Source organism: Ananas comosus, linkage group 4, assembly GCF_001540865.1.
Source record: "Ananas comosus cultivar F153 linkage group 4, ASM154086v1, whole genome shotgun sequence".
NCBI classification, from domain to species: Eukaryota; Viridiplantae; Streptophyta; class Magnoliopsida; order Poales; family Bromeliaceae; genus Ananas; species Ananas comosus.
In genome coordinates, this window is record NC_033624.1 from 4896592 (window position 1) to 4968680 (window position 72089).

A 72089-nucleotide genomic window follows, 5' to 3' on the forward strand; every position below is an offset into this window, starting at 1 on the left:
TAAATAAACAAGGTACTACATCCTCCCTCACTACAAAAGTTTCGTCCTCGAAACTTAAAACATACCTCAAGACGAGGAAGCGAACAAGTCGGGGTAGGACTCTCTCATCACCATCTCGGGCTCCCAGGTCGCCTCCGTCCTCGTGATGACTCCACTGCACTTTCATGTACGGAATGACCCGGCTGCGCGAATTCTTTCGTCTCACGCACAAGAATCCGCACCGGTCGCTCCTCGTACCTCAGGTCCTCACCAATCTCGAGTGGAGTGAAGTCAATCACGTGAGAATGATCGAAAACATATCTCCTCAACGCCGAGACGTGGAACACATCGTGATGCCAGCAAGTCGCGGGGGTAGAGCTATCCTGTAAGCCACCGCGTCCGATACCGTCTAATACCTCGAAAGGGCCAACAAACGTGGACTAAGCTTTCCACGTACTCCAAAACGGCGTATCCCTCTGGACGGCGAGACTTTGAGAAAATGATCTCTAACCTGAAACTCTAAGTCTCGTCTCCTGGTATCGGCGTAGCTTCTCTGTCGGCTCGTGCTGTCAGAGGTGCCGTGACGACTCTCACCTTTTCCTCAGCCTCAAGTAAAATCTCCGGTCCAAGTGTCATCCGCTCACCCACATCACTCCAAAACAGGGGATCGACATCTGCGTCCATACAACGCCTCAAACGAGCCATCTGAATACTTGTTTGATAGCTGTTGTGTACGCAAACTCAATCAGTCCACATGTCGATACCACCCTCCTCCAAAATCCAGGACGCATGCCCTCAGCATGTCCTCAGAGTCTGTATGGTCCGCTCTGACTGACCATCTGTCTGGGGTGGAACGCCGTGCTAAAATGCAATTGAGTGCCAAAGCTGTCTGAAGACTCCTCCAAAACTGAGATACAAATCTCGGGTCTCTGTCTGACACAATCGACACTGGCACGCCGTGCAGCGCTGACGATCTCATCCAAGGATAGCTGCGCAGTCTCTCTCTCGACCAGGTAGTCTGAACCGTAGGAAGTGAGCAGACTTGGTCAGTCTGTCCACTATCACCCAAATAGCATCGTAACTACCTCGCCTCTAGGCAATCCAACAACGAAATCCATAGTGATGTACTCCACTTCCACTCTGGCACTGGCAGACTCTGAAGTTGCCAGCAGGTATCTGGGTGCTCGGCTTTCACCTGTTGGAAGTCAAACACTGAGCCACATATCTGCCAATGTCCCTCTTCATTCCATTCCACCAAAACCGTGCTCTTAAGTTCCTTATACATCTTGGTCCCACCTGGGTGGACCGTATAAGGGGAACAATGAGCCTTCTCAGAATGTCTGCGGATCTCAGAACCACAGGCACACAGTCGGTCCCTGTACCGTAGTACTTCCGAACTGTCCAAAGCAAAACCTCAGCCTGCCCCTGTCTGCTGCTCTCTAATCCTCAACAAGTACGGATCTCCACTCTGTTTTTCTCAGATCCTATCCAACAGAGTGGGCTGCAAAACTAGAGATGTCAGCCTCGCGCTAGACCCAGGGGTACTATCTCGAGTCCCAGCGCTGTAGCTCCTCGAGTAGGGTTTCTGCTCAGTAATCCTCAAACTCAGGCTCTGCACTGACTTCCTGCTCAACGCATCTGCCACCACATTCGCCCGCCGGGATGATACTATACTAATGTCATATGCCTTCAGTAACTCCAACCACCGGCGCTGCCTCAGGTTTAGCTCCCTCTGTGTGACAGATACTTGAGACTTTTATGATCGTGAAGACCTCGAGTACTCGCCATACAAATAATGCCGCCAGAGCTTCAAAGCCAAAAACCACCGCGGCAAGCTCCAAGTCATGCGTTAGGTATTCTTCTCAAAATCCTTTAATTGCCGTGAAGCATAAGCAATCACCCTACCATGCTGCATCAGCACGCAACCAAGTCCACTGTGCGATGCACACTGTATGATCACAAATCCTTCGCCCATAACAGGAAGGGCAAGGATAGGAGCGGACGTCAACCTCAGTCTCAATCGTCAAGCTCCTTTGACAGTCGGTCGCTCCAGACAAAAAGAATCCCCTTCCGCGTCAAGCGTGTGAGGGTGTGAAAGCTTCGCAAAGCCTTCCACAAACCGACGCGTAATATCCTGCAGTCCCAGGAAGCTCGTACCTCAGTCCCGTCGTCGGTCTAGGCCAATCTCGAATGCGCCTCAATCTTCTTCCGGTCCACTGCTCCCCTCGGCTGAAATCACGTGGCCAAGAAAGCAACCTCCCGTAGCCAGACTCGCACTTCTCAACTTGGCAAACGCTTCTTCTTTCGCAGAAGCTCTGTAGCACAATCCTCAAGTGCTCCTATGTCAGCATCACTCCGGGAGTATATCAGATATCATCGATGAAAACTACCACAAATCTATCCAAACGGCTTGAACACTCTGTTCATCAAATCCATGAATGCGCAGGGGCATTCGTCAATCCAAAAGGATCACCCGTGAACTCATAATGCCCGTACCGAGTCCGAAAAGCCGTCTTGGAACATCCTCGGCCCTCACCCTCAACTGGTGTAACCTGACGGAGATCAATCTTTGAGAGACATAAGATCCCTGCAGCTGATCAAAAAATCATCAATGCGCCGGTAAGGATACTTATTCTTGATGTCACTTTATTCAGCTCCGTAATCTACACATAACCTGAGCGAACCATCCTTCTTCTTAACAAATACAACTGGCGCTCCCAAGGACACACTGGGTCTCACATATCCCTTGTCCATCAAATCCTAGCTGGCCTTTAGCTCTCTCAGCTCAGCGCGCGCCATCCGATAAGGTACCTTGAGATTGGTGTAGTTCCAGGAACTACATCAACACAACTCAATCTCCCCTCCGGCGGCAAGTCTGTCAACTCAGGGGAAACACATCCGGAAACTCCGCGACTACTGAATATCCTCGAGTCCCGGTCGCCGGTAGGTACCTTCACAACTGTCGCTAAGAAAGCAATACACCCTATCAGCATCTGTCGAGCCTCGCCGAAGATATCCAAGTGGCAAACAGCGTGCTCTGCAGCCTCTAAAAGTAAACTCCTCCTGGCCTAACTCGCGGAAACGTCACAGTCCTCGCTCCACAATTAATATAGTATAGTACCGCCGCAGCAATCCATACCGAGCACAACGTCGAAGTCCTGCAGCTGCTCTAGCACCAACAGGTCTGCGGGCATGACCCACGAATCCAACTGCACCGGACACACAACAAACATCTGCAACCTGTAAAACATGGTCCGGAATCTGCACCTCTCGTGCTCTGACAATGCTCCTAACTCTAGACATGCAATATGCAAAGCTCCGCTAACAAAGGAATGCGATGCACCAGTATCAAAAAGAGTGCGAACTCTAATGCCCAGAAATCAAGTGATACCTGCCACTACTCGGTCGCTGCTGTAGAATCCTCCACCTGAGCTGCATAGACTCGCCATCGGAGCCTTGCTGTCGCTGCTCACCCTGTCGCGGCATGGACGACCTATCCTCCTGGCGGTAACTCGGTGCTGTCTGTAAGTCTGGCTGAGGTGCTGGTGGAGCTGAAGCTGATGATGGTGCTGGCGATGCTGCTCGGGGACAAGCAGCCCTCATGTGTCCCGGCTGCCACACCCGTAGCACGGCCCTCCTCTGCTCACACTGTCTGGCCAGTGTGGTCCTCCGCAGATCACACACTGCGGCGTCCTCTCAGGCTGTCCCTCTGACGAGAGTCCCTGGATCGCTGACGCCCGAGAACCCACGACCTGTGAACGCGATCGTGGAGGCCTCGGCGGACGCTTGCTACTCGACTGACCTCCGTCGTCTGGGCTGGGGCGCTTCCTGTCCTGACTCTGTCCCGGCCCCTGAGCCCTCTCCGCAGCGCACCTCTCATCTCTCCTCCCATAATGCCTGCTCAATGGACGCATCCAAAGTCCTCGACCTCTGCGCCCTGACGAACCGTAATAGATCGGGTCTCAAACCTGCTCGAACAAATAGACCCTATTGCCTCATCTCTGGCTACAAACGGAACACAGTTCAGGAGTCTAGTAAACTCCCGAACATACTCCTGAACTGTCCGCTCGCCCTGCTGGATTCCTTTCAAGTCCTCCTCAATTTTCTGTTTCATGCTGTTGGGAAAATACATCCATACAGCATTCCACAGAACTCATCCACCTCAGCTGCGCGCAACCAGTCCCTGGTCTCGCCTCGCTCTCCGCACCAATCGTGCATCACCTGACAAACAGTGTACTCCCAGTGGTACCTCCCCCTCTGGAACGAACAGATCCTCAATAACCTCTCCATCGCACTGACCCATCCCTCAACAACCAGGCCTCAGTGGCGCTGCCATCGAAGATGGTTTAGGTCAAATCGCCGAAAACGAGCTAACCTCTCCGTCCACCGGCCTGTCCTGTTCATTAGTTTGATTGGACACTTTTGTTTATTTATGTGTATCAGAGGTCAGTCTGACTTTCTCATGTAGAACGTTCTGTGTTTTTTTTGTCCATTTTCATTATTATTGTGTTCTTGGTTTAGAACAACCCTTTTATGTCTTCAAGGAAATGCAGATGAGTTCTTACTGTGATGCATTATATGAAGTATATAGTGTAACTTTGGTCCACGCATGTTCATCTGTCTTATTGAACTGACATTTTTTGGGCTTATACACTCACTGTTTTGATTGAGTAGCTCATTGGCTAGTCTCATGTTTTGTGAGGTAGCTTGCCGTTCGGACGTCTGCTTGTTAGCTGGTTCTGGTATGTAGGTTAGGATTCTGCGTGTGGTGGCCTTCTTATCATCCGTCAACATCGCATATTCTTAACAGGATTTTGTTGGGCATTCTGTGTTTATCTAGAAGCGGGTTCGTTTACCAATTAGGTTTGATGAATCAAGGGTAAATCTTGCGATGCATTCCTTGTTACCGCAATGTGTTTTAGTTAATTATATATATTATTAGGGCTTTTTATTATTCACAACTGATTTTGTCGCTGTGTATTCGGTCAGAGTTGTCTTTCTTCGAACATTCAATCTCACTATGTTTCGACTTCCCCCCTCTGGCCCTGGCGCGCTTTGACACACCTCGGGCTCTGCCTATCTCTCAGCACAATCGTGTTGCTAGTATAGACGTTTTCGCATTTATACAGTGTTGCATCAGCTGGCTGTCGTTTCATCACTCGAGTTCAGTCTCGCTGCTCTACACTTCTCTGTCTCTCCATCTCGTGCATGGCATCGCGGTCTGCCTCGTCGCTGCCTGACGTTCCATTTATCTTGGGGTGTTCGCAAGTTTTAACTGGCCCCACTTCGTCCCATCAGACTTGCTTATCACATATCATGTGGATGCGTTGCATACTCAGTCCATTTAGCAAGACTAATTTCCGTGATTCTTTTTCTATTGCTGACTATTTTGAAATTTATCTGATAGTGAAATTCCTTCAAGTTATGTCTTCGTATGGCGATATCCGTGGTGGCGTCATTGTCTTTTGCTAGAAATAAGATTGTAATTTCTCATTGCGGTCTAATGTAGTTCTCTCTGTCCGTATAGCTTTTTTATTGGTCGTCTTGAAGTGATTCTTTCTCGACATGTAACTCGTTATGCTATTGATTCGCTTCTCAAGGGCGACGATACTTTAGTATTGTTTAAGTGAAGCATAACTTCCCGTCTGCAGTTTTATGGTTATTGTACAATCGCACGTTGCCTTCGCAAACGCTCCAATTACTAAGAATATTTCTGTGTAGACGGCTTAGTCTCTTTAAGGTTTTCTCCTGCTTCTTCCCATAGAATATATTGGGTTCGTCCTGGCACCAGCCTTCATCAGATTAAATTTCCCCTGAGGCGCCACAAACAAGGAACTTTTTCTTCATCGATTTACTTTCTCTTCCTATCACATACGGGAGGGGAGTTTATAATTTATAATAATAAGTCATTTGTGACTTTTTTTGACGGAATTTATTAAAACTATATGACGGGCGTCAGATTATTATTTGCGTGTAATTTTCTCGATGAGCTATTTTGCTTGATGATAGTGTTTTGATATATGTTTCCACTACAAACACTTTTATTTGTAAGTTTGTCCCTTTTATCGTCCCGGTACCTTGCATAATATTAGATCACGAACTTTTCACTAGTTTGTTTCCGTTAAGCTCTCTCTTATAGCTTCTTTTTACATTCATACCTCATAAATCGCTCTTTTATTTTGATCAACGGTACGCCCCGTAATGTCTATGTAGTCCACATGCACGTCCGACGCAGCAACTATGGTTTTGAGCTCGTGGGACAATCATCCAGCTCTGGTTCTATTGGCAAAATGGCTCTTGTTCATTTCAGGTATAGCTAGAAATTATCGTTGACGATGTATAGTTATCTGTGCATGAATTTGAATCAATGACTCACTATAAGAATCCGTATCAAAGCTGCCTAAATTTGGGTTCGAGCAAACACAATTTACTTATGGAAAACGGTAACATGTTTCCATGTAGATTATAATCTGGTCTAATAGAAGAACCTACGACGAGAGGTATCTAGACTAGAATTGCGCAAGTGGTGTGTAGATTGTTTGGTACCAGATCTAAGTGGGCTTACTCCAAACTACCAGACGAAATAATCGTGCGTCCAAACTTCATCCTCCCAGCGATTTTGGGTGTATTATTCAAGTTTAAAAGGTTTTACAGCCTTAACGTACTATACGCGTGACTCTGGCAAGTTACCAATATACGTGATGTTGCTGACCTGCGAACTTAAATTAGTGGCACTCTAGCTCAGGCACGAACGGGTAGGCTCGTGACTCGTGACGCCTTGCCTTCGATCTCTGCTATCCGCGGAGGGCAGCAGCCGGAACCTGTCGTCTCGTAATTAGACGCGGTAACAACTTGACTGTGTTGAGAATACTGATAAAAACAAGTGCTCAGGGGTAACGCCAAAACCACATCGGTGCCACCCACTAAGTCTACAGAAGGCGAGCAAAAGAATAGTCAGAAAAGCAGGAAGTAAACTCTACCGCTCATCGATCACTACACATCATGCTCGTACTACTGATCCAACTGTAGTAAATGTCAAATCTGACACCAATCCAATCGGGGACTTGGGTAAGCATACCCGTCCCCGGACTGTGAATACACCAGTCCCATCGCGGTTCCGTTGCGAACTATCAGGCTCTATCCACATAACTTGGTCCGTGGAGAGCAAGTCCAACTGGCTATGGGAACACAACGCGAAAGCAAAGCTGATCTCGGATGGCACTCGTGGGCGTACACCACGAGCTATGCAGCGTTATCTCTGGTCGAGTTTACAACAGGCTCTGAAAAGCCAATAGTCAAGAAAATCAGATTCGTAACTGAGTCTAACAACCAACAAGTAAAGATGCCCTCAGACAATCTGACGCAAAAAGAAAAAACATAAAGGCGATACGGGTCCACGTCACGTCTAACCGCACCCATTAGTCCGGAACAACCTGAACAATACTGTTTAAAAATCCACTCGGTACCAGCCACCGAGGCGTATAATGTATACTTAAACCACCTGGAGTATCGTCCTCGGGGTGTATACGTGACTAGATACAACGTTAATTAATCGGCTCTAGAGTTTAATACAGGCAGCTTAATCAAGTGACATGTCAAATCGCAGGGTTTTCTCTCCTAATTCAATTTCCAAGTCCAACATGTATAACCTATTCAATTTATTACCACATGCTCCAAATTCAGATATGCAATCTACCATTTAATCCATAAATTCGAGCTAGAATAGATTATCCAGAAATTGAAAACTATACATGTCGACGATTAGAACTTAGGAATCAAAACCGATGTAACCCACCTCGACAGCGACCCAAGCACCGGCGCGACGTCGAGAACGACGAAAATGCACCCTCGCCCGGCCTCCAACGGCACTACCACGACGCACGCACGCTCCAACGGCTCGCAGGCGCGAAGTTGACGTCGCTCCAATCTCCAACTATAGCCTCCACGAGCTCTCCACTTCCAACTAGAGAGAGAGGGAAATTACAAATCACCACTATCCCTCTGTAGGCCACAAGATAAGGATGCATGGGGGGTGCACGTGGCATCCAAAGCCACCCCCATGCATCACCAACCGACTAAAAAAATTTTAAAAAATAAATAAATAAACAAGGGTACTACACTTATCCCCACTACTATATATAGGATAGAGAGAGGCTGAGGAGTTTATTTTTGCTGTGCTTTCTCTCTCTAGTTCTTGACCATGAGCAAGGTAGAGGCCTCGGGTGGAATTCGGATTGTCGCCGACGTTGCGCCGGGGAGCCGTTCAAGCGCGTGGACGTCGTTGTCGCATCATTGGGAGGCGGGGCAAGCGCGTAGTTCCGCTTCTTTTGACTTCTCGCCGGAGTTAGATTAGCTTTTGAGGTGGGTTAATGATATACTTACCAGAATTCTCAGAATTACCTCCTAAGCCTTTATGTAGACAGCATGTATTTTTGGTGTCGTTTAGCATGTTTAGTAGCTCGGTTCTTTGATTTGCATGGTTTTAAATCTGAATTGGAGCTTAAAATATTAGCTAAATTATACATGTCGGATTTGGACTTGACTTAGTAGAAAACTATCGATTCTACACCGTCATTTCCTGAAACTACTAGATTTAGTTTTATGAGCTGTAGTTTGTTTGTATCGCCGCAGTTTGTGGGCGGTGGATACCCAGAATAGTGTAGAATGCATTTACGCTCGTGCTGGGATGCCGAGCTTATTTTTACAGTAGTGTTTAGGCTGTTCCGGACTGTCGGGTACCGTCGTGGTTGATGGTGGACCCCGTTGGCTGTTTTTGCATCAGATTGTGTCGATGGCACGTAGATTATGGTTGTTAGACTAGTTAGACCCTTTCTGTATTGATTATAGCCTGTGAGAGCCTGATTAGCTCGGTAGAGACACGTTTGCATACTTGATTGGGTAGCGCCCACGAGTGCCACTCCGGAGTCGGGCTTAATGCTTTTGCGTTGATGTCGGTTTGTCTTATTTTGACTTGCTCTCCACTGACGACCTAGCGTGGTGGCGGTTAGTGTAGCTTCGACAGGCGGGACGGGTGTGTTCACAGTCCCTAGTGAGATTGGGTCAGAGATTCCATTTTCTACAGATAGTTAGTGTTGGATTGTGATAGTATAGTGGCATATAGCTGTAGGTTTGTTCCAGCTTCTCTTACTATTTTTGAGCATATATCTGTAGATTTAGTAAGTGAACCATTGAGGTCGGCAGCAGATCCCACTGAAGACTGATTCTTTTTACAGTAGTTCTCACGCCCAGTTATTGGAAACCTTTTGCAGAGCCTGCGTCTTTGGTTGCTGCTGTTGCTGATTCAGATCGTGGAAAGGGAGTCGCGAACTAGATCCCTTCCCAGTTTCTACTAACCTAGAGATTTACACCAGCTATAGATAGTTGTAGTTTTTGGTTCTTATATATACTGATGTTAGTATTTCGTCGGAGCGAGTATTTTTGTATCAGGATACTATGTATATATTTGAACCGATGTTATTTATATATGCTTTCTTTTTAGCAGCTCTATACTACTGGTTGTAGTGTTGTATGATTATAGGTACAGGTATAGCTATCGCTTCGTATACAGAAAAAATTTCTTTATATGCGGCGGATTTGTCGGCGTGCTCGGAGAAATGAGTAATCCGGGGCGTGACAATAGTATTATATCCTATATCAATTCTATAACTGTCCTATTTTCTATAGCCCAGCCAAACAAGACCAATAAAAACAAACAACTTTACGAAAATAGATTTTAAGACATTCAATTCAAAACAAATAATACTACTGTATCGATTTGAGCTATCATACTATTGGAAACACCAATTTCTAATTTTTATATTTTTGGATTGATACTATTATCACCACCAACTAGTAAATCATGGAGATTTAAGATCTAAAAATTAGAAATATATACTTTTCAATGGTGTAGTAGCCTCACACCTATTGTATCTAACTGTGGTCGGGCGTAAATAATTTCGGATCTTAAATATGGGCCAAGCCCATTTGCATTGCGGCACGAGTTGGTTTCCTTTGGTTCGGGCTCGCCCGGTTCAAGTGAACTGATTCAACCGGTTCGGGATGGTTTGTTTTTCTTGTGCAAGGCGATTGCGAATAGCGATCGAACTCGAACCGCCCTATATAATCCCACAAGCAGGGGCTCCTTACTTCTCTTTCGCGTGCTCTATCTAGGGTTTGCGTTAGGGTTAGGGCTTCCTCCCGACCCGTCGTCTCCTTCGCCCTCCGCCACCTCCCCTGTACCCGCTCTTGCACCTAGGGTTTATCGTTTATCCTTTCCTTGCTCTCTCCCTATCCTGTTCTTAGGGTTTTATTCGCCTTGTATTCGTTATTAGGGTTAGGATTTTTTCTATCATTTTACCCTTTTCTCCGCTCCGAAGATGATGCAACCGGCGGGAGGTATGGTTCAGCCCCCAATGGGGATGGATCAACAGCACCATCAGCAGCAGCCGCAGCAGTGGGCGGCGGTGATGGCGCCGCCGCCTCCGCCGCCGCAGCAGCAGTACTATCAGGCGCCGTCGGCGGCGGGGGCGCCGCCGCCGCCGATGTGGAACCAGCAGCCGTCCATGGTGCCGCCACCGGTGGTGCCCCAGCAGATGGGGCCGCCGCCTCCGCAGCAGCAGTACCAGGCGTCCGCCGCCGCAGCTGTTGCGGCGCCGCTGCAGCCCGGTTCGGCAGATGAGATCCGAACCCTATGGATCGGGGACCTGCAATATTGGATGGATGAGACCTTTCTCTGGGGGTGCTTTGGCCACAGCGGAGAGGTGACGATTGTTGCGTTCTTCTTAATTTCTCTCTATTCGGATGTAAATGTGCCTTTTACTTTACCTTGTTTAGATCTTTGTCCTGCTTGGTACTGTTCTCTGATAGAATATCGGTCATTCTTTTAAGGCTTTATGTTGAGGATTTGGGACCTATTTTACTTGGCGTGAGCTTGTCTAGAGTTGTTTGAAGAAGTGGGAAATGGTAATGGGTTTTCAGCGAAGTCTCCTCATCATAGCTTCCTGCTGTACAGAAACTTCTAGTTGGAGTTTCTGTTTTTGGGCCCAAAAGCTCATTTCTACTTTTCAAGCCAGTGCTGCATTCTTTTGTTTGTTGGAAGCATGCTTTCTCAGAGATTTGTCACTGTTGTGTAGAACTGTTCCAGAAGCTAGGCTAGACATGCACTTATCCTTCTGAGTGGTACTTTGTTTAAAGTATTGAGTGGATTTAGAATGTTGTAGTACATGAGCTTGGAGGAAGTCGAAGTAAATTAGTACTTCAGGTTATTCTTTGAATCTCAATCCTGTTGCACTCCCTTTGGATAGGGAGTAAAGGAGAAAATAGAAGATAAATTTAGGATAGAAAATCATTTTCTTTGGTTTGGAGTGAAAAATTGAGAAAGGAAGAAAAATGGAGAGAAACAGAGAGAGTCCATCTTATGACATGTTTATCTACTTTTATGTAAACTAGTTACAGTGCACGTGCGATGCACGTCACATTTGCAAATTAAATTAGATTTAAATATAAAATTTAAGTTAAAATAAATTTTGAAACTGTATTTTGAATTTAAATGGTTATTGATGGCAGAGTCTATTTTTCGATTGATTTATTTCTAAATTGGATTTGTTTCTATGCATGTTTTCAATTTAGTTATACCGTAAATGCTTTTTATGTGTTCCATAACAAACAGATTGTTTTAGTGTATACCCAGAATTTAAAAATTTAAATTGATTCCTAAATTTCTAAATTTGATTTGTCTTTGTGCATGTTTCCAATTTAGTTATACTGCAAATATTTTTTATGTACGATAACAAACAAATTTTTTTTGGTTTTTTTGTGCATTTGGCCCCCTCAAAAAGGTTTTTTTCACAAAATAGTCCTATCAATTTTATAATTGCAATTTTGGTCCTATCCTTGCCATGCAGGCACCACATCAGCGCCACGCAAGCTGGCTTGGGCGGCGTTTAGTTGAACACGGTGTGTTCAAACACGGTGAATGGTTCATCGTGTTCTAAATTTTTTGAGGTGGCCAAATGCAAAAAAAGCCCCTTTTTTTTAATGTATACACATTTAAAAATGGGGCAATTGCTTATATACCCCTAAAAAGTTTCAGACTTTCTTATTTATCCCGCTTAGAAGACTAATATAAAAAAACCCTTTTAACGTCCAAGTTCTTTCAAATATACTCCTAGAGTTAGATTCTGTTAGTGAACTGTTAGGAACATCCGTTATCTCTGTAAAATTATTATTTTGCCCTTTCAAATATATCCTTCTACTGTTACCAACTTTTCTTATTTGCCTTTAAGTTAGGGACAAAAGAGGTATATTGACTTCTTTTTAATTATGGTAGAAATTTAACTTGGGTTTAATTCGAGATGACTTAATGGGTACTAATAGCGGGGTTATTTCTGAATAACGGAGAAATATATGAGGGGTATATTTGAAACAAAAAAGGAGGGGTATATAAGATATTTCAGAAGTTTTGAGGATATATAGGTAATTATCCCTTTAAAAATTTAAATTGATTTCAAAGTTTAAATTAAAGTTTGAATTCAGATTTAAATTTATGAATCAAACATAAAATTTAAAAAATTGTTGATTTGATACATATTTTTAAATTATTCTAGTTTGCAAATCTTATTTGTTTTTAGTTAGTTAATTTTTTTTTGTAGTATGCATGGAATATTCCTTTGTTCCATCTAGGTCTGTTTGTCAACTAAAAATTTTCCATCCGCTTTTATATATTACATAGATATAGATGAATATGCAATGATGGTTGTATCTTAAATTACGGTGTGCTAATGACAAATTGTTTGTTGTTGATGATCTGAAGCATGTAACTGGTCTTAGGGGAGGGCGTATCAAGTGATATATAGTAATTTATCCATGAACGGCTGAAGTAACTCCTTGACATCTTCTAAATGTTTCGGTAAATTAAAGTTGTCCAGCTCCCCTGGCATTGCTTGATTATGTCTTAATGTTGATGATTCAGTGTTATCGAATATTTTGAGAGACATATCTACTAGGGAGGATGTAGGGCATAGATTGGGTCTGATTTAGTGAAGTGGAGGTGCAACAAGAGACCAATGCAATGAAAGTGTACTTTAAAAAGTGAACTATAAAATACTGTTATAGTCAAAATTATGCTTGATGGAGTAAAGTTTGGATCTTAAGAAACAGCATGTCACAAAAATGTGTGTAGCAGAGCTGAGAATGTGTAAACTGATGTGTCATTATAACTACCGTAAGGTATAAAAGAATAAATATGCGTACTCTACAGTGAGAGTGGCTTCAATTGCGTGCAGAATAATCTAGGTGAAAACATTGTGGAGATGCACATGTTCTTTCTGTAACAGTAAGATGATCAAATTAGGGGTGTGAAGGGGGGAATTGGCCAACACTGACATGATTTAAGGTAATGCAAGAAGATTAAGTTGCAATTTCACTTGGAGAGAATATAGCTTGTAATAACTAATAACGTTGCACGATAAAAGAGCATCTCTTAGGAATACAATATAGTTTAACTTCACAGTTGGTAAAAGTGATCTGACCTAGCGATAAAGCTGACTTGTGTTGTGTGTTGCAATGCATGAACCAAGTAGTTGTTTTGTCCTCATTTGAGAGTATTGAAGATTATACTTAATTTTGTTATGAGTTACTTCTGTTAAGTCTTCATGAACTTGCAATTGTCTATACTATTACGCCTGCTTGCAGGTGTTATTCTACACCACATTTGTGATTTATTAGGGAAGGAATACTACAAAATTTGAAAACCGACCACCATTTTCACATGTCTTGGCCATATCTATTTTAAGATCTCTCTTGTAAGAAACAAATAATGTTATCGTTTCAATTGAGATATTGTTGTGCTTTTACAGCTATCCTAATTGAACAGGGACACAGATGAATAATATATGGCAATAATAATACATATACTTGAACATAATGGGCATCACTGTATGCTTTCAAAATTTATGTGATCCCTCTAATTATGGCTTGTCCAACAACGCAGGTTGTCTCAGTGAAAATCATTCGAAATAGGCAGACTGGGCAGTCGGAGGGATATGGTTTTATTGAGTTTGTCAGTCGTGCTACTGCAGAGCGAGTTCTTCAGACATATAATGGGCAGATGATGCCAAACATTGAGCAAGCTTTCAGGCTGAATTGGGCTTCATGTGGAGCAGGTGAAAAGCGTGGAGGAGATGATGGCGCAGATCATACTATTTTTGTTGGTGACCTGGCATCAGATGTTACGGATTACTTGTTACAAGAGACATTCAAGGCCCGCTACTCCTCAGTGAAAGGGGCTAAAGTTATTACAGATAGGCTTACTGGGATTTCCAAGGGCTATGGCTTTGTTAGGTTCGGAGACCTAAATGAACAAGCACGTGCTATGACTGAAATGAATGGAGTTTACTGTTCTTCAAGGCCAATGCGGGTTGGTCCAGCTGCAAACAAAAAGAATTCGGTTTCTCAAACTGGTATGTAGCTTCATTATTATTCTGGTATAATTGATTACAATTCAGTTTATGGTTATTGAATATTTTTGTAGGGGATATTAACTAGTGAATTACCTTTGGAATTCTTTATTTTGATCCCAATAATTTGTAATATAAGTTGAATGCTTGGTCTTGTAGTGATATTTCAAAATATTGTGCTACATCATACACTTAAATATAATAGGTATTGCTCCGTGATTTACCTGGCCATCTCCTCTAGTACTTTCCTTTGTGGAATTAGGATCATTTAAAATAATATTCAGTACTGGAGACTTGCAGAAGTTAATATCTTTGCAAAGTAGGATGACATGCTACCTTCATTTAGTGACAGAAAGTTTTCAGCTGAGATGCATTTTTCTGTTTGGGTGGCCTGTTGTTACTGCAGTTTTTATTATCTGAGAATTTGATTCCTTGTGTTTCATGCGGCATTTTGCTATGTGTTTATTCTCAGATTAATTTGATTTAATTTAGGTGCCTAGAGTCTTAGTTTACTTCATTCATCACCCCTATCTCGGAGATTTTATGCATTATCCTTACTTTTCCTTTTTTTCTAAGACTTGCTCTATAAAGATCAAACTAACTTCGGTCAGCTTGTCAATATCTATAAAATCTTTTTCTAGGTTGTTCTTTAATTGTTTTTTTGGACTTCTAAGGATCGAGTCCCTTGGTCCTATTTAGCTGCATAATTCTGGAAATCATGTCTAATCTTCCAGCTATCGTAATGTAGCAATATATAGTTGTTGTTTTGGCCCTGCCTGATTTTTTCTTAGGCAATATTCATCTTTTACGTTGGACGATCTCCTCTAATATTTGGTTAGAGCTTTATTGATAAATGATAAGTGCTGAAAATCCAATTTATGAATATTCTTCCTCAGCCTTTTCTTTTTAGTAACAGTTCTGTTTGCTAAAGAATGAATGCCTACCTTTTGAATTAGTATTTTGAAATCTTTTAGGTCTTGTTTGGTTCACCTAGTTTAGACTCTAGAATCACAGTGAGATTCATTGATTCCGATAGTAGTTGTTGCTTCACAGGAATCGAATTCTGATTTGATTCCACTTTGGAATGAGAATGGTCCAATCCCCGATCTAGCTTTGAATTCTAGATTGGTCCATTCTAGAGTAAATTGCTCAAACCCTCTCTAANTCCCTTCAGCACTCTCCTATCCCTTAATGAAAACCCTCTCTCAAAATTCTAGATATCCGAATTGTCCATTCCGATTTTCATTCCAATAATGAACCAAACATTTTTCGATAATTTCACCATTCCATTCCCCATTCTGAAGCAATCCAATTCCATTTCCAATTCTTATTCCAATCATGAATCAAACATGCCCTTAATGTCTAAAGGGATCAGTTAGAATCATAAGAACCCACTGACTTTTTTCCAATTGCAGTATCAACCACTAACATTTGTTCAACATGAAATGACAAACTAACTTATTTCCCTTTGTATTTTGACCTATAAAACGTGATTTGGTGTTTAAAAGATCATCATTATCTTATGCTGCACAAATCAACCGTCCAAAGTAGTTGTTTATACCAAATCCATTTGGTGAGAATAGACACTTGGTGGTTTTTCTTTTTTTTAAAAAATTTATTATCCAAATGAATCTTTCTGGATCAGATTGCAACAGAAAAAATGTTAGTGGTTTTCATTGTATCATTTTGAAGATGGTCAGCCAAAATGTTCAATTTGGTGAATAAACTTTGCCTTAGTGGTTCATACTGAAAATGAATGAACTGCTAAGTTCTTGACATGAAGAGTTATCACCTAATTACCAGTTGTGATGGCCGCAATGCTCCTTGAGTCCTTATTGATTATCTAGTAACACTAAATTTAATGCCGCATCTTGTTGTGTCATGCTTAGGGCTTAGTGCATTCACAATGAGTCATAAGATGAAAAGAAGTTACCCTTCTGAAAATTGTTATTTGCTGTGAAGTTAGTTCTCTCCTAGATACGCTACTGTGTGAATGCTACTGTTATCTCTCTCATTGATATTAAAAATATTATCTTTTGAATGAATGTTACTGAATGCACATGTGAAAGGTGAGAAATTTCTGCACATTCGATTTAATTAGAGAATATTCGATTTAATTAGAGAATGTTTTCCTAGCAGGACTTTGAGATCAAAGTTATTAATGGAATATCTATACCATCAGATGTAATCTGTAGGTTAAGAACTTGCATGCTAATTTGTATATTTGGATGTTTAATTGTGTTTGCATTTGACTGTTCCAAAGTTGATCCTCTTTATAGTCAATATTTTTTTGTGTTGATTCCGTATCCAGCACCTAGATTTTGGACCGAATTATAATTTTGTCTCCAGAGTTTCAAGAATAAGGAAATATGGTCCCTAAAGCCTGCCTGCAGTTGCAATTTGGTCTTCGTAATTTCAATTGACAATTTAGTACCTCATTACTTTGGTTTCATTTCAAAATTTTTAATCTTAATGAAATCTACAGATGGTGCTGGCCTGGTACTTTTCTAGGCATTTGACTAGGAGGATGACTTGATTGTTATGCAGATTGAATTTCACTGTGTAAATTGTTGCTATTAAAACTAAGGACAAAATGGGAATCGATGTCTTGTTATACTTGGGCCTTTTGGTTTAATATAGTACTCCCTTTTTGTAGATTGAATTTGGGAACTTTAAGTAGCCTTATATGCCTACAATAAAAAATCAAAATATTGTTGATAGAAATGGCCAATTGTACGCCCCAATATTTTTGACTCAGCTGTAAATAATTTATAGTAAAATTCTACAAGCAATCAATCCAAGTCAATAGTCTGTTTCTATGTATATTATCGATTGGTATTCAGTAAAGTTTTCTATTTACTCATGTTTCCTGCAAAAATCTGAAATTTTGTATGTACTATTTAAAAACTTTCTTACATGTATACCTTGTACTTATGAAAACATTTGCCTTAAATTTTTTTTTTTTGCAAAGCAAATCAATTTTCCTTGTAAATTTGATGACTAGCCAACTATAGTTAAGCGTATTTTGAAAGAATTCACCATAAGGGGTTTCCTTGAAATTCTAGTTTTACATGGTATCTGTGCAAATAGGTGAATTTGATGTGATATATATGTAGAAGCCGCTAAGTTACTTTCTAGCTCAAATAGTTTCTTACATATCTTGATATTGCAGCTTCTTACCAGACTACTCAAGGAACTGAATCCGAGAATGATCCAAATAATACAACTGTGGGTACTTTGTTTACTTAATGCAACAATTTGTTGATAGATGCTCTGTGTTCTTAGAAAAGAGTTTCGTAATTGCAGATATTTGTTGGTGGTCTGGATTCAAGTGTTACGGACGACCATCTAAAGCAAGTTTTTAGTTCATATGGAGAACTGGTTTATGTGAAGATACCTGTAGGCAAGAGATGTGGGTTTGTGCAATTTGCCAACAGGTTTGCACTTTTTTACATTTTCAAACATAAAATTTTCCCTTATTTGGTGATAATTTAATCATGTTTGTTTGACCAGTTTTTATTGGAGATTTTGCATCTTTTCTTGTGCTAAAATATGTTTATAGTTTCTGACTTTTACATTGGCCTTTCAAATGTTTAAGTTCTTCCGTATATTTTTGTACTAACCCTCAAAAATAAATTCTAACAGAAATCCAACTTCCTGCATGAACATGATGACTCTTTTGTATTGTTGAACATGATCTAGATGGTGAAAAATTCTTTGTCAAAAAATTCAGTCAAATCGGTCTGTTCTACACCGTTATGAGTAAAAAACTCTTATAGTCTGTCAAAAATTGTTTGTTTTGAGGCCTTTCATACACCAAGTAAATGATTTTTGAAAATCTGAAAATTCAGTTCTTGGTACTTCAAATACTCATCATGTTTAGATGTGTCTATCATTGATTTGGGTTCTGTGTTGAAAAATGAATTGATAGATTGAAGTCCTCCGTCCTGCTAAAAGTATAGTTGCAAGGCTCATACATATAAGAAAGTTTACGGTTATATAGGTGAAGAAAAAAAATTTGCAGAGATATAAATGTGAAAGCTATGTTATTTATGTATACATGTTATACTTGTTTCTTCAGATCATGTGCCGAGGAGGCTCTAAAGATGCTGAATGGTAGTCAGCTTGGGGGACAAAACATACGGCTCTCGTGGGGTCGTACACCTGCAAATAAGCAGGTAGCATTATCTATAACTTTCTTCAAATTTGGCCTTTTTCCTATAATTTTTGATCTTGAAGGGACACTGAATTTCTTTATTGATTTTCAGCCTCAACAGGATCCTAACCAGTGGAATGGCAGCTATTATGGGTATGCTCAAAGTTATGATACATACAGCTATGCCCCACCTCAAGATCCTAACATGTATGCTTATGCTACATATCCGGGATACGGAAATTATCAGCAGCAGCCGCAGCAGCAACAGTAGGTAAATAATTAGTTCTTGTTTGATTTTTTTTGAGTTTCAGTTGCTTATGTTTTAGAGATTGATCTTTGTGTTGGGGTAGGTTTTTTTTTTTTTTTTTTTTTTTTTTTTGGCTTTTTTTTTTTAACCTTATATGATCTGAGAGATTGTTTGTTATAATTGAGTAATAACTATATAAATATAAATCTTGTCAAAATACACTGATTACTTTGCTTGGGGAAGGTTTTTTAATCTCTTGTTTATTCTGGTATCCAATTCTCATGTTAGTAAAGAGCCAAGCATGTTCATCTTACATGGGAAGAAATACTGCGGCTAGAGGGGTGCTTAGAAGTAAATTGCTTTGGAAATCCTTACTATGTTTATATGATTGTTTGTGCTATGAGATACGATTCCTAGACATAGACATAATACCCTAAGGCGAGTCATAAACTACAAATATGGTGGAAGTATAATGAGCATCGATAGAATTGATATCAATGTCGAGCTCAATCAAGAATCTTTAGTTAACCTCAATGGCAAATCCTCATGAAATATGAGCTGTAGGTTAGATATTTCTAGTTCATAGACCTGCAAAAGTACTCTTTATTGTATACAATCATGTTCCTTTTCCTACAATATTTTAGTTCTATATTGAGTGACGGTTGGAGAATTATTTAGGACACTATGCTTTTAAATCTAGCTTTATTATAAATATATAAAATTATAGTCGAATTAGAATGCTTTCAAAGCACCGGCCCTCAGTGCGTCCACATTTTTATTCCGTTGGATGTGCATTGCTACTTGTTAATGCTTCCGATGAGTGGGAATCTTGATGCGCATTCGGTGGCAGAACTGAGTGGTAGTACTAGGTCCCTTGTTGCTTCTAAATGCATTCTAGCTCAACTTTGTAATATCATTGATTTTGTTGTTGCTTTAATATATACATATGAGAAGAAAGCGGTATGATGTAGAAGTATAAAATTAATTTGTGAAGAGCAATGCGATCTGTGCACAACTTATAGGGTGTGAATCTTACATCTCACCCATCGAAAAGCTACTAATATTTTTACTAGTCCTATCACCCTTTTTGTTTAATACAAAAAATCTAATAGGGGTTTTTGAACCCTTGGATGGGTTGGTGTAAAATGTACGCCGTACTTATAGGGTATACAAGTAGAGAATTTTCCGTATCTAAATTTGTAATAGATCGCAAAATCTTGAGCATGATATCTTTGCAAAGGCTTAAAGTCTGAATTGCATGCAGAGAATAGGCATACCTGCATGGGTGGTAGGCTATGTAGGCTAGGCGGCAAGATTATGCTTAAACGCCTAGGTAGGACCACCTATGTGCCTAGGCGCATTGGTGGCTGCTTGTAAATATGAATGAGTCATCAATGTCCCAGAAAAGGAAACAGATTTTCGCATGTCTCTGTTGTGGCTAAATGATATTCGAATTGTCATTATCACCTGAAATGGTGTTTTATTTAAGAATTTGCAAATATTGCTTTTTATTGCCAACACAGGAGTCTAACTCACAATTTGTTGTGCAGTGATGGTTTGCGAGTCAGGATGTAGCACGAAGTGCATATGGCAGTGGAACTTTGCTGCCTACGCCTTGGAGCGTTATACGATTCGTTCATTTCGGCACGGAGGCTTTGTGATTTCTGTTGAAGTAGTTTGTTTCTTGTTTAAGATTATTATTATTATTTTTTCGGTATGACTCTCAGTTTGGGCGACTTTTTCTTTATAGTACTTCTGAATCTCTGAAGTCTTTCTATTGTGATGACTAGAAAGCCGTTCTGAATCTCTGAAGTCTTTCTTATTGTGATGACTAGAAAGCCCCTTTTCAGTCACCTTTTAACTATATTTATAGTTTTTAATTTTCTTCCTGTTTTGTAACCTATGGAGCTTCGTTCCTTGATCTTAATCTGGTAGTGGTTTTGTGGTGGTTATAATGGGGCAGTTCCTTTTTTGGTTTCAATTTGAGCTGTTTAAGTCAATCATAGTGTTTGCCATTTTGGTTGCTTCGTTAGCTGTTAGTTGTTAAATTGCAAGGAAATTTGCAACTCATTTGAAATAGTTGTTGGAGATGGGAAATTTAATGCTATCACTGATTAATGAAGATTTCTCATTGACCAAAATAAATTGTATCACATTCTACAAAAGTTGAGTAGAAATGTTATGGTGGTTAAGATATGGAGAAGAATGGTTAGTCTATGTTGTTATGCCCTGAAATCTTCGGTTATTGCTTTCTAGTCTTTTATTTTTTTTTTAGTGATTAGTTCCTGAAGTTTAGAATGTTAACCATGGGATTATTTCTTTCCAGTATCTCTCATTATTATTTGTATTATTCGTTTGAAAGCAGCTGGTCTGTTGGATGGTGATGATTAGTCTTTTGTTTTTGAAACATATGATTTTCTTGGATCTTGTTTCCGGATAAAAGTGTAGAGGACAATTATGTGTGATGGGACTTATTGTGGATGCTCGGGATTGCGAATGAAAATTAATTTGTGAATATCATTTCAATAGTAATGCATGCTGAGGATTTTATGTAGATTCTCTTTTAAATTTGTGCTTTTTGTTAACGACTAGATGTATTGTTCATATTACACTGTTGGTCTTAACTTTGGCTAAAATTTTTAGGCTGTTGTAGACTTTAATTTTTATTATAATTAGGTTGCAATTTAGATTTCAATTAGTTGTTCGGACAATTCAAATATTAACGGCGCGTTTAGTTTGCGTTATATAACATTACAGGTTATTTCGACATAATCGTGTATCTAAGAATTCGATTACTATTAATGCTGTATTACGGTGTTTGATTTAATGTAGTAATATAGTACTTAATTACAGTATATATAGAATTAGTATGTTTATTTTATATTTTATAAAATTCAGTAATTCAGACAATAAGATGTAATCATATTTGCTCAAAATTTTATTTTAAATTTTAAATTTTAAATCAGGAAAAAAATATAAAATATAAATTTTTTAATTTAAATTATAAATATGAAATTTCTAAATTTAAAAATTTTAAATTTAACATATAAATATAAATATAAATATAAATTTAAAATTGAAAATTGAAAATTTAAATTTAAAAAATTAAAATTTGAATTTGAATTTTAAATTTTAAATCTGAAAAAAATATAAATTTAAATATTTTAATTTAAATTATTAATATGAACTTTGTAAATTTAAAAATTTAAAATTTAAAATATAAATATAAAGTTAAAATCTAAAGGCCAATTTGCATAAAAAATTCACAAGTTTTGAGCTTTTGCAAAGCTGAGCTGTTTTTTTCGATTTTGCAGGTTTGGTTTGAATTTTCAACAAACTGATTAAAATACCCTTACACCTTTTGCTCTTTTTTTTTTTTTTTTTTTTTTTTCGCCGAAGAAATCGACGGAGGGGGAGGCGGAAACGGTCCGCCCCCCTACCTCTATCCCTCATGTCCTCGCCCGCGCACTCCTCGCCTCTGACGCTGCCTATGTCGCGCCGCGATTCTCATTTTTTTTTTCCTCTCTGACCCTTCTCTGCCCGCCGTCTCCACCGCCGCCACCGGCGACAAAAAGGAAGTGCTTCTCGGGGCCGAGAAGCACGCCGACGAGGAAGGAGGAGAAAAATAGTTACACTCCGGTGAAGACGATGGTTGCGATAGAGGAAAAGGAAGAGTTCGTGACAAAAAAAAATTATAAAGAAAAAGAAAATAAGAATAATAAAAAATAAAATAAAAATATTTTTTTCTACAGGAAAGATCAAAAATCATAAAACAAGGAAGAAAAAGATGAAATTATACTGTTAAAATAAAGTTACACTGTTTTAAAAAATTTGTGCACTGTTTTAGATGAAAATTGCACTTTTTGAGATAAAAATTACACTTTTTGGAATGAGAGTTACACTCTTGCAAAAGTTCACTATTTGGGTGAAATTTACAATATTTCTTATTCTATTCTTCTTTCTCTTCTTTCTCTTCTTTCTCTTCTTTCTTCCTCTCTATTTTCTCGTCCTCCTCCACTTTCTCCGCCGCCGTCGCTGTCAAACGCCCTTCGCGCTGCCGCTCTCCTTCTCCGCTGGCGCCCACGCGCGACGAGGTTGAGAACGAGGGAGTTGACGAGGCGGGGGCCGCGGAGGGAGGAGAGGATGTCGATCTCGTTCTCGAACGAGGGGGTTTGAATGACCTCCAAGCAAACAGCTAATGAATTTTCGAGTATTAAATAGTTCTCTTTAGCCTATGGAGATTCCATAAAGCTTTCTTCTCTTTAGTATCATCTTGGATGATATTGGGTGAATCAAACGAAGTGATTCTCATAGAATTGCCTAAACCAAATGCAGTGATTCTCACAGAATTGCTTGTAATCCTAGTAGGAATACTCGAACGCCCTAAATGGGATAAATTGGTTGTTATTTAAATTGTTATTTCGTGTCATCACTATTCAACTATTATATTATCAAAAAAGATAAATTTGATAATTACAAGATAACCCGATATCAGTAATATGAAATACTCACCCTCCACTCGGTAATATTTTCGGTGTAATCCTGCACCATTTGTAATACTACATTACTGGCTAGATTACATATTGGATGAACCAAAAGTAGTTGTCATACCCCGGTTTACCACGTTTCTCCGGGCACGCTAACAGATCCCACCGTATACATAGAAATTTTTCGTATATACGAAGCGATAGCTGTATCTGTAAGCACGTTAAAGCTACAACCATAGTCCGAAGCTGCTAAAAACAAACACAAGTATATATATATATATATATATATATATATATATATATATATATATATAAAACAAAATGGGTTCATTGTACATACACAGGCTACAACACCTCCTCGCTCCAGCGAGTACTACCACAACAAAACAGTATGTATATAAAATCCAAAACTACCTCTGACAGGTGCTCCTCTAGCAAATGACCAAGGAAGGATTGACTCTAGCTCGCTACTCCCTTGCCTCGGTTCGAATCCACAACAGCAGCAGCCACAGACGAAGGCTCTGCAAAAGGTGTAAACAATTGGGTGTGAGAACTACTGCAAAACAGAGTAGTTCTCAGTGGATATCGTCACCGACCTTAACGACCCACCCACTAAGTCTACAGAAATATATAAAAAGGATAGTAAGAAAAGCTGGAAAGAACTCTACAGCTACATGCCACTATACTATCGCTAACCAACACAGCCTATCTGTAGATATAAACATGCATCACTAGCTATTACTGATTCAATCTCACACGGGCTGCCCAAACGGATCCACCATGCTTGTAGCCAAGCTACACAGTACACCACCCACGGGGGTGGTTGGTCCAAAAAAATGGTCCAAAATAGGACGGTTGCGACATCAATGCAAGTCAAAACCTCACTCCGGAGCGGCACTCGTGGGCGCGACCCAACCGAGTATGCAAGCGTGTCTCTGCCGAGCTCAATCAGGCTCTCACAAGCTGTAATCAATGCAAATGGGTCTAATTAGTCTAACAACCAAAGCTCACGTGCCCTTGGCGCAATCTAATGCAAATCTGGGTCCACCGTCAACCGCGACGGCACCCTACAGTACGGAACAGTCTACACACTACTGTAAAATGAACTCGACCCCTCAGCACGAGCGTAAACTCACCCTACACTAATTTGTGTATCCAGTACGCACTAACAGCGGGGATACAAAAGAACAACAGCTCCTGAAGCTAAATCTAGTAACTTTTCAGAAAATGACGGTGTAGGTTTAACGAGTTTTCTCCTAAATCAAATCCCAATTCAACATGTATACATCATCAAAAATCACTAAATAATACTCCAAAATTCGAATGTCAATAAAGTATACAAATCCACGAATTTGAGCCACTAATCATGATGAATAAAGCCAAGAATACATGCTGGTAATGCTATGACTTAGAAGGAAATGTAACGATTTCGGTAAACATTAACCCACCTCGAGCGCTCGTCCAACGTCGGCTAGAAGTCGATAGGAGAACCCGCGTGCTCGCTTGACCTCCAAAGGTTCACTCGAGGCGACCCACGCACACGAACGGTCCTCCTAGCAAGCGAAGACTCCACACGAGCTCGACCCTTGACTTCCCAACGAGCGGCGTTCACGATCTAGAGAGAGAGAAGAAGAAGAGTGACTATCTGTTCTCCCAAGGCTCTCTACACAACTCTATATAAGCTGGGTTGGTTGGGATGAACGACACTTCAAAAGGACCAAAATACCCCTCACCAACTCACTTTTCTATATGGAGTATCGGTACTCAGCTTGAATACCGGTACTCGGCCTCTCAATCCGTAGTCTCGCGCGCTGGGTACCGGTATCAGCCTAATGCAGTACCGGTACCTGAGCTTGATACCGGTACTCCACAATAGGTATCGGCACTCAGCATCAGACGCAAACTTGAGAGCATCCAGTTCTGCAATCTCACTGGGGTACCGGTACTTCTCCCCAGGTACCGGTACTCATCACTGAAATCATGCACTTTGCAGATTTCAGTGTCATAACTCCACTCTCGCGCCGCACTGAGTCCGTTTTGCGTCCATTTTGCGCCAAAACCACTCCGACTTGTCTCGACACCAACCACACGTGCCGAGAAGCCATCGATGCTGAAATCTCACAGACCACTAAACACTAGGGACACTATAGTAGTAATTTTGGCAGGATTGCCCGTAATCCTGTCAGGATAACCCGAAACAAACGCACCTTTAGGGGTTGTTTGATTTCATGTAAAAATTTTTTAAAAAATTTTCGGTGGAAAATTTGTTTTCAAAGGAAACTAATTTTACGCTCTATAGTATTTGGTTTGTAGGAAATTTTTTTTTTCGTTACAGTTGTTTGGTTGAAAGGAAAAAAAAAGAAAATGTTATAAAGAGAAAACTATTATATATATATATATATAGAGTCCGGCTACTATACTCTTATGAGTACGATCGCCCTCGTACTCATAAGTCGTTATTTTTTCGCACTCATAGCCGGACTCATAGAGCCCAGCTACTAAATAAAGATCAATAACTCCGATCTTAAATTGAATAATCCAATTAACCATTTTGAGGATGTCGTTTGATTTTGACCGTTCATTTTATGCTCGCTTGATGGACTTTATTATGATTTCGAAAAATTACGAAATTTATTTTTTAGAAGTTTCAAATACTCTAGATTATATTTAACGGAGTGGATCGTCGATTCGGAAGCTCCATCATCGAAAATAACCTATGAATACGAAGGGCCCAGTACTCATAAGAGTATAGTAGTCCTACTATATATATATAGTAGGGCTAGAATACTTGTAAAAGTATCATGGGGGTGATACTTGTGTGTTTTTAGCCCTTGGATGGAGAGATGTGAGGTTGAGATGATGGTGGTAGGTGGTGGTAGGTGGAATAGTGTTTAATCCAAGGGCTATTAATAATCAAAAAGTAGATCCAATGGCTTAAAACCTAATAGCACCATGATGGTGATGCTTGTAAAAGTATCATAGTTGAGTTAGAATACTATCGGTAGCAAATGGGCTCCGTTGCCACCCATTTGTTTTCGATGATGTAGCATCCAAATCGATGATCCGTACCGTTGAATATGATCTATACCTCTTGAAGTATCTAAAAATCAATTTCATGCTTTTTCGATATTGTTCTCTTGTCCATCAAGTGGGCGTAAAAATGAACGGCTGAAAATGAATATCCTCTAAAAAGTGATGATATTAATTTTGTAATCAAGATCGGGAGTATAGATTTTATTCTAAATAGTTTAAAGAATTTTCTAACCAAAATTCAATTGATTTGAATAGCTTTACACCGTTAAACGAGAAAATGCCTCATATCTACCATTAAAATTACAAATTTTGAAACCGTTTGATCATTAGGTCAATGATGTCGAAATGATTTGAAATTTAGTTTCTAGATATTTTAAGTGGTATAGATCATGTTCAATGGTGCCGATCGTCAATTTAAAGGCTCCATCATCGAAAACAAATGGGTGACAACGGAGCTGGTTTGCTACTGATAGCATTCCAGCTCAACACACACTCTCTCTCTCTCTCTCTCTCTCTCTATATATATATATATTCTTTTATTCTATATATTATATATTATTGATATATAATGATTATTATATTATATATGAGTTGGGCTGGAATACTATTGATAATATTTGACCCGTTTTGCTATCAAGTTTTTAATCCTTAGATGAGAAATTGTAGGGTTACGATGATATTAGTCCTTTAGGGTTGAGTGGTCCTCCTAGGGTTGAGTGGTCCCCACTTGATTATAATATTTAATCTAATTGTTAGAAATGATCAAATAAATTGATCCAAAAGTTAAAAACATGATAGCAAAAAGGGACAAATACTATTAATATTATTCTAGCCCAACTCTATTATATATATTAGTATTATAATTTATATTTATATTAAAATATATTATACAATAACTATATAATATAATACTATATATTATATATTATTTATTTATTTATTTTTTCTTTTGAGAGATAGGTAGCATGCTATTCGTCTCCTCAGGTACCAACCACCTAGCCCTTTGCCACTTGCGCTAGGGACGGTCGGTATATATATTATATATTATTGATATATAATGATTATTATATTATATATATTAGTATTATAGTTTATATCTATAAGTAAAGTATATTAAAATATATTATAGATAAGTATATAATATAATATATGATAGTATATAATATTTAATGCTATAAAATAAATTACTATATATTTATAAATAATATTTATTTGTTATAGTTGTTTGGTGAAAGGAAGAAAAAAGGTAATATTATAAATAGAAAACTATTATATATATATATATATTATATATATATATATATAATATATATATAATATTATTATTCTATTTATTATATATTATTGATATATGATGATTATTATATTATATATATTAGTATTATAGTTTATATCTATAAGTAAAGTATATTAAAATATATATAGATAAGTATATAATATAATATAATATAGATAGTATATAATATTTAATGCTATAAAATAAATTACTATATATTTATAAATAAAATTATTTAATAATCTATTTATATAAAAATTAATATCATATATATATATATATATATATATATATATATATATATATATATATATAGAGTGAGGCTACTATGCTTTTGGAAGAACGGAGCCTTTCGTGCTTCCAGATCGTTTTCGATGTTGCGACTTTCGAATCGTCGATCGGCTCCATTAAATTTGATCTAGAGCATTTGAAGTAGCTAGAAAATAAATTATGCGATTTTTGATATTATTTGCCTAGTGAACGAAGGGGCTCAAAATCAACGGCTGAAATAAAAATCTTTCAAAACGTGATAATATAACATTTAAATTTTAGATCAAAGATATTGATCTTGTTTTATGTAGTATAAAGAATTTTCTATCAAAATTTCACATGATTTGGATATTTCTACACCGTTAAACTTGCAAACGGCTCACTACGGCCATTAAAATTAGTTGATTTTGAACCCCTTCAATCACTAGGCAAATGATATTGAAAAATCGTAAAATTTATTTTCTAGGTACTTCAAATACTCTTAGATCAAGTTTAACGGAGCCGATCGACGATTCGAAAGTCGCAACATCGAAAACGACTTGAAAGCACGGAAGGCTCCGTGCTTCCAGAAGCATAGTAGCCTCACACTATATATATATATATATATATATATATATATATATATATATAGAGAGAGAGAGAGAGTTGAGCTAGAATACTATCAGTAGTAAACGAGCCGTTTTACTACCGATTTGTTTTCGATGATAGAACTTCCAAATTGACGATCGGCTCCGTTGAACATGATCTATACCAGTTGAAGTGTTTAGAAATCAAATTTCAAATCTTTTCGACATCATTTGTCTAATGATCAAAGGGTTTCAAATTTTGTAATTTTAATGGTCGATAAGAGGCGTTTTCTCGTTTAACGGCGTAAAGATATCCAAATCAATTGAGTTGAGCTGGAATGCTATCAGTAGCAAACCAGCTTCGTTGCCACCCATTTGTTTTCGATGATGGAGCCTTTAAATTGACGATCGGCACCATTGAACATATATGTACATTTCAAATTTCGGTTTGTTGACCGGCCATTTGAAAATTTCTCATTTTTTCGTACACAAAATAAATAACGTAACGAAACAAACTTTTAGTTCTTTTATTTTTCCTCCAACTATTAATATTTATTTTTTATTAAATATTTTTATCATTCAATATTTTTTTAAGATAAATATTTATATATTATCTCTATTCTATCTACTAATATTTTATTATTATATTCACTTTTTAACTTTAATCATTTTAGTTTAAAATATATATTTAAATTTTTTATTTGTTAGAACAAAAAATATAGAAAAATATTCATTGTATATCTATATATGTACACTATATATAAATTTTATAAAATAAAAAAAACTAAATAATTATTGTTGGCATTGGCTATTTAAATGTAGGATTGAATGATTAGGATAATTATAAGATTTGGTGTGCTTCCGACTTTTTGGCCCTTCGATCAAGGATGGAATGATTAGGATAATTGTAGTCACTCTAGGGTTAAGTGGTCCCCACATGATACTAATATTAATCCAAAGGTTAGAAATGATCAAAGAGGTTGATCTAAAGGCCAAAAAGTAGGAAGCTGATAGCATAGTAGCTCTACTCTCTCTCTCTATATATAGGGATAATTGCCTATATACCCCCCAAAACTTCAAAAATATCTTATTTGCTCATATTTTTTTTCTTTTCAATTTATCCCTCATATGTTCCTTCGATATTCCAAAATACCCTGCAGTTGTTAGTATTTTGATTTAAAACAAGTGATTTAAAACTTCTTTATATGCTNGAGGCATACGCATTTATTTATTGCTTACATAAATATTTGTGGATATCTGTTGCACTAACATGATTGCAGTGCCTTCTTTGGACCTGGTGGGTTGAGCTTCTCCCTTGGGTGGCCGTACCCACTGGAAACTATGGACAATAGTTCTCACCCCACGTTGTTTCGGGGGATTTCAGGTTCACACGTGAGCGGCGCGGCGGCGCGAGAAAAAGGCGTAGCTCCGTAGATAGCGCCCTACCACCGAGACCAGAGATAGCGGTACCCCAGTCGGCTTAGCTAGGGTATAGAAAATGAAAGAAACAAACTTGTAATAATTCGAAATCAGTGATTGTATTTGGAAGAAAAATGTAGTATGTAAACTGTGATGAATGCTTGTAATAGTATAGATGTAATTATATTTTTAATACTTCCTTATGCAATCTTTGCTTGAATACTATTCTTGGTTGGAACCTCATGTATTGTATTGATTGCGACGCATTGGACGTACAGGGGAAACTCTGTCCGCGGTACAGAAAAAACCCTGTCCATTCAGCGGCTGTTGGCGGCCCAAACCCGACCAAATAGGCGGGGCCGCGGGCTCTGACACGAAGTCTCAAGTTCGAAACCTAGTTGCTTTATATTTTCAGCTAAGTACAAAGCAAGTAGTATGCTACCTTTTTTCTAAAAAATAAATGTTACAGTATTTGTGCTATATTATCTATTCCTACACATTATTTCTCCAAAAGTTGCCACATAGCAACTTTCCCTTCATAGTTGAATGTGGGCTTCACCTCGAACTAGTTCAAGTCCTTCCTCTTCCTTTTTCTTCGGCTGTTACTTTCGTTCATCGGCAAGATGAATCCCACCTCTCATCATCCATTTTTTTATCGTTATTTTTTCTTTTTTTATCGATGTTTTCTATTTTTTAATTTCTCTAATTAGCTACTCGTCGCATCGCACGAGTTACTACGTTATTTGTACATAATTGTACTTATCTATACCTATACATTAATCCCCAAAAGAAATGCCACATGACTGTGTTTTCTTCACTGTTGGCTTTCACCTTATTAAACCAACTCTTCGCTACGCACATAACGTCAAATTAACGAGTCCACCCAACTTAACCATATCTAAACCGTAAACTTAGAAACCCACACAAAAAGCCCAACCCTTCGTCTTTCCTTCACATATAATGTTTAATTAATGCGTCCACCCACCCTAACCCTAATATAATCGTAAACCATACAAACTCACATAAAAGCCCCTTTTCTCCTATGCATGTCATAAAAATAAAAGCCTACTCATTTTTTATAATAAATTATGACCTCCTTCATTTGGCAAAAGGTGTGGCATACATTTACTTTTTTCTTTTTTTTTTTTGTTAACTCCTAATTTTGGTGTTTTTTCCAAATCCTTTTACAAGGTTTCAAACACACCCTTTGTGAAATTGATACCACTTCCCATAGAACGGAGACTTGCGGGATGAAAATTTTGTGGGAAGACAGTTCTAAAATGTCCAATATAAAAATTTAAATCTTGATACCTTTTTATTAAAAGACTTTCTATATAGTATAGCTTGTATTTATAAATTAGAAATAGAATTTTATTATTTTAAAAATTATTATCAATTCCATTAAAAAGTTGAAAAATAAATAGCTGAAAGCTTTTACAATATTTAATCATATATTTCTCCAGTAGAATTTTCAGCATATATTTATAGCATTGGAGGGAAAGGGTCGAAACTATTTTTAGATTTTTTTAAAACATTTTTAAGAATAAAAGTGATGCTTTTAGCCACTTCATTATCAATTTCGAAACGAAGCCGCAACTAATTTTATTTGATTAAGATTTCTTAATTTTTTAAATGTGAATAAATTCAACTGCATGCATCTCCAACTACACTATACTTGTAATTACATCTAATCAAACGGTCCGTTATTGTCACAAATATTTCTATTTATGCCTATAATTCTGCCGGACATCCTTTGTGTGTTATTCATATTCATTACAAAAAAATAATTATTTAGAATGATATCTACAGCATTTTCTTTGGTCACAAAATATTTAAATATATAACAACATAATTAAGTTGTGACAAATGATCATTAGAAAAGCAAAATACACTATTCAATTTTAGTCTTATTTTTATATTTAGTTGTTAGAAAGAAAAATAATCATTACAATCCACAGTAATAGAATACCATTACCAAGTACATTAGCAAAATTATACTCTAATAAATGCATCTCAAAATTAGAAGACCCAACATTACAAAATTTTTATATAGCACCCGAGGATTTTATAGTTCATGAACATAGAGGATCATCCCAATTTTTACAAAACAAAAATTCTCACACTTGAGATTTGGCAGTATTGTAGGTCATGAAATAAACTTTCTATATTATTTAGCATGATAAACCAATGTTTTAGAGATAAAATTGGATGAAAGTGAAATTTGCATCTTGAAATCTACTTCCGATTTTGGACTGAAATTTTATGTTAACATTTTAATTTTTTATTCAACTTCTAAATTTAAATTTAAATTTTAAAATTTATATTTCAACTAATAAATTTTAAACTTTGAATTTAATTTTAAAATTTAAATTTATATTTAAAATTTCAATTTTTAAAATATAAATTTTAAATTTTTATTTAAAATTGAAAGTCAAAATATTAAATATTAAATATTAAAAATCTAAAATTTTAAATTTTAAATTTATATTGTACATTCAAATATCAAATTTTAAATTTTGTTACAAATTTTAAATTTTAAAAATAAAATTTCAAATTAAAATTCAGCAAAAATAATTATTATTTGCAAATGGCACAAAAGATTTTCTAAACAGTTTTTTAAAATTACTTTAGAAAAATTGATTTTCTATTAGACTCAGCCGATCATTCGACAACTTTTAACCAAAACTAATTCTCCAAATCAAAATCGTTAAGCAAAAATCACTTTTATAGAATCAAAGCCAAACAGCCTTATATATTGCCAAGAATAATATTTATTGATTTTAGTGTGACACCACTATTTACCAAATCCTTTCAAGCCATACATTACAAGGCTGCCAAGAATAATATTTATACATTTTGAAACTCGTTGGGTCCAAACCATCAGCCTAAAATGTTTAAGTTTAGTTATTATGTCTATCCAATCAAGCTTATATACTTCTACATCTAGTCATAACTATCTGATGTGAGAATATTAGGGTGCCACATGTACACTGCAAGAAAATACTGAAACTTTACAAAGCATCATCATATATTTGGCATATGCTAATAATTCTCCTAATTTCAGTACACTTTTACTACAAATAGAGTTTGTATATGCGATCTTTTCTGAGTAGAGCTTTTCTCTTTATTTCTGCCTTTGTTGTTTTCTTAATCTTGTAGCGTCTTTGGGCTTGATTGAAGTACCTACATTTTCGCGCCCATGCCCAACTAAAGAAAGCTTCGGCCTTTCCCCCCTCCCCCAAACTGCCTTCCCATTCCCTCTCGCTCTCCTCAATACCTGCATTAGTTAGTAACATCTCTTTTTCCCCTTCATAACTTCTAGTTTTATATCGACCGTCCCTAGCGCAAGTGACAAAGGTTTGGTAATTGATATCCGAGGTCGCGAGTTCGAATCCTAATTGATTCACATTTTCAGCTAAGTTTATTAAACGAAGCGGGTAGCATGCTCTCTCTCACTTTCTCTCTCTCTCTCTAATAATAAAAAATAAAAAAAAAAAAAAAAAAAACTTCTAGTTCTATCGCGCCGAACAACTCTCCTTCCATGCTAGTCGATCATCTTTGGTCCTATCCTCCTTTCTGCTGCTATTATTTTCTTCGTCTTCTTTCTATGGTGGTGTTGTGCGGGAATTCAAACACTGTACCTATCCGTGCTATCCAAGTTCTTTAAGTACTGCCTTTTTCGTCGCAATTCTTTTCCTTGGCAGTTCAAGTCATATTTTCGGTCTTGCGTAGATTTTGTATTCCCTCGTGATCGCAGTCGCCGTCCTCTCGTTGCGGCCCGGTGTGCACCTGCCAATGTCGATGCTGAGGAAAACGCTATCGTGCCTGACATCGACTCCCAAGACGTTGACTCTGATGACGCCATTGCTGCTGCTGAGATCGAGCTTGCGGTTGTCTAGCCGTAGGAAGATTCTCATAAAAATATTGGTAGGTTATACTGATCCATCTACATTCGTTTTCTCTTAACATCTTTATTGCATTGCTTAATTATGACTGTTATTTATGTGCATGTATGGTTAAGAACATGCATTAATCATATTTATATAGAATGAAAAATTGAGATTTTGGAAATGAGGAGCCAGATTAGTTTTAGTTTTCAGATTGAAGTTTCACTCTATATATATACTAATTAAACTTGCTGTTGATAGTATAAAAAATTTTCTTTGAAAATTTTTTCAAATTAGAATAGTTTTACGTAATTAAACTTGCAAATGGCACATATCAATCATCAATCATTAAACTTTATTGATTTTGAACCCGTTTGGTCATTAGGTAAATGATATCGAAAAATCGTAAAATTTATTTCTTAGATACTTCAAATACGTTAGATCAGATCTAATGGAGCTGATCGTCGATTCGAAAGTTTAAGCATAAAAAACGGTTTAGGAGTACAGAGGTCTTAGTGCTCTAATAGCGCGCACACAAGTCAAGTCATACTTATATATATACTAATTATATTGCACGTGCGATGCACGTCACATTTAATTAAATTAAATTTATATTTATATTTTAAATAATTATTGGTGGTATAAGTCTATTTGTCAATTAATTTTTTTTCTAACTTTAATTTTTTTAATGTGTATCCAAATTTTAAAAATTGAAGTAATTCTAAATTTTAAATTAAAGAATTCATATTTAAATTTATGAACAAAACTCAAAATTTGAAGTTAATTTTGAATCCATAATTTGAATTTAAATGGTTATTAGAGACATTGATTTATTTATCATCCCATCTATTTTTCAAATTTGATATATTTTCAAGTTAATTAATTATTTTCGATTTGAAATACTGTTTACACACTCAAATATTAAAATTTTAATTAATTTCAAATTTTGAATTAAAATATAAATTTATATTTGAAATTATGAACCAAATTTAAAATTTAAAGTTGATTTTATTTCAAACCTAATTTCTATTGAGAGATATTAATTGGATACTAAATATTTTCAATGTGTGTTGCGTAGAGATTTTCGTTTTTTTTATGAGTATGGAATATTCTTTTATGGGGCGTTTGTGAAAAATATTCAACAGCAGATATCCTTCGGTTGACAGAAATTTGGATAAGCATGAATTTTTATATTCTCGTAAATGAAATGCAATACTTTTTCCTACTAAAAAAAGATCTGTCAACAACTATTTTAATTATTATCTCAAATCAATGTAAATTTGTAAATCACATTTATTACAAATTTAAAATTTTAAATTGTAAATTCATATGTTATATTTTATTGGAAAATATCTCATATTTTAAATATTAGTAGATAAAATTAAGATAATTTTTATATATTCACCTTTTAAAAAATAATTAAATATTATATGTGGAAGGTATTACATGATTGGATATTATATAGGCGACAGGTTTTACATGTGAGAAAGTGTGAGACCCCAGATAGTCCTATATATAAGATATAATAGGGCTAAACTCTTAACCCGGCTTAAGTATTTTGGGTGATGGCAAGGCCCAAGAGGTTAAGAGAGTTAAGCGTGCTAGGACGGGAGTAGTCCTAGGATGGGTGACCCCTTGGGAAGTCGGGGCGTCACAGAAAGAGAATATTTAAGAAATATGTAGATTGCAAATATTATTTGTGATAAAATACGATATTATATGGACGACGGTTATTAGAAGATAGGGTACGTAGATAAAAAAATAAAATTTGATACGCACTATTTGAGGGCAATTTAAATAAAAAAAATGACAGATACTTAATTTGTCAGCCATTGTATTAGATCCAATGACTAAAATTAATATATTTTATGGTAATTCAAAAATAAAATAAAAGTTATTCCATTAAAGTTGAATAAATGATATTTCCAGTATATGATTGGAATTATATTAATAGGTACCGGCATTTTGGAATTTTATATATATATATATAGAACTAGGCTGGAATACTATCAATAGTACCAAGCTATTGGTGCTATTAATTTTTTAGCCTTTGGATTGAGAAATGTTTGGTTAGGATGATGTGGGTCCCCTAGGGTTAAGTGAGTGGTTGGTTGAATAGTATAATCTAATGGATTAGAATAATCAAAGGGGTAAATCTAACGGTAGAAAATTGGATATCACCAAATTCTTGATGCTATCGATAGTATCCCAGTCGGACTCTCTCTCTCTCTATATATAATGTAAAAAATATTTTAATAAGTATTTCAAATTAATATAAATTTTATACATTATATTTATTCAAAAATTTACAATATAAAATTTAAATTTAAAAAAGTAAATTCATTTATTATATACTATTATAAAGTATCTGTCACATTATAACTCAAATTTAAATAATTGTCGCCAACAATAATTATATAGTTTTACTTTTTATATTATAAAATTTATATATAGTGTAGATATAGATATACATTAAATATTTTTTTATATTTTTTAATTTTGACAAATTTAAAATTAATATATATTATAAACTAAAAGTATAAAATTTTAAAAAGTTAATATAACAATAAAATATTAGTAGATAGGAGGTAATATATAAATATTTATCTTAAAAAGAAAAGATATTGAATGATAAAAATATTAAATAAAAAGATAAAATATTAGTAGTTGGAGAAAAAAGAGGAACTATCGTTATGTTATTTATTTTGTGTACGAAAAAAAAGGAATTTTGAAGTAGGTCTGTCGACAGACCGAAATTTGAAATACGTGCTTTTATATATAGTATAGATATATATATAGGTTAGGGCTACTATATTCTTATGAGTATAGAGCCATTTGTACTAATAAGTTTTCGGCCGTTGGATAAAGGGATGTGCAGTTAGGATGATAGTAATCCTCGATTTAGGATGATAGTGTGACACCCCAACTTTCTAGGGCGTCACCCATCTTAGGACCACTCCCGTCCTAGCACGCATAACTCTTTTAACCTCTCGGGTCTAGCCACCGCCCAAAATGTTTAAGCCGGGTTAAAAGTTTTAGCCCTATTATATCTTATATATAGGACTATCTGGGGTCTCACAGATAGTGGTCCCCTAGGGTTGAGTAGGTGATTGGTTGAATAGTATGATCTAACGGATGAAAATGGTCAAATGTATAGATCTAACAGGCGAAGACTTATGAGTACAAAGGAACCTATACTCATAAGAGTATAGTAGCTGTACTCTATATTTATATATGTATGTATGTATATGTGTGTGTGGAATTGAGTTCCTATGCTTTTAAAAGTACCAAGTTATTGGTGCTTGTAGGTTTTCGGCCTTTGGATTAAGGGATGTGTGGCTAGGATGATAGTGGTCCTCCTAGGGTTGAGTGGGTGGTTGGTTAAATAGTACGATCTAATGGATGGAAATAGTCGAAGAAGTAGATTTAACAGCGGAAAACTTACAAGCACCAAGTGCTTTGTGCTTTTACAAGCACCATAGCCAGCCTCTATGTGTGTGTGTATATATATGTATATATGTATATGTATATACTTGTGTATGTATGTATATGTATATACATATATATATATATATATATATNTTAAATTTTAAAAAGTTAATATAACAATAAAATATTAGTAGATAGGAGGTAATATATAAATATTTATCTTAAAAAGAAAAGATATTGAATGATAAAGTTATTTCGTAAACAAATAAAATATTACTAGTTGGAGCAAAAAAAAACTAAAAGTTTGTTTTGTTAATGAATACGTAACGATATTTATATTCTTTTTTTTTTCTCTAACGGAGAACTTTAAATAAAAATATTTAAATATTTATCTTAAAAAGAAAAGATATTGAATGATAAGAATATTTAGTAAAAAGATAAAATATTAATAGTTGGAGGAAAAAAAAAAACTAAAAGTTTGTTTTGTTAATGAATACGTAATGATATTTATTTTCTCCTTTTTTTTCTCTAACGGAAAACTTTAAATAATTAAATATTTATCTTAAAAAAAATTATTGAATGATAAAAATATTTAGTAAAAAGATAAAATATTAATAGTTGGAGGGAAAAAAAAAACTAAAAGTTTATTTTTTTAATGAATACGTAATGATATTTAAATTCTCCTTTTTTTTCCTCTAACGTAGAACTTTTCTCTAATAGATAATCTCAAATAGAAATATAAAAATGAAAACAAAAATTGTCGGGAATAAATATATAATAATATTTAAATTTCTCTTTTTTTTATCTTTTCTTTTTAACTAAGCATTAAAATACGTGCTGGAGCATAAAATTCATAAAATCGATATTCACTTGATCAAATGTGGATCAAAATTAAATTTTAAATTTGAGTTAGAATATGACATATATTATCTACCATCCTCGTTCCTATTCTTATCCTTTTTCTTTTTTTTTTTGAGAGATAGGTAGCACGCTACACGCTTAGTTTATTTCATTTAGAAATAAACTTAGCTGAAAATGTGAATCAACCAAGATTCGAACTTGGAACCTCGGATACCAACCACCAAGCCTTTTGCCACTTGCTCTAGGGACGGTCAGTTGACAAACCAAAATTTAAAATATATGCTTTTATATATTGTAATAGTTTATAGATATTTAGACTTTTGAAATAGGTTTGTTGACAAACTGAAATTTAAAATAATTTATGTTTTATTACTTATTTGAAAAGAAAGATATTTTTAAATTAAATAGGAAAATAATTTTTTCCCACCCCACCCTTAGAGAAAAAATTAAATTAAAGTTTGTTTGTTATGTATCATTCATTATGTATTCATTTCTATCGGTTCCTATTCTTATTCTTACGTATTAATTTCCAACGGTTCTTTTTCTTATCCTTATATTTGAATTTTTAAAATAAGTCTATCGACAGACCGAAACTTAAAATATGTGTTTATATATATATATATATATATATAGAATTAGGCTAATATACTATTAATAGCACCAAGTTATTGGTACTACCAAGTTTTCGGCCATTGGATTAAAAAATGTGCGATTAGGATAATGTGGGCCCTCTAGGGTTCAGTGGGTGGTTGGTTGAATAGTATGATCTAATGGGTAAAAATGATCAAAAGGATAGATCTAATGGCAGAAAACTTAATAGCACTAAGTGTTTCGTGCTATTAATAGCATAGTAGCCGGACTCTATATATATATATATATATATGAGTCCGGCTACTATGCTATTAATAGCATGAAACACTTGGTGCTACCAAGTTTTCCGCCTTTAAATCTACCCTTTTGATCATTTTCACCCGTTAGATCATACTATTCAACTAATCACCTACTCAACCCTTGGGGGCCCACATCATCCTAACCGCACATCTCTTAATCCAATGGCTAAAAACTTGGTAGTACCAATGACTTAGTGCTATTAATAGTATATTAGCCTAGTTCTATATATATATATATGTCACGCTCCGGATAACTCGTTTTCCGGGCACGCCGACAAATCCGCCGTATACAAAGAAATTTTTCTCAGTATACGAAGCGTAGCTGTATATGTAAAACATACAATACTACAAAAACAGTAGTATAGAGCTGCTATGAAACTAAACAGGTAGAACAAAAAAACAGGTTCCATATACATACATAATATCATGGTACAAAAAGTACTCGCTCCAGCGAGTTAAAACATCTGTATGTACATGAACTCAAAAAGATAAAGTATCACTACCTGCAGCACAGGATCCTCTATCTCGGCAACTCATCGGGTAGGGCTCTAGCTCGCAACGTCCTTGCCACGATCAGCCTCAGAAGGTGCAGCAGCCGGAACCGATGGCTCTGCAAAAGAAGGGTAACAACTGGATGTGAGAACTACTGTAAAAATAAGTAGTCCTCAGTGGGTGCTGCCCTGAACATCATCGGTCCACCCACTAAGTCTATAGAAGCAAGAAAGCTAGTAGGAAAAGCTAGAAAGAAATCTAAGCTACATGTTGCTACACTAGCATGCTCTACCCTACCAATTGTAGTAAAAGTCACTGACTATCTCACCCGGGCTGCCCAACTGGGCCCACCCTGCCTGTCTCCAACTACGCCGTACACCACCTCGAGAGTGGCCGGCTCAAAAACTGTCCAACAGAAATTGCGACACTCATCGCACTGAAACCTCATTCCGGAATGACATTCGCGGGTGCGACCCACGAGTTACAAGTGTCTCTGTCATTTCATTCTTGCTCTCACAGGTTCGGCCAAGTAAATAGGGTCTAACTGGACTACCAACCAACTAGTTACGTGCCCTCGGCATAATCTGATACCAAAATGACAAATCTAGGTCCGCCGTCAACCACTACGGCACCCACTAGTCCGGAACAATGTAAACACTGTTGTAAAAATAGGCTCGGCATCCCAGCACAAGCGTAACAGTAATCTAAACTATCTGGGGTACTCACCACAAGGATACTGCGATAGTACAAAATACAACGCCTCCTAGAGCTAAATCAGGTAGTTTAAACATATGACAGGTCCCGAACGTTGGTTTTCTCCTATGTCATATTTCAGTCCAACATGTATAATTATTAACACTTAATAACATGCTCCAAATTCAATTCTTATGTCTAAAACATGCATAACTATGAATTTGAGCTAAAAATAATAACGATGAATATACATTAATTATACATATCGACCAACGGAGCTATAAGAGTAGAAAACTGATGATAAACCCATCTCAAAAGCTAAATGCAATCCGGTGCGACGTCGAGAACGGCAAAAACGCACCCTCGCCTGGCTTCCTCGCGATGCTACGATGACGAACATACGCTCAAACGGTACCGCGGCGCGACGTCGGCGACACACGAGCTCCAACTGGATTCTCGTTCTCCTTGCGTACGGTCAAGTATAGGAGAGAAATAAAAACATGCACACTCAGTTAATTGAGAGGATAAACATGAAAGGATACGTGGCATCCTTATCACAACTAAAAGACCACCATGCCCCCCATACCAACTCAAAGAGAGAAATAAATAATAATAATAAAAAACAAAAGTAAATCAAAGAATACTACAATATATATATATATAGTTGAGCTATGATACTTTTACAAGTATCACCATCATGGTGCTATTAGGTTTTAAGCCATTGGATCTACTTTTTGATTATTAATAGCTCTTGGATTAAACACTATTCCACCTATCACCATCTACCACCACCTACCACCATCATCTCAACCTCACATCTCTCCATCCAAGGGCTAAAAACGCACAAATATCACCCCCATGATACTTTTACAAGTATTCTAGCCCTACTCTATATATATATATATATAGTAGGGCTGCTATACTCTTATGAGTACGTATTAGGTCTTTCGTACTCATAAGTTGTTTTCGATGATGGAGCTTTCGAATCGATGATCCACTCTGTTAAATATAGTGTCAGTTGAGTGGTGTTTGTCTAATAGATATACGGTGAAATGAATCAAAGGTAATCTAACGGTAGAAAACTCAATATACAAGGTGCTGTAACAATTGATAATAGTACGACTATATATATATTAATATATATATAATATATAAGTAATATATATATTATAAATAATATAATAATAAAAATTCTCTTTCTAGGAAAGAGGTCTAATGAAGATATTTGTTCGTGGTCTGGATTCAAGTGTTACTGTCGACCATCTAAAGCAAGTTTTTAGTCCATATGGAGAACTGGTTTATGTGAAGATAGCTGTAGGCAAGAGATGTGGGTTTGTGCAATTTGCCAAGAGGTTTGCCCTTTTTCACATTTTCAAACTTAAATTTTACCCTTATTTGGTGATAATTTAATCATGTTTGTTTGACCAGTTTTTATAGGATATTTTGCATCTTTTTTGTGCTAAAATATGTTTATAGTTTCTGTTCTATGTCGGCTTTTCAAATATTTGAGTTCTTCTATAATTCTTGTACTAACTGACATAAATAAATTCTAATAGAAATGCAACTTCCTGCATGAACATGATGACTCCCCAGCATGTACTTTTGTGCATTGCTGAACATGTTTTAGAACTGAACAGATTTTGAATATTGAGATGTAATTGTACTATTATATATGATATAACTTTTGTGCATTGCTTCATACGATCTAGAACTGAACAGATTGTGGATATGGGGACTTACTGCTACTATTATGACATATAAACTAGTTGACACTATGATTGTGCGGAGGGCATTAGGATAATTACTTGTAATCTTTTTTATCATTGTATAGATTATAGTCTATAAAGGCACGTTGAGCTTGATAGAGATATACTATGATACTCATTGAGGGTCGTTCCCCTTCGAGCGCTGCTCTGGAGTGCTTGCTTTGTTAAGAATATACATTTTTTTGAACTTAGGTTGAGTCAAATTAATTAACCCATCAAGTTAGTTCATAGAAGATGGTATAGACTACGAATCAATCCAATACATCAATTGGTTTTAAGTTTATTACTATTGATGCAAGATATACATGTCTAAGTCTAATTAACATTGTTGACTTGTTGACCGGCTAATGCACGTGTGTGTGTGTGTGTGTAGAGGTGCATGCCTGCATGCCCTGAAAACCGTATGGATGTCGCGTGTGGGAAAATTAATTAGCGTCTTCAGCTAATTAATTCACGGCGTCCCGATGACCGTACGACAGTAGAAGAGAGGCAACCTCACATGCGACGTCTGGATCGGAGTCGGCGGCGGAGCAGAGGTTCTCGACCAATTGCCTGAGCGGTTTGGATTCTTCGAAGCAACGACATAAAAGATTTTGGTTAGAATTTTTATACTTCTCTGATTTATTTTTCTCGATTTTACAAAAAAAAATTTTCGGTATTTTCTTGGAATTATTTTTAGACTAGTGTTTCTTACGCGGTATCCTAGAATTGGACATTTTGGTCCGTGCATTGCATCCAAGGATGTTGCCAATAACCGATGCATAGTTTATCCATGTGCTGCATTCACATTCATCTGTTAGCTAGGCCGATAATTTAACCATTCAAGTAACTTCGAAATGTAGAAAAGATTCAATTATTTTTCGTTATTGCTTATATTAGATTGTAAGATTTTATACAAACTGATTGACTTTTTTTGAGAGAATATACAAACTGATGGACTTGTGGTGCAAATATATATGAACCTGGTGCAAGCTACAATTTAGTTGCAAATAATTTACTGTAGCTAAAGGTGACAATGTATGGAAGCCCATGAACTTTGCGCGATTCTGAAACTAATCCCACAAGCCAGAACTAATTTTCTTTGATTAAGATGTTTTAATTTTTTTAAATGTGAATAAATCCATAGTTAACTTAAACATTATTAGATTTATAACTTTATTAGTTATTAATTCTTAATTGGTCTGATTTTATTTGCTAAAAATGATTGCAGTCATTTCATTTGATGAAATGACCAATAAATATATATGACAAAGTACTAATTCTCAATTATTTTTTACTTGATAAAACTAAATAGTTATTGACACTTTTAGTAACTAATGAAATTCACAAGTGATATAGTAGAATATATGCAGAGTAAAGCCATTAGTCTTTTTTATGTCCAATTTAATATAATATATATGTCAAATTCAGATAGTTAAAAATTACATAAAATTAATAGAAAAATAATTTATTTAAAACCGACACATAGTTGAGGGGGTTTGCGTGCATCAATATTTGGGCCGAATTTGCCTGTGGGCTAGATAGAGTAATATATTCATGTGGATTTTATTTGATTTGGATCCAAATCTGCATGTGGGCTGAGACGGGTTTTGGGTTTTAATGTTCTAGGGCCGAATCTGTATGTGGGCTGGATTTTTATTGATTTTGAATCCAAATCTGCATGTGGGCTAGATTTCGGGCTCTACAGGTTGTGGGCCCGAATTTGCATGTGGGCTTGGCATGTGGGCTTGGTGTTTTTTTTTTTTTTTTTTTTGACTGCTTATGGAATTTTTTTTATTAGACCCATGATAGATTGAACNTTTTTTTTGACTGCTTATGGAATTTGTTCATTGGGCCCATAAGTAAGCGATGGATTGAACCATTTTCGATTAAATAGTTCCAAACCCATTTTCTCAAATTTTTTTTGTTTCTTTTTTTTTGTTCTTTTTTTTTTTTGACTGAGGGAGAGGGAACAACTCTTTTTTTTTTTCTTTTGTATTTGTTGTTTTTTTTTCTTTTCTTTTCTTTTCTTTTTTTTTTTGGGATAATTGCCTATATACCCCTCATGCGTCTGGAAATATCCGATCTACCGCTATTTTTTTTCTTTCTAAAATGCCTCTTATATGTTCCACCGTTATTCCAAAATACCCCTGCAGTTAACCCCTGTTAGCTTAACTCAGGTTAAACATGGGTTAAATGTATATTAGAGTTAAAACCTATATAAAATACCTATTTTACCCCTACCTTATTATGCTAATGTCTTAAGGTATCCTCTTTCTCTCCCAACTTGATCGTCGGGTCCTCCGCCTCCACCTCGCCGGTTCCTCCGCCTCTACCTCGCCTCATCTCCTCCCAAACCACAGGCGAGGATGACGCCCGCCGCCTCCCAGACCATGGGCGGGGAGCTGCGGCGGCGCGGCGGAGGAGGAGGAGGGGTGCCGCGAAGACGCGGCGACGCTGCGGCAGAAGCTGGCGGCGATGGCGGCGATCCTGGTGGCGTGGATAGTGGGCGTGGCGATCCCGCTGGCGACGGAGGAGGAGGAGGGGTGCCGCGAAGACGCGGCGACGCTGCGGCAGAAGCTGGCGGCGATGGCGGCGATCCTGGTGGCGTGGATAGTGGGCGTGGCGATCCCGCTGGCGACGGAGGAGGAGGAGGGGTGCCGCGAAGACGCGGCGACGCTGCGGCAGAAGCTGGCGGCGATGGCGGCGATCCTGGTGGCGTGGATAGTGGGCGTGGCGATCCCGCTGGCGACGGAGGAGGAGGAGGGGTGCCCCGACGACACGGCGGCGCTGCGGCTGAAGCTGGCGGCGATGGCTGCGGGGATGGTGGGCATGGTGATCCCGCTAGTGGCAGGGCGGAAGCGGCGGCGCCTTCTGAGCACGGAGAGCAGCTTCTTCGCCCTCACCAAGGCCTTCGCCGCGGGTGTCATCCTCTCCACGGGCTTCGTCCACATGCTCCACGACGCCGAGGCCGCGCTCACCGACCCCTGCCTCCCCGGCTTCCTCTGGCGTCGCTTTCCCTTCTCCGACTTCGTTGGCATGGCCGCCGCCCTCGCCACCCTCGTTCTTGACTTCCTCGCCACCCAATTCTACGAGCGCGGCGGAGGACGACGAGGAGCGCTCCATCATCACAGTGGCGCCGGAGCCACCCGTGGATGAGGACGAGGACGAGGGCTCCGCCAAGGGCGGCGACGCGGTGCACATCGTCGGGAAGCGCGCGCACGCGGCGGCGCACAGCCACAACCACCACCAGGTGTATATTAGAAAGACTTGGAACATAAAAAGGGTATATTGGAACGGACAAAATGATAATTTTTCAGAGATAACGACAGCTCACTAACGGAACTTAACTCTAGGGGTATATTAGAAAGACTTGGAACATAAGAAGGGTATTTTCAATATTAGCCTTCTAAGAGGGGTAAATAAGAAAACCGAAAACTTTTCAGGGGTATATAGGCAATTGCCCTTTTTTTTTTGTTGGTTTTTCAGGGGTATATAGGCAATTGCCCTCTTTTTTTTGTTGGTTCTTCTTTTCTTTTTTCTTCTTCTTCTTTTTTTTTTGTTGACTGCGAGATTTATTTTATATATATATACCTTTCAAAAGCAATATCATAGATAATACAAGCCAAACTTTTAAAATTGCAATATCTATTTGGAAAATTTGTATTCACTTTCGAATTATTTTAAAAGTAGATGGTGCCAACATTCATTAATTATACAAAGACTCATTACATGTAAAATTCAGCCATTAGATTAAAGTCTAATGGATAAAACTTTATAAATTTATTTTTTATATATATCCAATCTAATCCATCTAAGTTATTGTTTGTTGGCCAGCTCGTGTTCGGCTTTCGGCTCGATACTTTAACAAGCCAATTAAACGAGCCGAACACGAGACAGCCCCAACTTGCTCATGTTCGGCTCGTTGACACCCCTACTTCGAATACACTAGATCAAAATTTATTGATAATCGATTAAGAATCCCGACCATCAGAAACCACTTGAAGCGGTTCGAAATCCACTTACATGTATATATAGTGGCTAATTTTTGGAAAATAACTAACCCCCTAACTTTGAAATTAAAATTCAGCTTGAGTTTAAACTTTATATTTATAATAATAGTACTATAAATTAAATTTTAAATGAGTAATCTATTTTAAATTTGAATTTAATTTATATTGTACTTATTAACCCAACTTTTTATTATTTTAAAAAATTTTTCTATTTTTGAAAATAAAATCCAAATTGTTAATTCAATATTAAAACAACATTAAAGTTCAAATATTAATCAAATTAAGTTTTATATTGGGATCTAATTTATATTATAGTTATAAACCCAAATTTAATTAATTATTTAAATGTAAAGTTTCTATTTTTAAATATTACATCAAATTATAAATCTGAATTTAATTTTCACTATTATTATTTCAAATTATCTTTAAAATTGTTATTTCCTTGTTAAATTAAATAACACATTAAATCCATTCTACATGGATTATGAGCTTGCGTGCGTGCTTTGTGTGGATTTTTTTTTTGTTAATTTTAAACTTCTCTCAAAAGGAAATATATTTACGTACAAACGGAGATACAATCTTTACCTGCACCTATTAGATACTTAGATCATTTATGTTTAAATACACACTAATTAGGTTATAAAATATTAAATTTAAATATTTTGGATAGTTTTCTAACTTAGCTCTCAATCAATTTCGTGTTAGGATACTCAGACTATATAAATTGGATTGCAAAGATTCGGCCAGAAAATAAGATTACTAGATTGGGAGAATTGGATTTATTCATCGTAAAATTCAAATTGTCCCCATGTGCTGTACATTATTGTCATTTTGCCACTCTGTAGTTAAAAAAATTTCACTTTACCTTTTTGTGATTTAGCTCATTTTTATTTTGTCATTTCGTGGTTTAAAAATTTGTACTTTTTCTCCCTATAATTTAGAATATTTTTCTTTTTCACCATGTAAAGTAAAGATTTTATGATAAGATGTATTACTCAATAAGTGTATGGTAGAATAATAGAATTATAGAAGAAAATCAAATAAGATACAGCTTTGTCGATTTTGGATTGAAACACCCACCTAAACAAGTATCTAAGTCCTCGACTCCATCGATCCTCTAGGTATCACTTGAATTTAAACAAAATAACCAAATACCACAATCTCTACTATCATGTATTCTAATAACCGATGCATCTAAACCGCACCAACCTGTATTGTCACGCAAAGTGAATATCGGTTCCGCAAACCAACTTCTGAAACTAAGCCTCCGAAACTAAGCCTAAAGGCCAAACAACTTAACGAAAAGTCACAACCACCCTCCCGCTGTCCAAAGACGCACTACTTTATGTGTCAAAACAGCTACAAGCTTAGTGCTCAACAAAACGGATAGCGACCATGGAACTAGGCCACGACAGCTCCACTATTCGATTCTTTCAAAAAATAATCATATTTCAAAACTAACAATTTGCGCGATACATAGTACTTTGAGTGAATTCAATAACTTTTATAACATCTTACATATAAGTAGAAATGACTGAAATAAGTTTTTTTTAGCGCACACTACATTTGTCTACACCCCAAATGCTCTTCGAATTATGAATTTACAAACCAATCTAACCATGCAAATTCTAAATAAGGAAATTAACTTGTAATAAGATCACTACATATAGAGATACACACGCAATATGAAGACTATAATTTATGCGTTTGGGTTATGAGAACAATTTCTAACATTAATTGTTGGTAATATCAATAAGGATTGACTAACAATTTAGGAAAAATTGGATACTACAGTATAAATTTTTAAAATTCAAGTATTTATTTGTAAATAGTTCATTGCTCAAGCAATTATTTTCATAAATTTGTGCTTTCCATCTATTAACAAACACATTAATGGTGTGTCTCACATGTATCCGCTAGGTCTCGTAGTTTATAACAAAACTAATCGTATGACAAGAAAGATTGTATGCATCCGATTTTAATTTGGAGCAAGAAGAAATATGTGATAACTTTTGTTACGTTATCTACAAGCATTATTGAGGAAAAAAAAAAAATAATTCAAATACCATCCCTGTGATTTCACAATTTCTCACTTTATTATTTTTTGATTTAAAGTGTATCATTTTAGTACCGTGTGGTTTTATTTTTTTTCTTTTTGTTATCGCATCCACTAATTTTTTTCGTTAAATTAGTGACAAAGTTAAAACTAAAGGGTACTAAAGTCATTATTTGATAAACTATAGGCGGGTATCTGAAATTTTTTGTATGTGATTTAACGAAAAGTTAACGGAGGGGCTGACAAAAAGAGAAAAAAGAAACCACGGAGTACTAAATTGATACACTTTAAACTATAGGGTACTAAAGTGAGAAAGTGCGAAACTATAATACTGGTATTTGAAGTTACTGAAAAACAAAAGGAAATGGAGAATTTTTCTGACTTTGGAATATCTTCTTTTTTTTCCAATTTGACATTCAAATGGGTTGAAAAATTCAAAATTTTTGGACTTGATTAAATTATACAACCTTCCTAATTGCATGAAAAAAAAGATTACATGCACTGGATATTTTTTTTGAAGCAACACTAAACAAACATGTGGTTCCTTTTTTCAATTTTAACTACAACCTATATATATCCAAGAAAAAAAAAAAACTACAGAATTCTTTGTATTTGGACAATTTAAAATTTAATTTCTTTTTTTCAATTTGGCATTCACATAGTTTGGAAATACTTCAAATTTATTAGGATTTGATTAAATTTTGCAAACATTCTAATTGCATGAGAAGATGCATCCAATTTTAATTTGAAGCAACCCAATTATTCGATTCCTTTTCGTAGTTTACTTGCAAACATTATCCAAGAAAAAAAACTGAATTTGGACAATCTATGTTTTTTTTTTTTTTGCCAATTTGACATTCAAATAGGTTGAAAACTTCAAATTTGTTACGATTTGATTAAATTTACAAACTTTATATGCATATCAAATTTAAAAAGATATAAAACTTAAATTTTGTAATAAAATATGGTTATGGTTTACTAAAAGATATATGTTTAATAAAAAATATTTTGAAGGGATGTAAGATTAATTTTTTAATATTAATTATTCAAAAGATTTCGTAAACTTTAAGATAAAGTGGTGAAAATTATAAACTTTTTTTTTTTTTTTAACAGTGTACAGTTTAACATTTTTCATATTCAATAGTAAAGAGAGGTACATTCCAATCACATGTATCCTATACAAATTTTGTCCACCTTTTTAAAACAATATCATATCATATTATTGCAGTATCTTAATTTTTAACTACTTTTATTTGAATGATTTCATGTATCTCTCTATGTCAACAATCCACGTATGCATAACATCTTGTTTGAAAATCTATCCAGTAATTTACTAATAAAATTAGAAAATTTAAAATATAGTTGATTAGTTAATTTTATAAACATAAAAATAATCAAGGTGGGAAAATGGTGTATAATTATATAGTAATTTTTTTATTCTGTATGCTTTATTTTTTTAAATGATGTTATATTTGTACCCTGGAGCCCCTTTAATCTTCAACACATTCAATTAATAAAATTAAGTTTAAGTGAATATGAAAAGTTAAGCATATCTAAGGCTTCATTTGGGATTACAGGGAGATTGCATTACGTGTGGTGAGAAAACGACAATGAAAAAATATCCTATTTGTTTTCGTACGTAATATTGCGTTCCGTATATTGCGATTAGTCGGTTACGAAATATTTTCTGCGATCCATCGAAAAACGCAGAATATATTTCTATATACTTTTTCTCAACTCCATTCTATCTAATGGCATTAGATAGACTTCAATATCAAACTAAGCCTAAATAAACATAAATGTTTAAATTTTATATATAATGTTTGACCGGAGTATCAACCCCAACCCCGGGGAGTGAAATTGTTAGATATCATTGACATCATGATTACCCAACTAACTCATCAATTATATTTTAATATAACATAATTTTTTTTATTTTACATTATCTATTTTTTAAAATACTTAGAAATTTTAATTATATTTTAATATGGACTCTTTCAACCAAAATTTTTTTAAGTAACGCTATCGGTTTCTATTTGAAATAATAAATTTAGTAATAATAGTGAAGAAATTAAGAAAATACACTTATAAAAAAAATCAATACATTGTAATAAATAAAGAAAAGCCTCGAAATAAAATAAAATGTAATTAATCCTTCTTAAAATACCCAGCACGTTGTTGTCTAAGATTTGATCTAGTGGCTTCAAAATGATGCGGATTTAACTAGAAGTTCCAATGCATATCACCGCCCCTGAGAAGTGACATGGCACATTATTAAATGGACTTTTTTACAAAATAATCCTCTACTGTTTTATAATTTGCAAACTTCTTCTATCAAATTTATATTTAGTAAATTAATTTTTTTTTTGCCATATAAAATTATTAGGATTGTATGGATGGATTGTAAAAATTTTCAGATTATTAAGATCATATGTGGTTTGTTGAAATATTTATGTGATTATTAAGATTATACGTGGAATATAGAAAAAAACGATAAATAAGTGAACGACAGTAAATGATTCACGTCTTTATGTAGGTAGTGAATCTTTCACTGTTTTTAAGAAAAAATTTCAACGTGACTCCTACATGCCAAAAAGAGAATTAGTTTTTCAAAGATAATTCTGTTTGGGGTATTTCGTAAATACCAAAATTATAGAGGGTTATTTGTAAAAAAGTCCTTATTAATAAATAAGAAAAACCAATAAAGCATTCCTTGTTTCTCTCTACCAAAAAATCAAGAGGGGGTAAGAAAAAGAGAGAGAGGGAGGGAGGGAGGGAGAGAGCTCAAAGAGGAGTTGGGAATGGAGTTCCGAGCGTTGTGCGCTGCGCTTCTCCTCTTCTTCCTCTCTTCGTCGAGCGCAATAGCGGTGACCATTGGCGAGGACTACGTTCGACCCAGGCCGCGCAAAACCCTAAGTTTCCCATGGAGGCCCAAGCGTTCCTCCGATCCCCAACAGGTGAGATCTTCTTTTCGTTTTTTGTTCCCTCCTTTTCTTTTCGCATGATCTCGTCGCAATTCCACTAATTCGAGCTTCGAATCTCTTCTTATTCGGTTGGTTCTTGATGAAGGTTTTTAGCTATGTATGTAGTGGAATTGGGAAAATTTGGTAGTAACTGGTGCAAAATTCATCGAGAAACTGCTACAGAAAAATTTGGGGATTTTTTGGGTGAATAGTGGAAAGATTTTTGGTGTGTGAGAGTGGATTTTTGGGTAGAGGTGTTTGATATATGCGAAGGATAGATTTGGTAGTGCCTAAGAAGATGCTGTAGCTCAGTAGTGTATGTTACTACAATTGTGCTATGCTTATGGGTTGAGAAAGAGGTAGCTAATCTCTTGCGCCATTTGGGCCTCTTTGGCCAAGATTATGCGCAGTCCCGGAAGTGATTCGCGAATCACGACAAACTGCGTCCTGCTGCTTTTCTGTTTTTTTTCTGCTTTCTGCGGGTATCCGAATGCGACTCATTGCGTATTGCCAAGCATTCTACTATAGCCTTTAGTTAACTGATTGTTAAAGGGTTGGGAGTTAGATGATTGGGTGGTGTGGGAGGATGCTCTGTAAAATTTCCTTTGCATCGCTTTGACTCTTTACCCGTCCTGAAAATAGTTTGTTGCAGATTTGGCTCGAATATTATACAACACTTCGTGGGTAATTTTTGAGAATTGATTAAATGCTTGCCTAATTCAATATGATGGCAATTTAGTTTTAATTGTGACTTGTGAGCATGTTGGAGATACCAGAGAGGGTTTATTTTACAAAGGTTGTCACTTCGGACTGTCAGTTAACCAATAAGATAAGTGCAGGCGAAGAGAATGTAAGTAAATTAAGTGTCCAGTATGTGCATCTATGTACGCAAGTTGTGCATAGTTTTATTTTTACACTTCTCTATTGTATCTAGATCCATATCTGTTTGCGTGTGTAAATCTAAACAATCTATATGTAATGTAAGTCTTAGCATCTACCGTATCCTTAACTTCAAGCTTTTTGTCGTGTCTTTTTTTTTTTTTTTTGTCATTACCTTGATGCAACATAGTGGAAGATATGCCAAAGAAAGATTTTTTCTTTTTTCGCCGTTTTTGAGGAAAAGCCCACAGGCAACAATAGCTTTGAGTCCTTTAAATATTAAGTCCCACCAGAGTGGCATCCCATGATTTTTTGGGGAAAAAATCATACCCTTCAGCATTTTCTCACAGCGTGGCTCCTCTCAAAACTTAAATATGCAACCATGTCCTTTTGAACCCTCTTTATCATTCCACCAAGATATGGCACCTGTGAAAAATGAACTCCTTTTACTCTTTTAGAGGGTTATATGATATACCACTTCTTAATTGCTTAATCTTGATATGAAATTTCTACCTAGTTTATTGTGAAAAAAGAATAAGGTCGAGCTTTCTTTGCGTGCAAAGCTTAATCTCCTTATTGGTGGGGCATTATTTTTCTAGTTCCCCGGAGTCTGATAATTTCAGTAGCTTGAATAGAATAACTTAGGCCTGTTAATGGCTTGTCACCTACCATATGCACAACTTTTTAATAGCTTTGTAATTTTAATTTCTTCTTTAATAACCTTTAAAAGCACTGACTAGATTGTACACTTTAACGCTTCCATCTTGCTAAATCGAGCTAGAATGATCTTCTTGATTTTTAAATCACTATGGATAAACCAAGGATTTAGATGCCGTGCCATGGGTTAGTGCTAAGAACTTGTTGGCACAGAACAATACGATGCATGTCGTGCCGCGCCATGACGAGCCGATGTGTGCCGTGCCGTGCCGATGTGTGCCAGTTACAAATATATCTACATTCCAACACACAATGATATGAAATATTTATTTTCTTTAGCACCAACATATTCTAATTGCTTATTATATGTATTTATTAAATCTTTTGCATTTTATTGAAATAACTATTGGCTAATTTCCAATAAAAGAGGATGTTGAGCTTTGTCATTGGCACGTGGATTGTAACGTGCTGATATCTTGTTGGCAGGATATAGTGGGCACAGCCAATGCCGACAGGCACTTAAAACTTCGGGATACACACTCTTAAGTTTTCTGGGCTTCTTAGTTCTGATTTTTAACTTTCTTGATCGTTCATCTGGAAAAAAAAAAAAAAAATGCTTCGTGTAATTACACTATTCTTTTGAAGGTCTCCACTTGATATTTTCTTTGTCAAATTGTACAGATGAAGCTATCAATTAGTAGTAGATGTTAGCGACTTCATAGACTCTGATCTCTTCTACTATCACTAATTTCTTATATTACTCAAAACGTTTTTCCCTATGGAATAGGAATATTTTGTTAAATTGCTTTGTTATGCAAGTATTAGCTGCCTACGTTGCACTTATTCTGGGCAGAGTTTGAGTGCACAACATTTCCTTACGACATAGATGAGCTATAATAGAACAGAAATATAGTTTTGTTCATAATAGTTTAAGAGTTCACAGTGGTACTATGGAAGTCTTAAATAGAATGCATTTTATTTTCAGATTATTCCCTTTTTATTCTTTTATAGTGTAAGTGCCTCATTTTCCAAATGTCACTTCGAAACTTGACAAATGAAGAGTTGTAACAGAAACTAATTATATTTACAGGTTCACATCTCATTGGCTGGGGAAAAACACATGAGAATCACTTGGATCACTGATGATCAGTCTACTCCATCAGTTGTTGAATATGGAACTTCACCAGGGGTCTACTCATCAATATCTGAAGGCGAGAGCACATCCTACAACTACTTATTTTACAGCTCAGGAAAAATTCACCATGTGGTAATTGGACCCCTTGAATCCAACACAACTTACTATTATCGATGTGGAGGGAAAGGCCAAGATTTCCATCTAAAGACACCCCCATCCCAATTTCCAATTCATTTCGCTGTGGTTGGCGATTTAGGACAAACAGAATGGACGAAATCGACCCTTGACCACATAAATAATTGCCAATATGACGTCCATCTTCTTCCTGGGGATATTTCTTATGCGGATTATCAGCAGCACTTGTGGGATTCATTTGGTCAGTTGGTGCAGCCACTTGCAAGCACGAGGCCATGGATGACAACAGAAGGGAACCATGAGAAGGAGAGGATAATATTACTGGAAAGTGGGTTTCAAGCATATAATGCAAGGTGGAAGATGCCTTATCAGGAGAGTGGGTCGACGTCAAATCTGTATTACTCGTTTGAGGTTGCTGGGGTTCATGCTATCATGCTTGGTTCTTACACTGATTATGATGAGGATTCGAATCAGTATACTTGGCTCAAGGTTAATGCTAATAATTTAGTTTTTTCTTATGACATATTGACCCTAGCAATTTGTTCTGCAGGGATTAGCAGCTTTTTGGGGTTTTCATGAGCGAAGAACCAATGAAACTATGTTGAAACATATACATCACATTTACAGAAACACCAAATAGGGCACTTTCATAGTCGAACAAATTCAAATGAAAAATTAGCATATGGAATCCCATAAATCTGAATTTTTATTACATATATACTCTTTGTGCTCATGAAACTGGTGCTCGTTAAAAACTTAATAGTGAAAAAAAAATGAACTTCCTCCAGTTGTTGGATGATCCTGTAAACGAGTATACTCATATTATTGTTAGAAACTGCACTTTATAGGAGCGTTTGTGGAAATTCTGATTTTACAAGGGCTATGCACAAAATAATTGATCTTGCAGGCAGATATACGTAAAAATCCAGTTAATTTAACTTGGTATAATCAGCTTCTTCTTCAGTTGGATGCTAACCAAGCAATAACGTTGCATTGTGTCTTGCATATTTTTGTTTTCACATTTTGCGTCAGTAGAGTAACATGCATCAAACTGGTTTCTCCTGATGTTCTTGTTTATATTTCTGTTTTCGGTTTATTAGTCCCCCTTTTTTTTTTTTCAGCCTTGGCTTTGTATTTCAGTTTTGATCTTGTAGAGCAAAATCATTTTCTTTTATTAAGGCTTACTTCCCTACTAGACTCAGGATAAAGCTTGATTTGAAAGAAAAAGATGAGGTATGACATATAACTTCATGCTCGAGTTTTGCAGGCTGATCTTGCCAAGGTAGACAGGCAAAGGACACCGTGGCTGTTAGTCTTATTGCACGCCCCGTGGTATAACAGCAATTGGGCACATCAAGGCGAAGGCGACAGTATGATGGCTACAATGGAACCCTTGCTTTATGCTGCTGGTGTAGATATTCTTCTTGCTGGCCACGTGCATGCTTACGAACGCTCAGTATGTTTTCTGATATTACCTTGTCTATTCATATTCAAGAGCACATTTATATTATTGTTACTACAGTAAAAGGAGAAAATGGTTATGTCGCTGGTTGTTGTTCCATCTCATGGTTGTTGTTCCATCTCATTCGCCGGTTGTTGTACCATGTGCATGCTAGTTTGACTAATATATCCATTCATTGTATATTTAGGAACGCGTCTACAACGGCGAATTGGACCCTTGTGGTGCGGTACATATAACAATAGGGGATGGAGGGAACCGCGAAGGATTAGCTGAAAGGTAATTTTCTGTTGTTTCTCTGAATCCGCACTTCTGTTCTTCCTCATTTGGCTGCACAATGTCTGTTTGCTTTGTTCTTAACAGATATAAGAACCCGAAGCCACATTGGTCTGCTTTCCGCGAAGCAAGTTTCGGCCACGGCGAACTGAGGATCGTGAACTCGAGCCACGCCTTGTGGAGCTGGCACAGGAACGACGACGATGAGCCGGTTCAATCAGATCAAGTGTGGATCAACTCGTTAGCGAGCATAGGATGCGTCCCTCGTCGGTCGCATGAGCTTAGGAAGGTCTTGATGGGTCCTTAAACTGCAACGGCAACTTCAACCATCCCAATGTACATATTTCGTAATAATAATATAAATCAAATGTTGTCTCAAATGCTGCTCTGTGCTTGTGTATGTGATTATTAAGGAAAAGGATTTAGAGTGCTTAAATATATGCTTAAATGGATGTACCCTAGAATTGTAATCTATAGGGAAATTTGTATTCAGCTTAATTACTGATTAAGGGTTTTACTCTGACCATCAAACATTTATAGCAGGAATTATCAATTTTCTATGGTCAAACTCGTATCACTTCTAAGAGTTTGGTGCACTTTTTTCACCATAGATTGATGAGTAAGTAATAATATTTAAATCAAAAGATGTGTTAAATACATATGAGTTTTTTTTTTATTTTGCTGTATACGTAGGCTTTTGGATTTTCACATATATTCTTTAGATTTAAATTCTATTTTTGAGTACTCTATTATTGGGATATTTGAGTGGGGTACATATATTGTAACATTTTTTGAAAAAAAAACTAAAATTTGTAGTAACATATTAAAATATTTAAAGAAATTAATATATGCAGTAACATTTTAAGAAAATTAATTCAAACGTATATAAGAATAATAATTTAAAAATATTATTTTCGTATAAAATTCAAGGTAAAATTACTATATTGCGCCTTGTGATTACACTACTCTTTGGAGAGCACAGTGAATTAGTGATGGGTATATGCTATGTAATTTAATTATTACAGAAAAGGGTTTTTCTTGGATATGAGGATTTAGATATCAATCAGAATAAAAATTATATAGGATGCATTCTATGGTTACGAACATAGGATGAGTGGATCTCTTCGAGATGTGTCTACGCGCACATATTATTAAGGGGTAACCCACATTATTATCAGCCTTGATTCAGCTAAAGCCCACTTTTCTTAACGGGTCGAAGTTTTTTAGCCCAATAAAGGGCGACACATGGAATTTGAGCCTTACAAAAGTACAAAAGCCAAGTATTTATTTTTATTTTTATTTCGTTATTATTCATGGAAATAAGATATATTCCTTTTAGAAGTTTTTTAAAGGGTAAAAAATCCGCTGGTTTTGTATTTTTGTGAAAATAGATTATTTTTTGAATTTTGTAGATTAAGTCTGAATTTTTAATAAACTGATCAAAATACTTTTATTTCTTTTTCTCTCTTTTTTTTCTCTCGTTTGTTTTTTTTCGCCATCGTCGTCTCCCACCTCCTCGCCGTTCCTTCCTCTTCTTTTTCTCCAGTTTCTTCTCGCTCTTCTTTCTCCGCCGTCTTCATGTCAATGCCGTACTTCCCTCTTCTACATCGTTCACACTTTTGCCAGCACTGATAGCTAACAAATCGTTGAGATGAGGCTCTGAAGAAGATATAGTTATGGATGGTGATGGTGACGAGGCCTCAGAATTGTTAAATTAATAAAATTTTTAACTTTTATTCCAATCAATTTAATTGATAAAATAAATTAAGAAAATCAAATGTTAAGAAACATCCAAATCAAAAGAGAAAAACCTTCTATAGTTGAGGGGGTTCCACTACATTTTGACCTATCAGATTCTCCTCTCCTGTTATAATATTCCAAAGCATCTCACTCACATCTCCCTCCCACCAACCAATGAAAAAGAAGGAAAAATAAGAAAAGAAAACTCTAAAACCTCCATAATTATCTCTATGAATTATTAATCTTAACAAAAGCCATGAGCAACCTTCTTAAGATCCTCTCCTCCCCCTCTCTATTCCTTCTTCTTCTTCTTCTAATAATAGCCACTCCAACTATACTCCTCTACTCTTCTAATGATGGTGCATGGATCAGGAACATCCCCTTCCACACTGTTGGATTGGGAGGTGACCTCCTCCTCCTTTTCCGATGGCGGGCTCCGCGGCCGATGCTCGGTCGACCCGTCGAGCGCGTCGAAGACATCGTCCCCGTCTTCGTCGGGATGGCGCAGCTGCCGTCGTCGTCGGGCGCGGCGCCGCCCCTCGAGTGGAAGGGCGCTTGCTTCTACAAGAATAAGGCTTGGGTGGAGCTTCATAACAAGACCGGCTCTCCCTTTGGTGGCGCCACCCTCCATATAAAGGTAAAATTTTTTTGAAGTTTATCAATTATCACAATTACTAATCGTTACTCACTAAAAATTACAATAGTACACTTGATTCAGAATTAGTTCTAACACTTTCGCTCATGTGCATACGATGAACATGCATGATGCGAATCATGTCGCTTGCATTAATTAACTATAGTTAACCGAGCTAGCTCAAGTTCGTCTCCATTGCAAACACGCCCAGGAATATTTTTAACACTACCTCACCCGGGGCCTAGTTGAAGAGCAATCTCATAAAATTTAGTAGTAGTTGATTTGTGTGATGCATGAGATTGTATTATTATTCTTCATTTCCGAAGTTTCTAAAATATAATTCGTAGTAATCCTTATGTGCATGAGCAAATTCGGTATATGTTGTAAAAATTTGTCATTCTCCGAACTTGAAGGAGGCCATTTTTTTTTTTGAGAGAGAGTAGCACGCTACGTACCCATTTCATTCATTAGGAATATGAACTAAGCTATATTGGTGAGACAACCAGACTAGATGAAAAAAAGATAAATGATGGAGAAAAAGAGGCGAAGCAATGCTAAGTACAAGAAAAAGAGGTGAAAAAAAACACCGACAAAAGCAGAAAGCAGCCAACGTACTGACTGGGGCGTCTAGTATCTAGTAAGTCGTTCCACTGTCTAGTTAAGCTTTGCACCATCTCAAGAGATATTAATAGACACATATTATTGTTTTTGAAAACCAAATTATTTCTTATCCCCGGATCACCCACCAACAAGCCACTAATAGTTCCATCTGAGGGTTAGCATTCTTCTTCTGCCTTCCCCACACTATCCTAATGTCCTCGCCAACCTGGAGTCAGATGTTCAGCCGAGTGCCATCCAGAAGAGGAATTTGCTATAAATACACCTTGTAAAAAGGTAGTCCATACATAGTCTCTACATTATCCTTACATTATCCCCACAAAGTATACAAATCGGATCCCTTGTCCAACCCCTTTTGATGAGATTATCCATCCTGGGTGATCTTTTCTTTAAGGCAAGTCAAACAAGGATCTATACTTTCTTTGGAGTTTTAAGTTTCCAGATCCATTTTGACAAAACATCCCTAGTTCCTATCTATGAGAAATTTGTACACAGATTTAGCCGTGAAATTGTACCCTGTGGTCCAGCACCAGCAGATTTTATCTGGGCGATATACAGCTCTGATAAAGAAAAGCTTTTTCTTCAAATTCTTTATCTGTGCGCTAGATATATATTCGTCTCCTATTTCCAAAACCTCTCAAAACTTTTCTCTATCCCCGACCCCTACTAGCAAAGTAGTCATTAATACGCATCTCCTTTACCACTATTTTCTTGAAAATCTCCGAAAAAATTGTACTGAGAGATGCTAACTAATTGAAGCACATCTAAAAGGTTAACTAATTGAAGCTAATGTAGACTCTCCTATCAATCAACCAATTAAGCGCTTTAGTAGAATTGTACAACAATTATAATAACATGTTTTGGCATTCATGGTGCCTTCAACTTGAACTCGAACTAGTCAATAAAGCTAAAAGTATCAATTTTGGATGTATGAATATTTTATTTAGTATGTCTTAAAATTTATTCAAAAAATTTTGTACATGTGGTATACATGTTTAAATGCACGGACATCTTATTCAATATATTATTTTGATTTACTTATATTATTTTGATTTATTTAAAAAATTTGTACAATCGATTGAGAAGAAATGCATGTGATCAAATATTTAGAATAAGATGTCACATTCGAACTTATAAATCATTTTTAGAATAAGATAAATTACATTGTAGGTGAAATATTCTCTCCTACTAACCATGGATAGCAAGACTTTCAAAGAAACAAATATCAAACTCATTACTTATAATCATACTGGAAAATCCTCATATGGAATAAGTTATCATTCCGACATCCAAACATCGCAAGAGTGATCAAGTGTTTTAAAATTAGATAGTATATTCGACTTTCAAGTTATTTTTTCAAAATAAGATAAATTATCTAACGCCATTCTTTATACTAGTAGTAAATGGCTTGATAGTTGGTACCTGAGATTCTCAGATCGAAGCCTAGTTGCTTTACATTTTCTAGATAAGTTTATTTTTTCAAAAAATAATAAAACCGGTAGTGTTGCTACTTTTCTCTCCATAAAGAAAAGGGTAAATCATCTAGTATACGAAATATGTTGCCGTACCAAATCTTGAAAATCAAAACTTTTCAAGGAACAAAAATTAAACTTATTTTTCACAGCCACACTAAAAAGTTCTCGTACCTAATAAGTTATTTAACTTAATATTCTGGCGTCCATACATAAATCAAAATAATGCACAACCACTACAACAGAATTAGGTTATAGGGACATATGTTTGGTACACTTTTGAGTAAGTGTCCCATTTATGCTAAAACTTAAAAACACATCTACTAATGCCTAAATATAAAGCCCAATCCAACCAAAAATAAAAGATTACTCTACTCAACTCACCACACCCAGTCCATTTGGCCCGATTACAAACAGAAAAGAAAAAAAAAAAAGAAAAATCAATTACCATCTTTTCTTCTCTCTTCACTCAATCCACTGAAATTCTGGACGAAGAGCCTTTACTGTCGTCCTCCTCCGCCATCGCAGCCAATGAGATAGAGTTTCGGCGATTGCTAAATGCTTAAATAAGTGTTGGTAAATTAGCAGCACTCTTTTAGGTTATAGCGACACTCTTTAACTGTCACTATATACCTAGCGACCCCACATATAGCAACACTTTTTAAAAGTGTTGGTAATTTTAGCTAGCAGCACTTTTTTGACATGTACCTATATTTAAAAGTGTCGCTATAGACCGTTTTTGTTGTAGATTAAATAGAGATTTACGTTTGCCATTGTTAGGAATCTATGACTTACTCTGAAAACAGATTAGTTTTGATATCAATTTGTTATGACAAAAGTAAAAAAAAATCTAGTTTACAGGAGTAAAAATACCAAAAGAGAATCTAGAAAGATAGAAGAAAAATAGTGCACATAGATTTTTATATAGTTCGGCGACTTGCTTATATCCACGGGCGAAGACAAAATGGAGATTTTTATTATAATCAAACCGGAGTATAAACTATATCTCTTTCACAAACACTAACCCCAAAAATACAACCATGCTTTCTTTGATTAGCTTTGCACAATGCACAATGCTAGTGATTTATTCCAAAGGGGAGTAAATCTTACACCCTAGTCCCAAAAGCTTACACATCACTTTTTCCTCTATTAATAGTATATTTAGCTTTGCATAGTAAACAATGCTAGCTAGTGGTACATATATAGGGATGTTAACCGGTCGGATTGGGGGTGAATTTTTAAAAATTCGAATTCGAACCAGACTCCAAACCTGAAATCCAAACCCGAACTCGACAGATTTTAAAAAATTCATATCCAAACCCAAACCCAACCAAAAATCTGAAATCCCAACTCGAATCCAAAAATCCAAACCCGAAGCAATTATTTATCTTTTCAATATTTCAAAATATGCTTGTGCTATGTGTGGATTATTGAGTAACTCTTTCTATTGAAACTAATGCTGAAAAAAGAGTACATTGGGAAAGAGTACAAAGCCAAGTAAACCATTTTTCTTTGAGAAAAAAATAGCGTGCTACTTGTTTCATTCATTTGGCAAATAAATTTAGCTATATAGAGTGAGACAGTTAGGTCTCAGGAAAGAGAAAAACCAACTGAAAAAAAAGTCAAAATAAAGTAAAATGAAAAGAAAAGTAAAAGAAAAAAAGGAACAAAATATTCGTAAGCGTTATCCAGCTAGCTCTACAAAACTCAACCCACTCCTTTGCCAGCACTACTCTAATACGCTATGCAATTAAAATAGTATCAATAGATAGATTTCTGAAAATAATATTATTAATTTCTTTCACGCTAGATGATGCACCGCGTTACCACCACCAACATCTGTGTCTTTAGAACGTCCATCTAAGTACCAATCCCTTGCACACCAAGTAAACCTTATTAGGAGCACTAGACAGATGCTAAATTGAAGTTTTCAAATTTCTCGGATTTGTAAATCAATTAATTTCTCGTAGAAAATGCTTTGTCAAAAAGTCAAATACAATTAAATTTGGATTAAAAAATATTAAACTAAAATGTAATATAAGATTAGATAGTAAAATCGAAAAACAACATACTTCAAATAAAATATGTACATTTTTAACCTAGCGTTTCACGTTGCATCAATCTCAACTTGGTTATATCAAGCTTGATTTAAGTCATTTAATAGCTCTTTTGATATAAAGTTTAAACTAACTGCTTACATTAATAAATTTATGGTTATATGAATAGTATAAAATATAATGAATTAAATCTGTAAGGATAAATAAAACATTCAAAATTTGAAGCTAAAAAGTCATTAACTAGTTCAAATTAAATAAATTAAAAGGTTATATAGTTAAACTATAAAAATAAGTTCTACTCAATGCAATACAAAAGTTAATAACATAATATCCAAGGTCCTAGCAAACAGATTGGAAGGAGCCAAAAAAATGAAATTATCTTCTTATTGCAATCAGTGTTTCTAAAAGGGAGATTGTTAGTAGACTCTTTTGTTACGGCCTCCTGACTTAATTGACTCGAGTTGCAAAGAAGAGGTTGAGGGGATCGGGGAAAAGTGGACTTTGAGAAGGCGTATCATAAAGGCAGCTGGATTTCTTATTCAAGATTATGGACTGGTAGAACTTATGTGACAAATGGCGTGGATAGGTAGGTAGAATAATGCTTATGTATTGTCAAGGTTTCAGTGCCAGTAAATGGAGAGGAATGGTGGACCAAACAAAAAAAAAAGCATGTGACATGGAGATCTGTTATCCTCTTTTCCTTTTTCATTGGTGGTAGATTGCCTTGTAAGAATGACGGAAAAGGCAGAGATTTGATCTAATCAAGGAGATAAGGATCTATAAAAGATAGCCTGGTGTTGCTCATTCAATATGCGAATGATATAATATTTTCCTGCAAGGTTAAAAAGAAATGTATAAGAAGCCTCAAATTTACGTGAACTATATTTGTGTGGGTATCTAGGGTAAGGATTAACAAAGATAAGGTACAGTTGTTTTATATAGGAACAAGTGAAAATAATGCAAAGAAGCTAGAAAAAATCCTTGGTAATTTGAAGTTGCGGGTGGGGTGGTGTGTTCCCAACTAAGTTTGGGATTGCCGTTGTCTAGCGAGACTCTGAAGAAGGAGGTTTGGATAGGGATTATTAATAAAATACAAAGAAGAATTGACAAGTGTCAAGCAAAGTTACTCTCATGAGGCCTGGAGGGGAAGGGGAGTGATAGGTGGACGTTAGTGAATGCGATTCTCACCAACTTTGCACTTTATTTTTCATTTGTTTACAAGGCACCAAAAGGAGTAATCAGACAGTATAGAGGTGCTACAAAGGGCTTTTTTCAAAAAAATGATCCTATAAGATAGCTTGGAGGTGATGTGTAAGAGCAGGAAAGAAGAAAGACTAAGGATGAAAGATCTGGCTGTTATAAAATGGTGGTGGAGATTTCTCACCAAACTAGGAGTAAGCTCATTCAAGTTTTATAATATAAACGAAGAAAATCTCTGATGGAAGGGAAGTCCTTTACACCTCCCTCACAATGGTAGAAAAATGTACTAAAACTTATGTACGTCTTCAAATGCAGTGTGAGCTATACTCTCTGCAGGACGGTATATTGATTTTTTGGTTTGACATGTGGTGTGGTGAAACCTTGCTACACACCTTACTGTCCGACGTAAGCTAACTAAAGTTACTACTAAGAAATGTGTTAGATGTCTCGAATTTTAGAATCACAAGGTTTCCTAACCTTAATATGTTTTCTATTAAGTTAAGTTTAGATTATACTTATTCCATTTGCTCATTTCGGGCAAATGGCGGGCAGGTTCATTTAAGCGGTCATCTCTTATCCCATTTGCTTCTAAAGAGCAAATGGCGGATGACATTTGCTTAACACAAGGGAGGGAATCATTTTTTCCCCTTAGTACAGGGGGTTGTTCACCTTTGCTTTTGCAATTTAGCTAAAATGAAAAAAAAAAAAAAAACTCAAGACTATCGTAAAGGCGAAAAGAGGTCCCTGGTCAAGTCCAATGGCTCAATCTAGGTGATAGCAGCAAACGGTTTTTCTATGCCTCCATTCATGCTAGGAGAGTCCATCATACTATCTATTCTCTTAGAGACGGGGGATACTACACATCATCTTTTTTATATTAAAAAATTACAGAGACATTCTTCTTTCGCACTGGCTAACAATTTTTTGAGGAGGTATAAGAAAGATAGATTGATCTTGTGGGGATTATTTGGGAGGGCTATATCTCTAATTTATCCTTATTTAATTGAAACTATTCCTAGTCTTAATGGATTTGTATTACTAGTCGTATTAGGATTTAGCCACTATTATAAATATACCCTTGTCACGCCCCGGGGTCCCTTTTTAGTTTAAAGCATAGCGGAAAAGCGTCTGAATTTTTTTTTTTTTTTGAAAACCTGACCCCAGAGTATGCCAGATCCGCCACAAATACAGGGAATCCACTGTTCACACGGACAGAGTCTCCACTGTATTTGCACGGTGTCGCACAAGTACAAGAGTTCGAACATTGTACAACCACAATAGATGAACATACAAATGACCAACAGATATATATTCATACACCATTCACCACAGATCCACATTTATACATTCGATATTTTAAACATCAATCCACATCTATCAGTTAAAATATTTCCAACCACAGAAACAGGTTTTGAAATACTAAGATGCAAAATCCACAGAAAACTTTTTGAAAACTGTTCCCTACACAGGAACTTTTATCTTTTTAAAACGCTACCACGAGAGGTAGAAAACCTTTTATTTTACAAAATTCAGAAATCCTTTTATTTTAACGTAATGAAATACTGAACCACATAAACCAACTAAACTGCTACAACAACAGCATATAATTAGAGGTAGGTAGACTAAACCGAAATAACCTGAGGGTTCGGAAGCCTCTATTCGACCGCTACGTATGCTAGTCTCGACTCAACCCTACGCGCCGGCATACCTGAAAAATACGGTGGGGAGGTGGAGAACATGTAAACATGTCTCCAGCTCCCTAGTGTACGCAGCCGAAGAGGCGAGGAGTACTCCCCGATCAGGAAGAGCTATACAACAATACGGAGGTCAGTGCGGTAATACACTAGTCACAACAACAATAAACGAAAGAGATATGTTAAGATAATAGCACGATAACCGAACATACAGTGCGAATAAATGAAAGAAAGTAGAACTAGACGAATAACGGGCTACGCTACTGTAAAGCTGAAAGTCGAAGCATTACATGAATATCTAACTATAAGTAATGAAAACTATAAAGTAAGAACTGTAATATGCATGCAGCGACTGCTACTATAGACATATGCATCAACGTGCGATAAACTCAAACAGTACCCAATCTCGTGTCCTATGGTCCGAAGACCTCAGGCCCATGCCACCCTGCTCAACCTGTAACCTTTTGACCCTCGCAATGAAGCCCCTGGGTCAAAGCATAGTAGCTGACCCTCGCAATGAAGGCCCCTTGGGCTCAGAAGCATTACCTCGCCAAAAACTCCTGGGCTCACGGGTTAGGCATCCAGACCACTTTTTCGGAAAAGACACACCCTCTTGGCGTGGATCAGACGCTGGGTGTTCGTGAAATTGCGTACTGTGTGGCGATCAATATAGTTAATGCTCAATAAGATTGCCATCGGCAATAGCCGACCATATCCAGCCCACTCGGGCACAACCGACCGGTTAGGCCACAGACACTGTCAGGCTACGTTATGTGCAAGATAGAGACTGTAGCAACTCGATCGCGAATAGGTCATAAAGTAAAGGATATGAAACTCGGACCAATCATGTCACAAGTATAGATATGAGCTGACCAATCATGTCAGAAGGATATAGGATATGAATGCGACTAATTCATGTCACAGAATATAGATATGACTCGGACGATCATGTCACAGGATTATGAATATGAACTCGGCCAATCATTTCACAGATTATCATATGCTGATGAAATCTACTCTACTCGCCTACACAAGATACTAAACATGGAAACAACCGAATGTAGAGTAAATATGGATAAATTATGGGTGCAAGGCTCAAGTATGTATATGACACAGATAGTAGTAAAGGGCAAAGGTAAAGAAACACATCACGAACGTGCACCAGCTGTACCGACGTCGGATCGATAGTACCCACATTACAACTGTCGGGCCTGTCTCGGTGACTGCAAAGAAGACGTCAACGCGACTAAAGAGGTCCACTGGGGTTTAGAGTCTAAACCCAAGCTAAGAAAACCCTAAAAGCATACCCACAAACGAGTCCCACGGAGATGCGTTCCCAATACCATTACCGTAACTCGCCGGAAAGTCCCGAAAATCGCACCGGGTGCTCCGCCGGGACCCACTAACTATCCGAAAGGCACGACTCATCCACGATCATTCGCGTACCTCAAACACCTTATTTAAGTGTGACATGGCAACAAACACAAGATACACAACCAAACAACTATTGGTGGATAATTGTTGGGATCGGTTTCCTGTGAGAGTTCAATTCGACACGGAACCAAGACCGTCGCTCACCTCGTCATTCTGAACTGCTCGAGAATGACGCGAGTGATCCAGCCAACAAGCCTTAGCGATACACAAAAGCTCACGATTTTATGCGTCCGAAATAATTCCGAACTCGAACCCCGTTCGTCGGCGCATTTTCGCCGAAAACGCATCACGGAAAATAATTTTCGATCTTGGCATCGTGGAATCATCAGAGGTTCACCCCATAATATTCAGTGCTGCAAGGCATGCTCAGCATTCGCAACATACTATAAATGTTTCATAAGGCCTCCCGAATTACCGAATCCATTATTTCATGCGATTTCGGCAGCTTTTATGGTCGCTCCACGCAAATAGGAGTCAATAAGCCAAACCGGTAGACACCTACAGACAGGTTCGCGCATGCCGCGAGGCGTGCTCACCTTTCGGAGCATTCCGGCCACTGTGGGAGGGCGCGCGACGAGCGCGCGAATTCAGTGAACTGCGCGCACAGCATGAAAAAATCTCTTATCTCGCTAGACCAGGGGTCTCACTGACCCCAAATTGACGTGAGGCACTGTGATCAGTATGACTGAAGGATTCACGGCTCCTTCCGGAGGCATCTGAACAGCCTCGGTCCCGGAAACAGCTCATCCAAACAAAAAAACTATCGCAAAAGGCTCAATCAAGCTTACGGAGCTAGGCCGAGGGCTCGGGGTGGCCGGCGGGACCGGAGCGGGCATGCGGCGGCCAGGGCGGTGGCGGAGGTCCCAGGGTGGCCGGAGCTGGCGTAAGCACGGCGACGGCGGATGGGCGCGGACGACGCCCAATGATGGCCCCTAGGCTCCAAACCCGAAGAGACCAACGGTTCGCTCGCCGACGGGAGCGTCGGCGGCGGCGGCTGCGACGACGGTGGAGCGAGTGCGGTCGACCATCCGGGACCTGTGCTCACGCGTTCGCGGCGGAGACGCGGCTAGGGCGGCGGTGCTGGAGACAAACCGAGCCCACACGGTTCAGGCACCGTGGCTGCCAAGAAGGTGAGCGGCGGGCCATGGCGGCGGCCAGAGGAAGTTGGAGGGACGGCGGACGTCGCGAGTGTGAGGACGGTCGCACCCGCGACGGTGGCGACGGCGATGTAGGAGGCGCTGCGGGCTCAAAGCTCCGGCCGCCACCAGGCTGGCGGGGTGTCGCAGAGAGCGAAGGCGCGGCCGCGACCTCGCGTGGCGCCGTCGCGATGACGCGCGGGAGGTTCGCCGGAGGATTCGGGGGTGCGGTGGCCCGATCTGGAGTGGCAGCGGCGCGCGGGGCCAGAGCCCACCGGGCTCGTCCTGGCTAAACGGGGTAGCAACCGATCTACCAGGCGGCACCGCGGCACGCATGGCGCGCGGCGGCGGGATGAATGCTGGAGAAGGTTCTCGGCTGGAGGGTGGAGTCCGCGACGTGGGATGGTGACCCCCCGAGCTCAAGACCAACGAATGATGTGGCTAGGTGGAGATGATGGTAGAGGAGAGGCCGATCCAGGTTTCCGGCGGCCTGGAAGCTCGCCGGCGGCCGGACTGCGCGCACATGCTAGGGCATGGACCTGCAGATGGCGTTAGGCACAGCTGGGAGACAGGGTCTGGCCAGATCTAAGGTTTCGTGCATAGAAACCCTAGATGCACATTGTATACTAAGTGCAATTTTGCACAAAAGTCCACCGAAGCTTGGTATTTCTTACCCAGTCCTGTTCATAGTGGACATCGCCGCTTATTACACACTCCACAAATCGATCTCGCGCAATACGGTAACATAAAATATTACGACTTTTGCGAATTTCCCGATTTTCCACTCTCGACCCCTTAGCGAACTTCATGCAATATCCGGCAATCCGTTCATCGGATTTCCGAACGGATTGCACCATCGCGTTCAGCACGACGAAGGCAATGAAACTACGATTTCGTTTCATCCGATTTACTTGCCGATTTGCGACCAAACCCATCTGCTCTCCAACTAATCCACAAATTACACATAGACCTATGTATAAACCCTAAAACCTATAATTCAAATTCAAATTTGAATTCCCTACCACCAGTAGGTACCAGAAACAACTCTCACCTAACCCCAGGTCACAAACGTAGAGCACGAGGAGTCTCATTATGCAAGAACAGCAAAGAGCGAAAACCCTCTTTTCGATAAAACCCCTTTTTCTTGAAAACCGTACCTCAGATCTGAAATCCGTCAGTGCCATTGGTTCCAGAATAGCTGAACTGATCAAAACGAGCTATTGGATCGCTATGAACGGAGTCCGATACGCGCCAGAAGCCTACTTCACGCATTGGCCTCTCCGAAAAACCGGAGTTACTATTTACTTAAGTGAAATTTAAAAGATCGCGTAACTTCTCCATTTGAGCTCATTTTCTCCTGAAACTTGACGAGTGCTTATGTAATTAAATTACACATATAAACATCGTCAACAGAGAGTTTAGTTGCACTGTAAAAATCTCAGTCCTTACAACCCTTTATTCTATTAACTTGGTGTGGCAATGAGAAAAAGTGTGGGTGTATTTTTGAAATTAGGGTTTTGCGAGAGATGTATATTTTGTACACCGCTTTGATTATAATAGAAGTTTATGCTCCGTCTTCGCTTGTGGATGTAAGCTAGTGGCCAAACCACATAAATATTATGACTTTATTTTTCTTCTTTCTTTCTCAGAACTCTTTGGTATTTTTGCACCCGACAAACTAGATCTTTTCCACTTTTACTCTAACAAACTGGTATCAGAACCGGATAGTTTGTTTGTGTGTTTAAGACATCGACGAAGTTGGAGATTGAGAGTTTGATCACTCCAGCAGTTTTACTCTACGACAAGTTGTCGTTCTGATGTAACAGAGGTTACAAAAGTTGTTATTGGAGATGAGAAGATAGACACTTTAGAGAACACTGCAGATTTGCTCATTAAGTTTTTTTTGGCGATCAAGTTCAAGTATTCCGTAAACTTGGATCGCATGTGCAGTAGCATTTCAGTAGCTTTTTTGGGGTCTTGGTGGAAAAGATAGAGAATTCAAGCCAATGTGCAGATTGTTAGATATCTCGAATTCTGGAACCACAAGGTTCTCGAATTCTAGAACCACAAGGTTTCCAAACCCTATTTTGTTTTGATTATTCTATTAAGTTTAGATTATGCCTTATCTAATTGAGATTATTCCTAGTCTTAGTGGATTTATATTCTTAATCGTATCAGAATTTAGTCACTATTATAAATATATTCTTTATTCCATTAATTTGGTACGGTAATGATAGAGAGTATGGATGTATTTTCGGGATTAGCTTCGCCCAGTGGATGTAGACCAATGACCGAACTACGTAATTTTCTTCTCTCTTTCTCGGATCTCTTTTGCATTTTTGCACCCGACAAACTAGATTTTTTCTGCTTTTATTCTAACAAAAATGTTATGCTGGTAATGGATGAACATGGAGAAAGATTTTAAGGGGGCGAGGATTGACTCAAAGGAGCATGGCAGGTGATTCAGGAACTCAAACTTAAGCTCGCGAATGACAGAATCGTAAATAGACCAGACGAGATTTTATGGTGCTGAAATATAGAGCACAAGTTTTCTATTACATCTGTGTAGATGATGCTTCGTAATGGGGGTGTTAGAGATGTTTTGTCACTTAAGATCTGGAGGTTGAAAATAGGATTGAGACCTTTACATGGGTAGTTTTCAAGAAAAGAACCCCCATAGTAGGCAATTTACTTAAGAGGATTGAATGGGGTGTGTGCTAGCAAATTTATATTTGTAATGGTGCTTGAAGAACAACAAGAATTTAAGATTAATCAAGATATCGATGTTCTAATTTTCTAGGAGAAGCAAATAGAAAGGGAAAAATCCTCAAATTATCTGAAAAACTTGCGCACTCTCGCGGCAATTTAGTGGGTGATCTGGCTGGAAAGCACTAGCATGATTTATAGGAAGCCTAGTTCAGACTCATTGATAGTCGTCTCGATGGATCAGAAGTCTTGTAAAACAATAGGGTAAATTTTGCTATCCTTGAGTGGCGCTCCTTTTTTATCTTATGCTTTTTTTTCGTCTTTGTTTACTCTTTTCTTTTCTGATCTTTTTTGTTTTTGTCTTTTTTCTTGGTTTTCGTCGGAAGCCTATTTGCCTCACTTCTACGGCTAAGTTTTTTTTTTTCCAATGAATAAATAGAGTAGCATGCTATCTTTGAAAAAAAAGAAAAAAAAAGAAAAGCTAGTTAATTAAAGCGAATTCTATATATTTTTACCATAAAAGTAACTTCTACACCAAAATAATTAGTAGGCCTTGAGCATACTTTAGTTTACACTTAAGGGCGTTCTTGGTTTCTCGAAAAATATTTCAAAAAATAATCATCTGATTGGACAATTATTTTTTAATCAGTTTTAATCTTAGAAAGGATAATTTTTTTTTGAAAATATATATTTTTTTTCAATTTTATGAAAAACAAATTTTTTATTTTTCAAACTATTAATCTAAAAAAAGTAAAAAAAAAAGTATTTTTCATAAATTATTTTAAAAATAATTTTTTTGCACTTTTCTAAAAAATAGTTAAAAATTTTCACCTTGACCTCCTGAAACAGTTTCTACCTACCACCAACAACTTAATTAATATATCTCCACATGAGTTACTACCAACCTTGTGGAGTAATTAAATGTGAGCCTTTATATTTAAATGGACACTAATAATAATTTATTTGCCGGGCCAACTTTATAAATCGGCTACGTACCTTTTCCCTGCTCTTTGTTCTTGCATCATCGTCTCCTAGCAAATGAACAAACACATAATTAATTTTGTTTCAAAAATAAATACTTCGATTCTTTTTTGAGTTGATAATTCCCAACCAACCATCGTTCCATCCTGTCCACGAAAAAGTCAAAAAATGTGACGATCACGTGGCGTGATGTGGTCCAAGCATTTTTTTGGAGATCCTAAGCCTTTTTTGTTGTCTACAGAATAATATTTGGGCTGCAGAAAAATTTTAGCTGGAAAACAATGGTATGCTGTTCGTGTCGTTTATTTTTTAAAATATTATCTATAATAGAAATAGTGTATAATGATATTTTTAAATATTAGTGTAAATAAAAAAAATATTATTGGCTAAATTATCAACATTTTTAAAAAGTGTTGCTGTATATGAGGTCGCAAGGTATACAGTAATAATTTAAGAGTGTCAGTGTAACCTAAGAAGAATGCTGTTAATTTACCAATGACTATTTAAGCATTTAGCAACCGCTGGAATCCTACCTCGTCGGCTGTGACGGCGGAGGAGGAGGAGAGCGAGGGGTTCTTCGTTTAGAGTTTCAGTGGATTAAGTGAGAGGAGAAGGGGAGATAGTGATTGGTTTTTTTTTTTTTTTTTCCTTTTCTGTTTGTAATCGGGCTGAATGGACTGGGTGGGGTAGGTTGAGTAGAGTAACCTTTTATTTTTGGTTGGATTGAATTTTATATTTAAACCTTAGTAGATTTTTTTAAAAAAATTTAATATAAATGAGACACTTACACAAAAGTATCCTAAAAATATGTCTCTAAAATCTAATTCTGCTGTAGTGAATTAAATTTAGCTAGAAATATAAAATAATTAGATTTTGAATTTAAAATCTCGAATATCAATTATTAAGCTTTTTACCACTTACGATAAGAACGATCAGTAATAATATTTACACAAATAAA

The 72089-nt window shown here is 36.9% G+C and overlaps 3 protein-coding genes across 4 annotated transcripts in view; all 3 read left to right on the forward strand.

The window, feature by feature from the left end:
• On the forward strand, positions 10120–20819 carry LOC109708969 (polyadenylate-binding protein RBP45-like). 2 transcript variants are annotated; one of them, XM_020230955.1, is made up of 7 exons: positions 10120–10739; positions 13970–14438; positions 17608–17663; positions 17742–17872; positions 18517–18613; positions 18704–18858; positions 20389–20819. In XM_020230955.1, exons 1-7 carry the CDS (start codon positions 10356–10358, stop codon positions 20411–20413), a joined length of 1317 nt encoding a protein of 438 aa, XP_020086544.1. In that variant the 5' UTR covers positions 10120–10355; the 3' UTR covers positions 20414–20819. The 2 variants fall into 2 exon arrangements, with proteins under 2 accessions (XP_020086544.1, XP_020086545.1); XM_020230956.1 differs by having other exon boundaries at positions 18704–18862; positions 20389–20723.
• On the forward strand, positions 50674–56027 carry LOC109709221 (purple acid phosphatase 18). Its single transcript, XM_020231330.1, has 5 exons — positions 50674–50912; positions 53545–54213; positions 54992–55180; positions 55374–55462; positions 55547–56027. Exons 1-5 carry the CDS (start codon positions 50757–50759, stop codon positions 55764–55766), a joined length of 1323 nt encoding a protein of 440 aa, XP_020086919.1. The 5' UTR covers positions 50674–50756; the 3' UTR covers positions 55767–56027.
• The window catches only part of LOC109708970, a 26348-nt gene continuing 11639 nt past the window's right edge, over positions 57381–72089 (forward strand). The window contains exon 1 of the mRNA XM_020230958.1: positions 57381–57836. Within this exon, the coding sequence (XP_020086547.1) occupies positions 57456–57836 (381 nt within the window). The 5' untranslated portion in view covers positions 57381–57455. The remainder of the gene's footprint in view (positions 57837–72089) is intronic.

Coding starts and splice junctions, on each gene's coding strand:
- LOC109708969 (XM_020230955.1), top strand. CDS start 10,356: ATGATGCAACCGGCGGGAGGTATGGTTCAGCCCCCAATGGGGATGGAT. Junction 10,740..13,969: donor GCTTTGGCCACAGCGGAGAG/GTGACGATTGTT, acceptor CCAACAACGCAG/GTTGTCTCAGTGAAAATCAT. Junction 14,439..17,607: donor GAATTCGGTTTCTCAAACTG/GTATGTAGCTTC, acceptor TTGATATTGCAG/CTTCTTACCAGACTACTCAA.
- LOC109709221 (XM_020231330.1), top strand. CDS start 50,757: ATGGAGTTCCGAGCGTTGTGCGCTGCGCTTCTCCTCTTCTTCCTCTCT. Junction 55,181..55,373: donor TGCATGCTTACGAACGCTCA/GTATGTTTTCTG, acceptor TTGTATATTTAG/GAACGCGTCTACAACGGCGA. Junction 55,463..55,546: donor CGCGAAGGATTAGCTGAAAG/GTAATTTTCTGT, acceptor TGTTCTTAACAG/ATATAAGAACCCGAAGCCAC.